The 70,000-nt window shown below is 43.7% G+C and overlaps 5 protein-coding genes across 7 annotated transcripts in view; 3 read left to right on the top strand and 2 right to left on the bottom strand.

Annotated features, from left to right (window-relative positions):
- The window catches only part of tapt1a (transmembrane anterior posterior transformation 1a), a 31,022-nt gene extending 19,143 nt beyond the window's left edge, over positions 1-11,879 (bottom strand). Inside the window, exons 1-4 of one of the 2 annotated variants that reach the window (XM_063190732.1) lie at positions 11,686-11,879; positions 9,515-9,651; positions 4,972-5,090; positions 3,408-3,440 (exon numbers count right to left, since the gene is read on the bottom strand). In XM_063190732.1, coding sequence (XP_063046802.1) covers positions 3,408-3,440; positions 4,972-5,090; positions 9,515-9,651; positions 11,686-11,866 — 470 coding nt within the window. In that variant the 5' untranslated portion in view covers positions 11,867-11,879. The remainder of the gene's footprint in view (positions 1-3,407; positions 3,441-4,971; positions 5,091-9,514; positions 9,652-11,685) is intronic. The other variant, XM_063190733.1, reaches the window with a different exon arrangement.
- A 1,516-nt stretch (positions 11,880-13,395) lies between these two features.
- Positions 13,396-29,943, top strand: fam193b (family with sequence similarity 193 member B). 2 transcript variants are annotated; one of them, XM_063190439.1, is made up of 10 exons: positions 13,396-13,686; positions 14,695-14,952; positions 16,454-16,637; positions 17,160-17,378; positions 18,803-19,277; positions 21,809-21,992; positions 24,360-24,599; positions 25,545-26,727; positions 28,168-28,243; positions 28,923-29,943. In XM_063190439.1, exons 1-10 carry the CDS (start codon positions 13,528-13,530, stop codon positions 29,017-29,019), a joined length of 3,075 nt encoding a protein of 1,024 aa, XP_063046509.1. In that variant the 5' UTR covers positions 13,396-13,527; the 3' UTR covers positions 29,020-29,943. The 2 variants fall into 2 exon arrangements, with proteins under 2 accessions (XP_063046509.1, XP_063046510.1); XM_063190440.1 differs by lacking the exon at positions 14,695-14,952.
- Positions 29,944-36,255: 6,312 nt separating this feature from the next.
- Positions 36,256-57,023, top strand: LOC134440678 (probable ATP-dependent RNA helicase DDX41). Its single transcript, XM_063190805.1, has 17 exons — positions 36,256-36,441; positions 37,074-37,172; positions 37,620-37,773; positions 39,121-39,195; positions 39,323-39,383; positions 39,863-39,999; positions 42,887-42,959; positions 43,227-43,380; positions 46,371-46,507; positions 47,114-47,276; positions 53,785-53,916; positions 54,044-54,115; positions 54,564-54,660; positions 55,134-55,283; positions 55,593-55,664; positions 56,041-56,151; positions 56,528-57,023. The coding sequence occupies exons 1-17, from the start codon at positions 36,415-36,417 to the stop codon at positions 56,662-56,664; spliced, it is 1,851 nt and encodes a 616-aa protein (XP_063046875.1). The 5' UTR covers positions 36,256-36,414; the 3' UTR covers positions 56,665-57,023.
- Positions 57,024-57,265: 242 nt separating this feature from the next.
- On the top strand, positions 57,266-64,520 carry dok3 (docking protein 3). Its single transcript, XM_063189861.1, has 6 exons — positions 57,266-57,325; positions 58,799-59,107; positions 59,487-59,577; positions 61,638-61,807; positions 63,432-64,114; positions 64,370-64,520. Exons 1-6 carry the CDS (start codon positions 57,266-57,268, stop codon positions 64,518-64,520), a joined length of 1,464 nt encoding a protein of 487 aa, XP_063045931.1.
- Positions 64,521-64,848: 328 nt separating this feature from the next.
- Positions 64,849-66,309, bottom strand: atoh1b (atonal bHLH transcription factor 1b). The gene has a single exon (XM_063190006.1). The coding sequence runs from the start codon at positions 65,997-65,999 to the stop codon at positions 65,190-65,192; it is 810 nt and encodes a 269-aa protein (XP_063046076.1). The 5' UTR covers positions 66,000-66,309; the 3' UTR covers positions 64,849-65,189.
- Positions 66,310-70,000: the final 3,691 nt, after the last annotated feature.

Raw genomic sequence — 70,000 nt, 5'->3', positions numbered from 1 at the left:
TTGTATCCATGACTTGTTGTGGTACTGCATGTTGTTATGGCACTATATTACCGGTATGCGGAGTAGTCCATATTAGAATGTTGCCTGCGTAATAACACTATATCTGTAATGTGTCCGTCAATTATCAGTGCCAAGTAAACAAACGTCAGCTGTATCTCCGAGACTCCTCCTGATTGTGCGTCTCCTAGTTATCCTTTCTTTCACCTTCTGTGTCATTAATTGATCAGCCGTGTAAAGGGAGGGCTGGTGTAGTCTTCAGACAAATGAGTGCAGCGAGAGAAATAAAATTGTCCCGCCAGACAACTTTGGAATAAAAGATCACAGTGCAATTTTGATGTATGCGTGTCCTGGTGATACGGATGAATAATTAAAACACATTTTCAAAAAAAAATATTCCTAAAATATTCTGTTTGAAGACTAAAACTTACACAAGTTCTCCTCGATGTTTGCCCTGGTCCAACATCAATATTTAAGCATAAAAATTCAGTGCAGACATAAACCACCAAACAAAACCACTTGAGCTTAACATGGCTGTGTACATACATGAAAACCAGACGTGTACACAGACCAAGACAACCATATGGGTGCATGAAATGGGCTTTCACCCAAAAAAGCAGCACATGCAATGTCCAGTGCAACATGATGCATTATCTGGTGTAGCACAGTGGTTCCCAAACTGGGGGGGATGCGACCCCTATGTGGGTCATGGAGAGAAGGGGCTGTTTGAATAAAACCCTGAATATACTGTATACCTTCATAACATAATTCCATAAATTGATTAGTAAAAGTATTCAACGGAATGGTTAAATACTTTTCCTGTGAATTTCACATTAAAAGTAATGAATTTCACATTAACAGTATTATCAAGGGGTTAAGTGGTTGCCATTTAGAATATGGGAGGTGAGTGGGTCACGAAAATATTCTTAGGTCCAAAAGGAGGCCGCAGAAGAAAACAGTGTGAGAACCACTGGGGTAAGACAGCATGCCAAATGAACCCTTCACAGCAGCCATGTTATAACGCAATGGGTAGTTCACAGTACAGTACGTACGTCTATGTTGCCATGGCGTTCCATCTGATACGGGTCTCCTATAAGACGCAGGGCAAATCCCTTTGGCTAATGCAAAGCCTGTGAGGCGGCTCCAAATACACTAGCATGAAAATCAAGCATTAGCGCCAGATGAACATGGGGCCCACTTACTTGTCGCCACAGCAGGGCTGACTGCTTTACATAGTAATTACTTTTACACTCAATCAGCCTTAGCCCCGCAGTTAAATTAAGGCTATATTGGCCATTATAGGTCAGCCACGCTATTCTACTGAGCGATATGGTATATGCATATTTGCTTGATGACACTAAGGATATTTCAATGTGACATGCATACAGCAAGACCGTGTTCTACATGACTTCATCGTTACGTGCTAAAGTGTAAGCCTCATATTTAAGGGTTTCCTTACAGTGTGTTCCATCTCAAGGAATCTAAAGTGGCACCTGAAGTGTACGTTTAATTGTGCATTGGTCGTATGAAAAAAAAATTGGTCTCCCGTTTCTTTTATGGTCATAAATGTCACAAAATAAGAGAGTCCGTTGTTGCAGTCTTTATTTTTGTTTTCAAGTGACTTTGCTAGTCCAACATCCATTTTGAGACTCTGCTAAACTGATTTTGTTTTGGACCTGAATCAGAAAGTAAAACAACAATGAAAATTGTAGTGAATCCTTATGGCCTGTTAGGGTAAAAGTACCCTGCTGTTACCAAATACCCTATGACTGAAGCCAAGTGCGCTTCATTGAGTAAAAAAAGCCCTACCCTAGAATACAGCTCAACGGTTGCCTTCTCTCTCTCGCTCCCACAGCGCATTCTAAACAACAGCTCACATACGGAGCGCTGAGGGCTATGGAAGGGCCATCTGCCAGAGTGGGTTTGAGTGTGTGTGCCTGCATGTTGTTGTATCCATGCTGATGTATGCATGTTGTGCATGATTGTGTCTATGTGTGTTATCCGTGTTAGTGGGTGTATGCGTTGCATTGATGTATGCATGTATTGTGCATGATCTTATTTGTGTGTGTGGTCGTATCCGTCTTGATGTATGGATGTTGTGTTTTTGTTACTCACATACGTGTGTATGTGCATGACTGTGCGTGTATGTGGATGTTTGTTCCTGAGTGTGAGTGTACATGTGTATGTGTGTGCGCCTGTATGTTTGTGAATGTGACAGTGTATGTGAGCATCTCCATGCAAGCTGTGGCCACTGTGACAGCTACAGCCTGCAGGCCCTCATAGGAAGACAGGCAAACGGCTGAATCTCATGGGATCCCCCACCGCCACCACCGCCATCCCCACAATCCCATGACATCCCTCCTCAAAAACAACCCTGGCACCCTGTCACAAGCACTAATGTTTATGGAAAAACCTTCTAGAAGGTAACATGATTTATTCCGAGATTGCTCATGACTTTTTCATCTGCCTAGAAACCAGAGGTTTTGCATTAAAGTTTCATGGAAAGCCCACGCTTTCTCTTCAACGGCTGAGGGAAAGAAAGAGCTAATGGACTGAGGGAGAAAGAGAGACAGAGATACAGAGAGAGACAGACAGACAGACAGAGACAGAGATACAAAGAGACACAGAGAAAGCAAGAAGAAGGAAAGAGAGAGCGAGTGAGAGAGTGCAAATGAGAGAGCGCAAATGAGAGAGCGCAAATGAGAGAGAGAGAGAGAGAGAGAGAGAGAGAGAGAGAGAGGGAGAGAGACAGACAGAGGGAGAGAGACAGACAGACAGACAGAGACAGAGATACAAAGAGACAGAGAAAGCGAGAAAGAAGGAAAGAGAGAGCGCAAATGAGAGAGAGTGAGTGAGAGAGAGAGAGAGAGCGAGCGAGCGAAAGAGAGAGAACAAAAGAGAGAGAGAGAGAGAGCGAGAGCGAGAGCGAGAGAGAGAGACAGAGACAGACACAGAGAGAGAAGCAAGTCAACAGTGCCACACAGAGGAAGAAAGTTGAGAGCAAGTTGGCAGAAACAACATGACGGAAGAAGCAGCCGCAGTGAGCTTGTGGATGCTGACACCACCAGCAGTACCGAGTTACACCCTCCTGCAACAGCCTGCCAACCAAAAACAGCCACAAACGATTGACACCTTGCACATTACTGACAACCTGTGAGTATATACGTACAGTACACTGCATAAACTACTACATCTATGCACGTCAGCCCGAAGCAGAAATGGGGCCGAAACAGGCCAAAAGACACGAGCAATACACCACTACACACACACGCGCGCGCACACACACATACAACCGCGCACGCACGCTCACACGCTCACACGCACGCACACACAGAGTGATATAGCTGACAAATGGCATGAGGATGGATCGGACATTGAGCACAGTGGACACAGTGGCTGCTGAGGCCTACCTGCTCCGGTTGCAGTATGGGCATACATTAGCCCTGCAGGGGAGAAGAGGGAGAGAGATACAGGCCATTAGGCCCAACACACTAACACACACACACACTAACACACACACACACACACACACACACACACACACACACACACACACACACACACACACACACACACACACACACACACACACACACACACACACACACACACACACGCACGAATGCATCCTCTCTTCCTCACAATAACACATACACAATAACATGCAATTTCACATGCAAACACACAGACACACACACACACACACACACACACACACACACACACACACACACACACACACACACACACACACACACACACACACACACACACACACACACACACACACACCAAAGGAGATGAGCAAAGGGGGAAGAAGAGCCTTTTCAGAGTGTGATCAAGTATAAAGTAAATCAGCTGTATCAAGGAAGTTTCTGGCTCCTCTCAGCAGGCCTAATCTACATGTAGTCTAGTTTCCCCTTTTCTCAGTTCAGTGTGTAGAATACTACGGGCCCCTTTGTTTTTTTTTTGTCTAGAAGTACCATGCATCGGAGGGAAGTCTGCTTGAGGTGCTTTCCATTATCTTGTGAATTGGTATAAACAGAGCGGGAGAGAGCTAAAGAGAGAGCGAGAGCGAGAGCGAGAGCGAGAGCGAGAGAGAGAGAGAGAGCGAGAGCGAGAGCGAGAGCGAGAGAGAGAGAGAGAAACAGAGACAAAGAGCGAATACTTCTAGCAACTATGCTTAGAAAGAGAACGGTAAACATATAGAAAGAAAAAAACGTACAAAGCAGAACAGTAACTCTACAGTATAGAAAGAAAACACGCCTGAGGCAATGTTTGTTACCTCATCTCCACCAAAGAAAAAGAAAAAAAAAAATCATCACAACCGTAATCCAATATTGATATTATGTTGTGGATAAGAGATCACAGAGCCAGGGGCGAAAATGTATGTACACACGACATATTCACTGTATAGTTCATATGCATATCAAAGACCGAATAATGCAGCTTGTGTTAGAAAGATTATTTAGTACTAGGTAATGAACGTGTCTGAAAAGAGCAAAGATGCAGAAAGAAATCGAGGGAGAGAGAAATAAAAAAAGAAAGCGAGGGTGTGTGTCTTCTGGGTGTTTGTGCATGCAAGTGTGTGTATGTGTGTGTCTGCATGCACGTGTAGAAAACACATTACCTATACGTATGTGCCTGAGGCTGAAATTTCAAAGCAAAATGCTTATCGCCACAATACTGCTCGGAATTACATTTAATTCCTAATGTGTGTTACCTTGTAAAAATTATCGGAGCAAATAAAGTACCGGTATATAAAATGTGTGTGTATGTGTTTGTGTTTGTGGGTGCGTGCGTGTCTTGTAATGATGGCCCTACATTGATAACGTCACAGGTGCCCCCCTGGAACCCTGTCCAGATCCTTTCAGTGTGTGTGTGTGTGTGTGTGTGTGTGTGTGTGTGTGTGTGTGTGTGTGTGTGTGTGTGTGTGTGTGTGTGTGTGTGTGTGTGTGTGTGTGTGTGTCTCACCCGAGGCCGCAGCAGGGGATGGTGAGGAAGCGCAGCAGGGCGAGGAAGGTGCGCAGGGGCAGCAGCGTGAAGACGTACAGGAAGGCATCCAGACACAGGAAGATGCCGAAGGTCATCAACTATATAGAAGGACACCACAGAGAAAACACACTCTTAGGCATGACTGACACGCATAACTCATAATCAATACATCTGTTGTGTGTGTGTGTGTGTGTGTGTGTGTGTGTGTGTGTGTGTGTGGTAGAGGAAGGCACCCAGACACAGGGCGATGCCGAAGGTCATCAGCTGCACAGACGGACACCACAGAGAAACATCAGCTGTAGCACACCACACACTCAAGCATGACTGACTAACAATCCATACATCTCAGTCACCACGTTTACATGACATTTATGTGACAAATTAATAATTCAGAATTACAGTAAATAATTAATTTTAATTTTAATTCCGAATTGTCTAGTGCTTACATGCCATTTTGGAATTAAGCTTTATTCTGAATTAAATTGAGTTCATTCTGAATGAAATGTCTGATGTAAATGAGGCCAGCGTGTGTGTGTGGACCAGGGGTGGGGAACTTGTGTCTCAAGGGCCGTTTACTTTACAAAATTTGAAGTGGCCCCTCAAATGAAAAAGGCTTCCCACCTCTGGTGTAGGCCTAGGGAAAGGCATCCGGGCACTCAGTAGGACACCACAAAAACACACTCAAGCTATACATATTTGTGTGTGTGTGTGTGTGTGTGTGTGTGTGTGTGTGTGTGTGTGTGTGTGTGTGTGTGTGTGTGTGTGTGTGTCTGTGTCTGTGTCTGTGTCTGTGTCTGTGTCTGTGTCTGTGTCTGTGTCTGTGTCTGTGTCTGTGTCTGTGTGTGTGTGTAGGCATTCAGGCACAGGAAGATGGCAAAGGTCATCAGTGGCATGGTAGGACACCACAGAGAGAGAACACACACTTGAGCATGACTGACAAGCATAACTCAAAATCAATTCACCTTTGTGTGTGTGCGTGCGTGTGTGATGCAGGGGAGGGCATCCAGTCACAGTAAGATGCCAAAAGGGCATCAGCGGCAGGATACAGGAACACACACTTAGGCATGATTGACAATCAATCAAAACCCCTGTGTGCGCGTACTGCATGTGTTGAAATGGTAGGTGTTCCGCAAGCTTCACATGTAAACAAAGGGCTAACATTTACATACAAAGGTTTGGATTTAGACCAAAGGTCTTCTTTACAGATTCAGTTCTCAGCTAGTAAAAACAGAAAGCCTGTCAAGTTTGTACACGAGCGCATCGCAATGCTCTCAGCAACTGGGCTTCGGGACGCAGACCAGGGGGTGCATTTCTAGAAACCATTGTTGCCAACTATGTTAGCTACTTTGTTGTTTGTAATGCAATTTCCCTGTGGCAACTTCACAATTCGCTAACTGGCTAGCAACTTTACATAGTCATTGACAGTGAAATGACAGTTATTTTTTTGGGAAATGGCTGCCACTGCCACAACTCTTTAAAATAAAATAAAAAATAAATCAGCAGCAATTGCATTGAGTGCTAATCTACATAGAGAAATAAGCTACTTTGCTTGGACACAGCGACAGCTAAACAGCCAGCAGAGAGTGAAATAATCTCCCTCTCTCTCTCAAAAAAAGAAACAGTTCTGATTTCAAACGGCCAAAATCGGTTAGCCTGCAAAACTAAGTTAAAAGGCAGTACAAGCGCTCCCTGGCAGGTCGCACTGGGGACCCAATTAAGAGCTCCGTCAACACACATACACACAGAGGAGGAGGAGGAGGAGGAAGTGCAGAGACTGTCAGGAGATGCCAATTACGCAAGCGACACACGCTCTCTGTCTCACACACACACACACACACACACACACACACACACACACACACACACACACACACACACACACACACACACACACACACACACACACACACACACACACACACACACACACACACACACACACACACACACACACACACACACACACACACACACACACACACTTTTTGAAGACCTGATACCACAATACACAACAACCCAAGCCAGTACCCTTTGGCTCTAGCTGGGGAGTTCAAACGCTTGTGAAGTGTACACTCTAACCTTTTCAAAGGAAAAAAATAACAACTGACAGCAGCAGTTTAAGGGATGATAAGGCAGGAAACGAGCCAAACCTCCCCAACCAACCCCGTTTCCCTTCTCCTGATAACCACATTGACACTTCCTGCCTTGCTGTCTAAGTGAAGAGGAGGTAGATGAATAATAACAAAGCAATAACCCCGGGGCTTGTTAAGCTGCTTACCCTCTCTCAAAGTGTGGGCAATTGGCTGGTGCTGACTTTTCCAGGTGTCCAAAAAGGCAGGCATATGAGAGGCATCAACTGCTTAGGCTCAAAGCCGTTTGCTAGGGTTTTTTTTTTTTTTGCTTCAGCAGCCAAGAGGTATTTATGACTTTGTGCCTGTGTGTGTGTGTGTGTGTGTGTGTGTGTGTGTGTGTGTGTGTGTGTGTGTGTGTGTGTGTGTGTGTGTGTGTGTGTGTGTGTGTGTGTGTGTGTGTGTGTGTGTGCGCGTGTGCGTGTGTGTGTGTAAATACATGTGCTTACACTGCTATGTGATTTACTTCAAATAATATTCAGTCAGACCATCTCATAATGATCCTTCCACATAATGATCACAATCTGTGTGGAAAATCCCACTTTCCTTTGATGCTGCCTGCATGCACTGAAGATTAAGGTGTTCTTTGCACTGGACTGGAGCTTCCAAGCGAGTGCAGGTTTGCCCATCAGTAACTTACATGCTAGGGTGATGGGCACTTCAGTGAGGATTTTTTTTTTATTATGTTTACCAACAGCGCCATCTAAAGGCAGTTCTGAGATTACTGCATCTGCTTGACCTTTTTTTCAAATAAACAAAATACAAAAAGAAACAAAATAAAACTAAATGTTTCTATTATAAACTAATGATTTTAATAAGAACAATTCTGGCAACTCAGATTATACAGGTTTGCTGATGAAATTGTGAATAGTGAACCACATATCATCTGATTTATTTTTGCTTTTGCATCCTAGTGAAAATGTAAGTATACACAAAGTATTTGATAAGAAGGTTGTAGGAAACAAATAGACAAACGTGTTGTTCAACTGTAGAAAAGCAAACTCAGAGCGGGGGAAAGCCTGAAGTTCCTATTAGCGCTGATCTAAAGCGAAAGGCCAAGCAGCTATCTTATCAACATGAACTAAGACCTACATGTCGAAATACCTGTCCACGTGGCCTGTGGCATGTTCACCACAGAGACAGACAGACGTGTGAACTTGTTTCTGCGCTGTGAATGACCTGCATATATGGGTGAATGTGGGGCCTTCACACAGGCGTACTCAAGGAATTCGCACCCACAGGGCTCAAGCTCAGACAAAACCCATGTAAGCCCATTATGTTACATACGAGATTCTGTTGCTGTTTTGGTCTCAGAGGAATGTAGTTGGGTCGCACACTAAAAGAAAAAGTTTCTCCTTCAGTGTGCAAGCCACCATAACTATTCCCAGACCGTTTTGGTTTCACACACCTGAACAAAACTGATTTAATCTACCTTAACAATTATATCTCTGCATCTTGACTCTGCCTCTGTCTCACACAGACAAAAGAAGATGTCCACAGTCAGAAAACACAATTTGGTTGTGTGTGCATGCTGGATTTTCCCGTTTCAGAACACTATGACAGTTTCCGTGCTATGTCGTTCCAATCTAGTACATGTTCATGCATGCGTGTGCTTGTGTATTTACAGTACTGCATGAATACAAAGTACATGTGTGCATATTATAGGAATTCATGAGTAAGTGTGTGAGTAAGTGAATGATGAAAGTGTGAGAAAACCAGACTGAATGAAAACAAGAGAGAACAAATGTGTCTCTATACAAAGACAAAAAGAAAGACTGTGTGTGTGTGTGTGTGTGTGTGTGTGTGTGTGTGTGTGTGTGTGTGTGTGTGTGTGTGTGTGTGTGTGTGTGTGTGTGTGTGGCCTTGTGCAGGGCTGATCCAGCTGGCCAGGATTCTCATGCATGCATACGTAGGTGTGTGTGTGTGTGTGTGTGTGTGTGTGTGTGTGTGTGTGTGTGTGTGTGTGTGTGTGTGTGTGTGTGTGTGTGTGTGTGTGCGTGTGTGTGTCCTACCCTCTCCAGTTCGTCATGATTCTTATGCATGCGGACGTGAATGTATGAGAGTGTGCATGTGTGTGTGTGTGTGTGGTGTGTGTGTGTGTGTGTGTGTGTGTGTGTGGTGTGTGTGTGTGTGAGAGAGAGAGAGATAGCATTGGTGTTGGGCCTACCCTCTCCAGCTCGCCAGGGAATCTCTGTGATTGTGTGTGTGTGTGTGTGTGTGTGTGTGTGTCCCTCCTACCCTCTCCAGCTCCCCAGGATTCTCATGCATGCACGCGTGAATGTGTGAGAGTGTGCGTGTGTGTGTGAAGCATTTGTGTTGGGCCTAGGCTCTCCAGCTTGCCAGGGATTCTCTGTGATTGTGTGTGTGTGTGTGTGTGTGTCTGTGTCCCCTACCCTCTCCAGCTCGCCAGGGATTCTCATGCAAGTGTACACTCGCTCTCGCCGCTCTGTGTACTTTGCTTCATTGTGCTCCAGGAAGTATCCCCTGGTTAGTTCCGCGCACATGAACCGCAGCAGGGATGGATCCGATTCTACAACAGGACACAACAAACCCGTTAGCCCACTGCAGTACAGTACACGGAACCAAATATTTCATACAAATGCAAAATTGGAACTACTTATTATTGTACAAAAACTTCCACAGCATCACTTTCACGATAGACTAATACTGCGCAACAAAGCAAAAAGGAAACATTCGCAAAGTTGTGCATAGCTCCAAACTGAGTAAAATGCAATTCTTATGTCCAGCCTAGGTAATTTTAGGCAGATTATTGACATGTGGCTGTTTAGTTGTTACTCTATACAACCATATCTGTTGTAGGTAAATTATTTAATTTTATGCTACATTTTGCAGGAGGGTGAATTCAGTACATTTTATCCCTTTTATGTTCACAAGAGGATATGTTTTGACACTGGGCTTGGTGCCCTCGGGTTGGTGGGGGGAGTAATTAAGCAGTGCTCTCCCCCATCCTCCTCCATGACTGTACCCTGAGCATGGTACTGTCCTGCCCCACTGCTCCCTTTTGGGCCCCATTGGGGGCTGCCAGCTTGAACGGGTGAGGCATAAATGCAATTTCGTTGTGTGCAGTGTTCACTTGTGCGCTGTGGAGTGCTGTGTCACAATGACAATGGGAGTTGGAGTTTCCCAGTTGGGCTTTCACTTTTTGCTTTCACTTTCACCCAAGATGACATGCCATAGACCTCCATCAGATGTCTGTCCTAATTACTGTTAAAGAGCATGTAATCACTGTTAAGCTTGACAAGAAGAGCTACTCATTGGCTTGTTGCACTCTATGGTCAAATATAGTGACAAAGAGCTGTCAAATGGGCTGTCAAATTCATCATTATAAAAGGAGCTTTGTGGTAGAAAAGCTTTTATTTATCATCTATCCTGTCACTTATCTATTACTGTGTACTTCTTGGTGAACACTTCTGAGTATAAGTGCTAAACGCCCATGTTTTCATGAGGCTATGGGCCAAAGAGGAACTTCCCTGGGTAGTTTTTGTATTCCCAAATTGGCCTCTGATATTAAAGGGGAATAATCCAGTAGGCCTTCTGTCTCAGTAATACATGCCACAACATCTGGATCTAATTACCACACATATTCACCCCAGTGGCAATCTAAGAGGTGACATTGGATACCTATATTATGCTTAAAAAGAATGAAAGCACTACTCTCTCTCCTTTGAAGGGTGGTGTTGCGACTTGCCCACCTCTCATAGTTGAGAAATGTAAACATGAGGCTTGGGGTGCTTCCTCGGGCCGCTCACTTACACACACTGCCTGATTACCCCATTTGACCTCATGCGTAGAAATTATTTCTAGCTTGTTTGGCACACCAACGGGAGCGCACCCCCTTCATAACTTTGACTAGACTAGACGGTCTGGCAACGGTGTTCGTCTCCAAAAGAATCTGCCACCACGACTTTATGTCAACAAACCATGCTCAGGCAGCAGAACAGTGTAAAGAAAAACAGACATGGCTAGTTTTTCAATCAGTTGCATCATTTCTAACTTTGACCCACTTTCACAAGAACCACCCATGTAGACAATGGAGATTCGAACTGAACTCCAAGTGGATAGCACAGTGGTGCCAACTGAAAAATGTAAAAAATGCAAAACCTTGATGTGAACACCGGAGTGTTTGGCATAGCCAATGCAACTAATTGTGCATGTTCAGAAGTCAGCTAGTAAAGATCTTGAGCATAATAACAATTCATAGTTCTAAAATAAACTGGGAGCATTTGAGGTAATATCAAGGACAACTCAGTTCATGTTAGCTCGTTAGCTTGCTACTTCTACTGTGCTAGCTGCGAAGCTACGTCGAACTCCCAATAACAACTCATCTCAGCAGAGCGGGTTTGTTCGCCATCAATTCATCTCCTCGTGGAAAACGGATTGAACCCATCCACTATATTCATACAATTTACGTTATATGGGCATTTACAGAACACCCAAAACCTAGCCACCACTCTCATAACCCCACTGTAAAGCCACGTTGGAGGGTCAACTGTCAGAAGAAGATGATGATGGTTGAGCCAGCTCAGCCCACAAACAAACTCACCTGGAGCGTCATGTTTCTCTTTTCTTGCAGCGTGCCGTTCGTAAAAGCCCAGCGTTTCGGTCATATCTTTAGCGTTTATTTCACCCATGTCACCGGCGTCCCATGAACATTTCTCCCCTCTCTTGTCGTCGTTTTCTGCCTCTTTTTCATCTGACAGTCCAGCTCCCACTACATCCGCCATCTTCACTCCGCCGCCGCAGGAGCGCGCACTAGGGCACAATCTGCGATGAATGGGGACAAGTTCTGGGTTGGATAGAGAAAGTTACCAAAGCTTCTCTGCGTTTTTGTTATACAGTATAAGCTTCCAAGAACCAAAGCTCCTCTGCGTTATATTAATATAAATGCCTGGCTTTTCTTCAATATTGTATAAGTTTGTTTTATTTAGGCTGTGATGATTGCGGTCCACACATCTCACAAATGTGGAAATTATATTACTAAAATATTATTAATATAACACGTCGTTGTCCGTGTGATGGTCTGAGGATGTGTTGTTGATGATGTATTAGACAAATTGGCAAATTGCAATAAATAACCGATACCCCTCAATGAAGTGGGCACTGTGCTCTAGTTTGCAGAGGCTGCCCCCATTTGACTATCACGAGAATTACATCATTAAATCAGATGAAAGTATGAGAGTGCGTGCAAGTTCATTAATAACGTGTTATTACTGCTGTAAGCTAATTATTATTCAGGTCTAAGCTAATCCAACCCATATATAAACCTTAGTTTCCCAACAGCACGAATCGCCTTAATACAAGCACTGCGCGTGCATGCGCGCGAAGGTAAGCAATGTGCGGGTCAACTCACTCAAATAGCAAAAAGTAGTCTATTAGGCATACAAGATATAAAACGAGTATGTGCTACATTTATTTTATTACTGCACTGAGAGACTCTATGTGAATGTTTAATATATGTAAATTAATTTGTGCAGAGGTGTCAATTCCTGGTCCAGAAAGTAAAAACCCTGCCACAGTTTCCTTCCAACACAGGTGACTCTAATAAGCAGCTGGTCTTGAGTGTTCAATTATCAGGTGATTCGGAGATGGTTGGATCCAATTTGTGGCAGGGTTTTTACTTTCTGAACCCGGGATTGACACCTCTGTGTATGTGTGTATGCTACTAAACACCTGTCTTCAGGATTAATACATTTTACTTTACTGTAATAATCTGAGAGGATTGCACGTGTTTAGGTCATTCATTTTATTCAAACTGAATCAAATGAGATACCAATATGTGCGCCATGTGCAGGTTATCAGTGTGTGATGATGAATGACACTTATATGATATCATTATCAGTATTAATATAATATAATATAATATAATATAATATCATATCATATCATATCATATCATATCATAAATTAGGTGCTGAAAAGTTGGGTGTGGCATGAACGGATTGGCAACTAAGTATGAAGGCCTACCTGATAGATGTGTTCGGACATGAAAAATAACTTGGGAAAATAGTATATTTGTGTGTGTGTGTGTGTGGGGGGGTGCAGTCATTAATTTGCACTGCTATGAAAATCACAAACATTTTATTCGAGACGTGATACAGCGCCAACAAATTATATTCATGGATCCCTTTTACTCACCTGTAAAACATTGCCCTCAGTTAAGATGGACGCTAAGAAACCTCATTCGCACTATTTCAGTGGAAGCCATATTGCCAGTACTATATCTGACCTCTGAACCCGCCAGTGTGCCAGCCCTCCGCCATATTGACTGTTGTCTTGCCTAGAGAAGATAGGGAACATTTGTGGTGCTAGAAGAATCGAAAGAGTGTCTTATTAAACCTCTAAACTGGTGCAAACTGGGCCAAAAGGCGCTAAGGAGACTTTTGCGATGGCAAGGAAGAAAAGCAAACAGCAAGGAGTCGGCCAGAAGGATGCTTTGTCCGGACAGCAGCAGACCTTATCGAAGAGCCCTGTCTCTCCCGGCGATGCAGCTGGCGCTGGTGGCGGTGGAGATGCAGGAGTGGATAGACTGGCCAGGGCGAATCAGGTAGGGTAGCTAACCAGCTAGCTAAAGTAATTTGCTAAGTGGCATCCCAAACATTCAATCTAATAACAATTTCACCATGCATCCAGAGAAGTTGCCGTAGTCGGTAGAGTTTGAGGTGAAATTGGGATGTGTGGGGGACGGAAATCTAATGCAGTTTGCGCTTAGAGTGTTCTGTTTGTAGCTATTTCGATCGGGCGGAGCAATAGCTCGTTAGCTCCAATAACATTAAATAAATAAATAAACGTCATATAGCAGCCTTGCCCACGGCACATCGCAGAAGATCATGCCGCCAGGGCGACGGGCTGGATAGATTTTCGCACTTGAGGCGAATGTACTAGCTAGTGGTGTTGCGCACCAGGCTACAGACGGTGATGGCTAGCGAGCTAGAAAGCTAACATCCGCCAGACGAGGGAGTTGAGCTAGCCAGACATATAGCTATCTGTTCATGCTTGTACAGTCAACAGCTAAACACGACAAGTCTTCTTGGTAAACCTTGCTTATAAGCTTAATCTTTGGGCAAAACAATGGCATATTGGTCGTAAATCTTGCATATGTTTTTGTGGTCGATCCAAGGGCGACATAAGGTACTGTTGGAGTAGAGATGGCTCTTCACGCTTAACTGCATGTTAATCCAAGTGCCACTGGGTACGGAATGTCACTAACTCCAAACATTGAAATCAAGTTTGTATTGACGCAGACATTAAGTCCTCATTAAACACTGTCTACTTTACCAAATGGTTGAGTGCACGTGTGTTTTAAAAGTAATATTTAGGAAGGTGATGTGGTCAATGTCAAGGTTGAATCCTGCCTTGCATTAGACGTTTAACGGCAAGACTGCAATAATGTAGTGTCTGACGGCAATGGTGTTGACATTTTGTTTTGAAGGACTATCTTGCATTATGTGTCACGAATAAGTGTCCCAAACTTCCATGCGTGTAAAGGTGCACCATCAGTCTTTTTTTTTCTCAAGCATGCTAAGGTTTTGTTTGTCTTCTACCTTTTCATCAGTCGGTGCATACTTGCTGCTTGCTGTGCCACCGAGAGTTCAAGGACTGGGGTGCAAGTTCTGTGAACGGGCTCCCCGCTCCCAAGCTGGCGGACGCCGTGCCTGCGCTGCCTCAAGCTCTCCTCCGGGAGGTCCCAGGCCGTAAGCAAGCGGATTCGGTGCCTTCTCTGCTAGGCGAAGTGCCACTGTGGATCTGCCAGAGCTGCAAAAAGAGTGTGGAGGAGGACGAGAGGAGGGCAGTGCAGGAGCAGGCTACTCCGGTGGGTGTATGCTTGCTGCTGATGGTCCTTGTGAGGGGGACCACTGGCTCATGGGACTGTGTTTGTCAGTGTTGTCATTATTTAGAAAGGTTTCCGGGGTGTTGTCCAAAATGCATCCGCCACCTTACCCAGCAATTGACTGCGCCTACTTGCATCATTTTTCATTCTCCCAGCATTAGCGTTAACTTGGCAAACTTGTGTATCAAAGTCATGCACTTTGCATTTAGTGACAAGAAGTCTTTGGATGTCTACAAGTTGCATGTCATGCACAGAAGTGCATATCAATGACCCCGGGGATGTTGATAGACTAAATTGCTTTACCACCACACACTATCCTTGTAGCGCATAATGCGGTATAAAACAACATACTGCAGTCTGCACACTAATAATGATCTAATAATTGTGAGCTGTACATTAAATTGTCAATTTCTAGCTCTGTGTGTGTGCAGGTGGATAATAGTATAACTGTCCGGAGTGGAGTGGAGTGCAGTGCAGTGCAAGGTCATGGCTGGTTTTCTGTGACAATCAGGGTCTCCCCACCTACAGGAAGGGGTACATTTGCTAATAGATTGCCCACACAGCGCACACGTCATTTACTGAGTTAAGACAATGAAGAGTCCAGGTTCTTCTATTAGATGATTTACCGCTACATCAAGGTTAACTTTACATGCTTTACTACTGGGACAGGTTCTTGGAATTCCCCCCGGCCTTATCTCGAATCGGCTTTAAATCACTGTCAGCTGTTTTAAGTCTTTGTTTTATGAATGTCAGATAATAACGGATAATAACGGAATAACAGAGATTATTTGTTTGCTTTTTTCATGTGTTGTAAACAAGTGAGACATTTTTGTTCACACCTAATGGACAGGTGCACGAGGAATGACAAGCCAGCAGAGCTCCAGCCCATTGGGAAAATAATGTCGACATGATTGAGCGCTCCAAAACATAGTCCATGGAAATATATCATTTGTTGCCGTCTAGCTGCATATGAAGTTGTATATACTATGCTATATGCAAATGTTGGATGTTTTCAATGTCTCAATATATTCAATGCATAGTTCCCCTTCCAAATGCCATGGTATGGTTGGCAACCCCTTATGGCATCTCTCTACCACTTGGCTGTGAGAAGCTCTTAAAAATGGCATTTGGCTGTAGTCGTACAACTCCCCCTCAGTTTAGTTCCTGTTGCCTTGCTGGGTATCCACAGTAGACAGATGGGTTCTTATTATTAATGTTTGTGTCCTTGGGCTGTGCTTGACCTTTTCTTACCTGACGTGTGGCCACTCTCCTCTTACACTGTATTTCCCCACTTTCTTTCTTTCTTTCTTTCTTTCATTTCTTTCTTTCTTTCTTTCTTTCTTTCTTTCTTTCTTTCTTTCTTTCTTTCTTTTTTCTTTCTTTCTTTCTTTTCTCACTGTCTGTCTGTCTGTCTCTCTCTCTCTCTCTCTCTCTCTTGCTCTCTCCCTCTCTCTCTCCCTCTCTCTCGTATTTGTCTATGAAGGCGCCCTTGTCGCACTCCTCCACCTGCAAGTCCCAGACGTGTGGCAACGGTTACCCCGAGCAGAGCTCCGCGGAGTGGGACCCCAGCTCCTTCCTGTCGGCGCACAAGCTCTCGGGGCTCTGGAGCTCCGCCCACAGCAACGGCGGCGCGCACTGCGCCCACAGCGCCGCCACACACTCACAAGGTAAGTCCCCACTGCTCCACGTGCCCCCGTTGCCCCGGTTGCAGTCACCGCGGTGCCCCAGAGCCAGGAAGTCATGTGGTGGAGCTTGTACAATTCTGTTGTAGCACACTTGAGTTTTCAATTGAAGCTGCTTTTCTTTGTGTACCAAATACTTTTTAGTTTGGAAATGCGCATTGTAAATTTTCTTTCTTTTTTGCGTCTTCTAGAAGCATGTTAGTGTTTTTTTGCAGAAATGAGCTGCTCTCCACAGACCAAGTTAGCCTGGAGAGGCGTGTTGTCACTTTATAGATGATATAAGGGACAAACCATTTTCCAAACTGAATACAGGCTTGATTCATACTACTCGGTGTTGCTTAAAGCTGTACATTGTTGTTGTTGACTGTCTGGTTTTACTTAATTTTTTAAAAATAATTTATGTTGTCTATGTTGTGTGGTATAATTCATGTGGTCTTTGACATCCTATTTGTCTCTTACGATAAGGTTGTTTTGTGAAATTAATGTGGTGTTAATGTGCCTCTGCAGGTGGAACGGTAGGACCAAGCTGTCACGAGAAGAGGGCGTGTCACGATGCTCCTGGGAAGGCACCCAAGGTGCCGGGGCCCAAGGTCTGTCCCTACAGTCATCCGGCATCCCAGAATTCCAGTGGGACGTCTCCCGGTTCACCGCTGTCTACCTCCGCAGACCACCACAAGACCACCCCAAAACACTTCAAAACCATGTGCAGGCGACCAACCCCTCCAGGTTGGTACTCTTAATAGTTTGTCATGTTTCAAAGAAATTTCAATGGGATCAAGGAAGGGGAACTCGCACACCTTGTATGCCAATGCAATAATTTCCTTTTATTGCATGTTTCGAAAATAAAAAAAGTGCTACCCAAGTGAACAGTGCAAAAAGAGAGAAATTTCAATGGCCACTAGGAACTAGCCAAGACCCCATTTCTCGAAAGGATTGTTGCTAATTAAGTTAGCAACTTAGTCGGTTGCAATGCAATTTGCTTCTGGTAGCCCACTAAGTTGCTAAATGGTTAGCAACATGCCGCCAAGGAACGGGCTCCTGGTCTTACCATACCTTTGTACTAATTTCATTTGTACAGAGGATCTGGAGGAACAGATTGAGAAATTATCAACAGGCGGGGAGAACTGTCGATAATCAGTAAACTAATGGAGTCTGATTTTACACAATCACGGACGTTAGGTCGTGACATGCTAAGGAGATATATGCTGGATCTGAAATGGTGCACTTGTGCACGTCAGTGTTCATGTTTCGGTGCGTATGGCGTATTAATTACGCACTAAAACGTAGTGCCCGAAGTGCACAAGTGCACCATCTGAGACAGAGCAATAGTCTCCTCCCGGAGGACGGCAGGCCCAGATGTAAAAGGGAAATGTAAATTGGCAGGAGATTTACATATGGCAAGGCCAGGCGAATGAGAGGGAGCTGCTTCAATGGCCTGCAAGCCATTGTGAAAGTGAAAGATGAAGTAAATTTCTTAATTGTAAAAGTGCAACTTTGAGGCACTGATGTGGTAAAGTCATGCCAAGTTTGTGGTGTTTAAAAAAAGTGAGCATTACTCTGGCTATGGTTTTGCAGTCTGAGCTTTTGAAGGCTATTTGAGGTATCAAGCAGTATTGCCCTATGAAGCCTAAAGCCGTAATTGCATATTTAATCAAAACTTTCGCCTGGATATTAGTTTTGCAACACCTCATTTGTCTTAGCACTGAATGCCTTCTTTATTCACATTAAGAAACTTCTGAGAAGTAGGGTATTATGAGAACTTATAAAGGGAATTTTTCTCATTTTCAAATTTGGTATGGTTGCTGTGGCAGAATTGAAAACTTGTAATCACCCCTGGCTGCGCACTCTCTGCTGTCACTCCAAAAAATTAGCTCATTTGGTTAGCTGCTTAGCATCTTGCTTCTCCTCACAACATGAATGTCTGTTGACGTGAAACCTATGTATAGATAGCCCATGTCATTTAGTTTAGAAAATAAGGACTCCTTCAGGCTCTTCTATTAGATGATTTGCCACTACCGCAAGGTTACCTTACACCTGATTTACTATTGCACGAGGCTCTTGGAATACCACCCTGGCTCTGTGTATGAAATGCAGATAAGCTCACCTTGCCTTGGTAACTCATTGTTACTCTGTTCTCTGTGCTCGTGAAGGCGAAGCGTTCCACCCGGCGGACCACCACCAACACTCGGACCTGTCGGTGCCGCCCAACAGCCCCACCGGCCTCTCCTCCTCCCAGCATTCCTCCCTGCTGCCGCCCAAGCAGACGTCCGGCGGTGGCTGTGGCGGCGGCGGCAACATCGGTGGTGGCCAGCACATACACACGGGCACCGCCGGCACCGGCCTAGCGCCCTCCTCGCACGCCCCCTTCTCCCCGCTAGCCCCCGGCAGCCTGCACGCCCCGCCCGCCTCCAAGCACCCCCCACCGGCCGGCTCGGAAAGCCCCGCTGGCGCCCCGCCCCTGCACAAGGCCGGCGCCTGCAAGAACTCCCACATTCCCACGGTCAACGCGGCGGCGCAGCACGGCAAGCTTGCGGCGCCCATCATGGGCTGCAACCACCCGTGCAACGGCCACAACGGGAGCGTACCCCCCACGAACACCGGACACATACCAGCGGGGGCCTGCAGGTTTGTGCAGTTTAATTCATTGTTCTGAAGTCAGAGGTGATTTAAGCCCCTTAAGACACTACCCCTGTTATAAATCAGCTGTTACCAGTATGGAAATGGCCAAGTCGTAATGTATTACTAAAGAATAGAATAGAATAGAAATAGAATAGAAAGCCTTTATTGTCATTATACAAAGTATATTGAGATTGTAGCTTAAAGGCCCTGTGCACTGTCATAGTGGTGTAGTACTATGGTGATTCATTTTTTTTCAGTGACTACAACGTCCCAGTGGCAGGATGGTGTCTGGTAAGACGCTACGACATTTGGCCATTATTTCGATAGGATGTGGTAGAGGAGACAGGAAGTGAGTGAGAGAGAGAGAGATGGGGGAGGATTGGGCAATGACATTGGGCCGGGATCAAACCTGGGTCCCTGGTGTATCAGTACTGTAGCCAGGCCACGCCCTCCTAGTGATGATCTCTAAAGAAAACGCCTGTGCGTTAGACAGGTATTCTAGAGCAGGGATTCTTAACCATAGGGCTCACAACCTCCTGGGCCGCAGTCAACTTTCAGTTTCGCACCATTGGGCCGCTTGGGCCGTGGGACCGCTTACCAAATAGACTTTAGTGTGCGTCTTTTCCCTCAAACGCAACTCTGTCATAATGCAATGACCACACCCCATGTTTTTGTTGTTGGGGGAGTTTCATTAAGAACAAGACAGTAACACAGCCTGTCGTGGTAACACGCTTTGCATTGGGCTAGCCTATTTGAAAAGAGAAATTACCAACCCGTTACGGTTCCCAGCTGGGGTGGATTTCTCGAAACGAAAGTTGCTTACTACATTAGCTACTTTGTTGTTTTCAATGCATTTTCCCACTGGCAACTACCGAAGTTGCTAACAGGCTAAAAACTTCTCTTTTGAGAAATCCACCCCTGATTTGGCGACGTCTTCTGTGTCCTACTATCCTCACGTTTTAGTAGTTAGAAATAGGTGTTCAGCGGTTAGGCGGCTACTCAAAATAATTCAAGTTGCTGAATCTTTATCCCTTATACTTGTCCAAGTGTCCCCAACATGACAGTCCTTTCACAAATTTTGCGTGATACTGAAAAGTTTTCCGTCCGGCTCTGGAATTTCTGTTGTCCCCGCGCTGCGTTTCCGTCTTCATTTTATGATCAGCAGATTCATTACAAAGCGCAAGTCAAGAGCTGTCACGCAAACTTTGAGCTGTCAGAGAGGCATTCAAATGTGTGAATGACTCTGAGTTGCTAAACTGTGAGTGAAAAGATGAGTGAGATTAAATGACATTAACAATAGCATTAATTAATATAGGGCTATTCCTTGTGGAAAAAATACTTTAATAATCACCTATTTATTTATAATTTATATCACTATTATAAGCCTATATTATATTATTATAATATAATATAATATAATTATGACATAGCCTAATATAATGTACAGTAATATAATATATAGGCTACATGGGTAATATGGGCCCCGGGACACTGTGCACTGATAAAAATGGGCCTCGACGTCAAAAAGGTTAAGAATCCCTGTTCTAGAGATCAGGGGTGCAGGTGTGGGCCACTCCCAAACACCGGTATCAATCTCAAAATCAGATCACAGATTCCATCCTATCAGCAGATTGTAATCAGGACTCAAGATGGGTGGGCTAGATCGATTTTGCAGTGAAGCCCTCATGTTGGAAGGAAAACGTGACGGGTATTGTTTTTTAACTGGTATTGCTGCCTCTAGTCTCAAAATGGTGGAAACAAGTGTATGCACAGTAAACTGACAAGGTGTCTTTGTAGACTACTGTGTAAAAGTAAGACGTTGTTTTCTTTTAGTCTGTCACCCTTTAAAAACACAATAGCAGTGATATCTGAGTGAACCAGCAGACGTCCTAGATGTTTCTCGAAGCCTTTCAATTGTCTACAAAAATAGAAGAGGAATTTGCACAAAAAACCCTACAGAGCAGATCAAAGTGAACACCCACTCGCATTTATTTATTTTTTTAAACTTTGTGAGCTATTCTTACAACCAATTTGTATGGTTCAGCAGAGATACTTAATTAATGTCTTTGCTGAACCATACAGTTTGCTTGAATAGTGGCATTATTGTACGTTTTTTTTAAATGTTTTAAATAAAAGAAATGTTTTGTATGACTTTTATTTCAACATCCCAAACTTGCATTACAACTTACGATCAAAACCTTTTTTGTCATCCATTCCTTGTTCTACGTGCTTGGCCAGCGTAGGGACAAGGCATTTAAAAGGCACATTTAAAACTTGCATAACAACTTTTACTAACAGATCTACTTATGTTTAAAATGTCTGGCCAAAATGACACATTATTATTAATTAATATTTATATTGAGCGTCTACTTTTCTCATCTATTTGTGTCTGTGTGCTTGGAAGACATTGGGAGCAGGCGTGGAAAGTGAATATTCCAAAAAATTGCATCACAGCCTCTAATTAATACTTGTATTGAAGACTTCTGTCGGTTTTTTTCTTATCCATCCCTTGTTTCTGTGTGCTTTTGCCAATGCAGGGACCAGGCGTGTAAAGGGCACAAGCTGGCGAACGGGACGCTGTGCCACCCCCCGTGTGAACTGGAGGAAGGGGAGGACGAGGACAGCAGCTCTGAGAGGAGCTCCTGCGCCTCCTCCTCCACCAATCAAAAGGACGGGAAGTACTGTGACTGCTGCTATTGCGAGTTCTTCGGACACAATGCGGTAAGGATGCAGGGACATATTGTTGAGTTTCTTGCGATGCGTTAAACCAGTTGTTCCGCCTTTGAGTGTCATGAAAAGTGCTATATAAAATGTATGTATTATAATTATTTCCCTTATTATTATCCCGCTGTCAAGCAGAAACATTTTGGGTAATGATCTTTTGAATAAGATGCGGAATAAAAGCTTAGAGACGAATAAAAGCTTACATGACATCTAGCCTGGTGGAGGCTTTAGGCATGAGGCCTGATGAAACGACAGAGGAGTGATTTTGAGGATGACCCATTGGTATAGACATGCTGTCGAGCGTTGGACATGCAGTGAAATGGCTGATTGTCACTGTTCTCCAAAGAGTTAAGTTGTAACCAGCTGGCTTAGTAGGAAAGAATGTTTAAAAGTATAACTATTGGGAGTTTCCCCCTCCACCAGAACTGGTTAAGTTCCTTGGATGAGGAAATAGATGTCTATCAAGCTCCAGGAAGCTGTCCAGCTGCTCACAACTAAAGTCTTTGCATAGCATGCAGTGCTAGTCAAGTCAGTGTTTTCCTGCTATTTTTTTGTTAGTCAAGGTGGCAGGGGGAAAGCTGGTGTCAGACCTGTGATGGTGATGAATGGAAAGGCTATTCTGTGCATTTTCATTAATATGATAAGAAAACTCTTAAAGTTTACATTTTGATGAATCAATCCAGCAGTCATACTATTCAGCGACATATTTACATACAACTTCCATCCACAATGCACAATAGTTATCTTTCAGGTAATCTTTTCAAGGTGGGTAGGTGTTGTCAAGGTGGGCACCTTAGCAATAAAGTGCTTGGGAAAACCCCTGACATAAGCTGGATGAATGAGAGTCTTGATAGACGGACTGACTGTCAGTGTGAACTGTGCATGGGGATGGGGACATAAAGTGTGTAGACTGAGGTTGGTTTGGGTGCACCTTGAAGTTATGGTTCATTTCTGTCTTCACTGAAGAGTCTACTGTCATGTACTGTAGTAGAGAATGTGAGGTCCAAGACCGGGGCATGCAAATTGTTCCAAGCAATAGACTTGAAATACTTTTTGGTGAGGAGTAGTGAGCAATGCAACAAATTCAATAGGCCTTACAATTTGAGCATGTGGGGGCAGAAATAATTGGTCACACAGGTCCCAAATTAAGGCAGCCTTGGTTTAGAAAATGCACAATATGCAGTAGAGTGCTGAAAGGTTTTGAAGCATGAAATGATGGTTAACTCAAGCCTGTTTCTATCGTCTCCTAGGAGATTTTGAGAATATGTGGGAATATCTCTGAAACATTTTTGATTCACTTTCAATCTGTGGTCTACGTTGTTGAACACATACAAACTATATCAGTTATGAGTGATGATTGGGATAAACATTTGTTGTCAGTGGATCGCAATTTGTATCGTTGGTGAAAACATTCACGTTTACATAAAAGTTTAAAGGAAATTTTGTTTCTCGACAGTTTGCAACTGTTAATCCGAATCCATTCAAATCCTCAGCATTTGTGTCGTTATGCTAGGTAGAGTCTTCTCTGACTTTGCCTCTCAATGTGGCTGGCTAGTTTCCCAGTCGAGACATCTGCTCAAAAATAAGAAGCACCAGCACCACCATAAGAAACCCATTAACACGACACACTCCCTCCCTCCCTGAAGGGCTCTTGCTGGGCCTTACCAAAAACAACAGACTGTGGATTAATACACTACTCCATACTTTGTTTTGAATCCAACGATGGGTTTGATGGACCTTGTAATGATCGCGTTATGATGAGGTCAGGAGTGGCCCCTTCACCCTCTCCCCCTTCTTTCATGCACCTACCTGCCTGAGTTTGTGTGCACGGCTGCTCCATTCTGGAGGCTTTCTGTAATGTCGTGGTATCCTCCGCTATAATAATAAATGAAGAACAACCCTTATCCCCGACTGGGGAAATGAAGAGGATTCGAAGCTGGGTCCATCATACTATGTTTCCAGCAGAACATTTGTGAAAGAGGATGTGGGCATAGCCAGTATCACAGGCATGTGACGCAATGACGCATCATCATTGGAAAGGCCATGCTATCTCTACTATGATATGAACAAGCCCCCCGCCCCCCTTTTTTTTCACAATACAAAATCTTTGTTTGTTGTCAAGGTGATCATTGGTTGCCATAGCCTCTTTGTGCAGATTGACTCTGCTGAAAAGCCTCAACTACATCATAACATGGCTATGACATTACCAACAGCCTTAAGTAACAGATAAGGACTTGTGATGAAAGTAATGTTGAAGCGGCGGGTATGCACAACAGGCTTTAGTTATAAACAGACAGATATCCTGATCGATATCGATATGAAGATATCCCGAACGATTCTCACCCCTCTGATCTCTTCCTCCAGCCTCCCGCCGCGCCGACCAGCCGGAACTACGCAGAGATCCGGGAGAAGCTGCGCTCGCGACTGACGCGGCGCAAAGAGGAGCTGCCTCAGCGGCAGGACTCGGACCCGGCCGTGCCGGTCAGCAGCGCCATCGACCACCGGGACGTGGACGAGCTGCTGGACTTCATCAACAGCACCGAGCCCAAGCCCGTCAACAGCGCCAAGGCCGCCAAGCGCGCACGACACAAGCAGAAGAAAAAAGTACTGCGTCTTTAAAAAAACTGTTTTTTTGATCCTTCACTTTTCTCTGTTCTTTCGTTCTATTGCTTTCTAGTCTAGTTCTAGTTCTAGTCTGGTTCTAGTCTAGTCTTTGTTCTAGTCAAGTCTTCGTTCTAGTCCTTTGTTCTGTCCTTTGTTCTGTCCTTTTGTTCTTTCTTTTGCTCTTTCTTTCTTTCTCTCTCTAACCTGTTTTTCACTTGGTCTTATCTTCTTTTTCTCTGTCTTTCATTTTCTTTCACTCTTTCTTTTGTTCTTTCTTTCACTTGCTCTTTCATTTCTTTTCTCTCTTTTATTTCGCTCTCTTCTCTTTCTCTTTTGCTCTGCACACATTCAGAATGTATTTGCTTTTTTGTGTCTTTTGAAGTCCACACACTTCTTGCCCCCTAATTGAAGTCAGAGTGGCGCTTCTATGGTGATTTGATGAATAGTATTTGGCATGGCGTGCAGCCCCCTATATTTTGACAGCTGAGGGGTTTGTTGAATTTTTGAGAGGTGGTGGTGGGGCAGGGGGGGAATATCCGTGATTAAAACCACATGTTTTATCAGTGATATGACAAAGGCATATCTTGCTGTCTGACAGGAGTATTTTGCCAGTGAAAAATCTAAATAATTTTGGGCTTCAGAATATAATGTAGAATTTTAGAACCTTGCAAGCATTCTTGAACACAAAGCCCATTCCACAGACAGGAGTTCAGTGTATTTACCATCTTTGCTCAAACTTGTAGTTTCGTACTACAGATAAGCCTGTTGACGGGCTTATTCACTCTTTGCTGAAAATCATATCATAACATTGCCATGACGATACAAGGAGTCTTGGATAACTGAAGACTTTATCATAACCATTTTGGTGACTATTGGGTTATAACGGAAACATTTGTGTTAGAGGTTTATTAACCTTTTGTCTTTGCTGTGCGTTTTTGTTTGCAGGAGAAGGAGAGGGCTCAGCAGAGCAGCATGGACGCCTCGTGCGGCCCTGGAGGTCTCCCCTCCTCCTCCTCCCCGACGGGCGACGATGGCGAGCCCGACGGCGACGACTCCCTCCCGGACGGCGAGGCCAGCCGGCTGCTGGAGTGGCCGCAGCTGGAGCTGGAGCGGGTCAACAGCTTCCTGACCAGCCGGCTGGAGGAGATCAAGAACACCATCAAGGACTCCATCCGCGCCTCCTTCAGCATGTACGACCTGAACCTGGACGTCAACGACTTCCCCAAGAAGGCGGCCACGCTGGAGGGCAACCACCTGCTGTCGCACCTCAACGGCTCCTCGGACCTGCAGCCCATCGACCTGGACATGGCGCCGCTCTCGCTGCGCGACCTCAAGCGGGACCTGGAGCTGGTGAACGGCTGGGAGGACGCGGCTGCCGCAGCAGCTGCCGCCGCAGCCGCTGCGTCCACGACGACGGCGACAGCAACGACAGCCACCGCCACCACAAACACCTCCACCTGCGCCAGCGCGGACGGCGTCCTGTCGAACAACATCAACAACAACAACACGGCCGCCGCTGCCAAGGACATCCAGAGGCTGAACTCCACCCCCAGCCTGTCCAAGCTCATCCGCATCCGCTCACCGGAGAGGGGCGTGGCGGCGGGCTCCGAGGCCACCCAGCCCGCGGTGGTGCCGCCCGCCAAGCCCAAAGACGCCGAGGCGCCCGACGCCAAGAACGCCACCGGCGCCGGGGCCAAGACGAAGAAAGGCAAGAAGCAGCAACAGCAGCAGCAACCACAGAGGCAGCAGGACCAGCAGCAGGAGAATGCCCAGGCCAAACCTCCTAAATCAGGGCAGGAGTCTCAGAAAGGTGGCCCCGAGAGCCGGATGACGGGGGGAGGAGACGCTGACCGAGCCTTATCCAAGGGCGGATCCAAGCAGACCTCGCAAGGCCAGACAGACAACCAGAGGAGCGGGAACAACAACAAGAAGGCAGAGGACGCTAAGGTGTCTAAACAACAACAACAACAGCAGCAGCATCAGCAGAATGGCTCTGTGAACTCCAACGGTCCCAGAGGGAAGGGAGACGGCGACACGCACTCCAGTACTCCAGCCAACTCCCAGCAGCAGCCCAAGGCCAAGAATAAGAAGAACAAGAACAAGCCAGACAAATCCAACAGTGCAATTGGTGAGTAAAATGATTATTTTATGGATTTTTGTTTGCCTTTATTTGATGGGACAGTTGGAGATGGTGACGGGAAGCGAGTGCAAGGGAGAGATGGGGAAGGATCTGCAAATGACCCGGGCTGGAATCAAACCCGGGTCGCCGGCGTAGTAACCCAGTGCCCTACCGTTATGCCACGGCAGGGCCGAGTAGAATGGTTCTTTATCACCAAATCCCACCACCTGTCTGACTGTTCTCAACCATCCTGACACAGAGCATCCTATTCAAATGAGTTTATATGTAGGCTAGTGTAGGAGGAGCTGAAACATCTTCAAACCACAAAAGAAGTCCGGCTGCCTACACCTAAACTGTTTTAGAGTTTGATCATCCCCATCTCCGTCATATTTTTATGATGCAGCTGTGCACATGACATGTCCATGTTTTTGTTTGTATCATGGTTACAACAAGTTAAACAAATGAATTGGACTAGAAAGACAGCAGTTGCAATACAACAGTTAGGAGGACATCAGTTCAGTTTCACCAGGGAATACAGTCGAATACAGAATCAGTAGTCCTGGTGACTTGCCTGCCATTCCCAGAGTTGCATCCAGTGGATTTTTTCCCCCATTGGACTCAAGGGATCCCATAAGTTAGGATGGCCCGGCATAACCCCACAGAGATGGAAGTTGACGGGCAGACAACGGGGCCAGGTGTTCTGGGCCCAGGGAGAAGGAGTGCCCAGAATTGGGTCCTCACTACATTGTACTGTGTGCATTGGGTGGGGGACTTTTTAGATGACTTTGTCCAGTGCCTGACCAAAGCTCTCAGCGGCTCAGCCAGGGGATAGTATGATACTGCTATCAATCACTCAGCTGGTTACTGTACAGCTGTTGAATTCTCTGACGTCAGCATTCAATCTTTTTAAAAGGAGTGTGAAATGATGACAGGCCGTAATTTTACTTACTTACAGTACATTTGACATTTTTCCAACTCGGAAAGAAGGTAAATTGGAGGATGAAACGGTGTATTATATATGAGAACGAGTGAGTGACTGTAAAATAGGCAAGTGTTCAAATTAATGGGCATAAATTACTTTTCTCTATCAGCTTGGCTGGCTGCAAAAGTGGCCTTGTTGCTTGGTAACCCTGGATACTAAAAACACTGGTTGGAACTATTTTGAGGGGAGAATGTAGGGACACAAAATGTAATGCAATGAACTGAAGAACATAGTTTGATGTCCTTCAGTTATACAAACCATGATTGTAACCATACAAAACCTTTGACTGAGTTGGAACTGTGGTTTTACAGGTAAAGTGTGAAAAATGCTGACATAAATTATCCCTACATTGCTTTGGCTAAAACAAATGTTACTCACTTTGTTTGTGTATGTGAGTAAGGTGTTTTAGGAAAGCATGTTCATGTTTCTCAGTGTGTGCATTAAGATTGTATCTGTTTATCCTTTAGATGACGTGTTTCTCCCCAAAGATGTTGATCCAACAGAAATGGATGAGATTGATCGTGAAGTTGAGTACTTCAAGAGGTGAGGACAATTTTTGACTGTCACATAGGATCAAAAAAGGGTTGGGTTACTTTGAATATCATCAACTCATGTTCACATGCTGTTGATGACGCTTCTTTACTTAAACTCATAATGTAAAGATTGCTCAACTTTTTTTAATTTGATACACATGTTTGGGGCTTACTCTGGGGCTACACTGGATGCTTTATGTCAAAGACTATCTACTAGTGTCCTCTGTAATCCACTGAACTGGCTACACCAGACACAGTAGTGCAGCAAACATTGTTAAAAAATAGCCTGTTTTCAGTGCAGTTTTAACGCAATTTAATGTAACTTAACACGTCCAGTGTAGCCCCAGCCTTAGTTGAACACAAATTTTGAGCTGATTTAGTAACGGCCAAATCAATACAGTACTCAGTCAATATTTGGGAGTTCATGCTTTTCATAATATACTGTTTTTTTCTTGCCCAATCATTATTTCAGGAGCTGAATTGGAATTGTGTTTACTTTTTTTGAATTTTGTACAATTTTTTTTCCCCAAAAAAATTGTAAATGTTTTTCTTCTAGCACTTGAGGTACTCGCCAATCCCATTGCAGTCGAACCTCACCTAAGTGTTTCCAAAAAGTCCAAACTCCTAGTAACCGCAGGATTACTTGGACAATTAAATGCTAACAGATGTTACCTTCCTACCCTCTGCAGGTTCTGCCTTGACTCGGCCAAACAGACACGACAGAAGGTGGCTGTGAACTGGTCCAACTTTAGCCTCAAAAAGATGCCCTCGAATGCAGCACAGTAATATTGGATGGAAGTTTTCACCAACCCAAGAACAGAGTAATCCACCCCTCCCCTCCCCTTCCTCTCCTTTCCCTCCACCCAGCGTGATGGCACTTGACACAACACAAGACGTAGACCGAGATTTCATCAGTACACCCACCAACAACACATGGACTGTCATAACTCGGAACTATCATTTTCACCTCTCTTTCTCAACCAGATGAAATTTTACACACGTTACACCTACACACAAACACAGACGCACACACACACACACACTTGAAACATGTCCATAATCATCTTTTTAACCTGCTTGTGGTTGATGTTGTGCGAGCCATTGTCCTGGTCATCAGAAACGGCAAAAACGAAGATGAAAACAAAAAAGACGATGAAAGGATATATGTCTTAGGTTTCTGGCTCATTGCTTCGTACAAGTGTCTGCTTCATGCAATGTGTGTTAAAAGTTTTTTTCTTACTGCTTTATCATTTAAAAATAAAAAGCATTTGTTCTTTCATTTCGTTATCACAGAAAATGTGGCACATCTTAACAGTTCTTTTTTTTTGCTCTTGGATGTCTAACAGTTAAACTTGTGTGCTCTGAAAGGTACTGTCGATTGAAAGAAATCCATCCATAATGACGTTCATTTTTTCCCCATGGAAGTCCTACTTTTTTGTTAAGTCACTCCCCGAATCTTTGGTCTTGACCTGGTTTGGGGAACTGAAACCTGCATTGCAAAAGACCATTTTTGACTCATTTGACCAAACACAACCATTGAGCATCTCTCGTGTCCTGTCTGTCGCACAACCCGCTGATCACAAAGCTAGAAGTCGGCCATCTTTGTTCGACTGTGCCATTCAACAATCTTATCCGTAAAGACTGAATGCTGGTCATTGCAAAAGGGTTGCAGTTTTACTTGACATTGAAAAGGTATGGAAGCATTGTTAGTTTTATCTCTCTCGAACACCCACCCCTACTCCCAGCCTTGCGCGTGCACACATTCTCTCTCTCTCTCTCTCTCTCTCTCTCTCTCTCTCTCTCTCTCTCTCTCTCTCGCTCTCTCTGAAATTGTTTTTTGAGGGAGTCGAAGACCGTTAGTTGGCTCTCTCAAATCAGTGCCGTTGTACTGTAACATGCTGTTTTGAATTGTGACAAATGTTTTTTTTTCCCTTTTACTTTTTTTTTCTTTTTTTAAACATGAACATTTGCAAGAAAATTCAACACTAATATAAACTTTGATTAAAAAAATTATATATATGATATATATGGCTGTGTTTTAACACTTACACATGGATGTTACATGGATGATTCCCCTTGCATGATGCTTACAGGCTGCAAGTATATTTGGCACAGAGACGAAAAAAAAAAGCAAAACGACCGAAAGCATTTCCCCCCCTTGTCTCACTTTTGCCTCAAAAGCTTAAGAAAAAAAATCAATGTGAAGTGCAATTCATTATACTTGATCATCTCAAAAGCCAATTTGAATTTCAAATGCTGTTCCACATCACACTTGGTTATATTTCCTGTATGCGCCTGCAGTAGGGTGTTTCATAGTGCTATGCCAGTCTGTTCACTATGCTTCTCTAGTCTTGTGCAGTCTATTACACAAGACCACTACTCTGGTCCACTTTAGTTGGCTTACTGGCGCTAGTCCCGCAGCACTTATCCTGTTGATTCCTCTGTCTCTGTAAGTGCTATCGCAGCATATGTGTCTCCTCACCTCAGTGTCAAGATCTCTCTATCGCCCCCTTTTCGATTTCCCCTCCTCCTTCTTTTCAACATCTCAAATACTTTTTAACTGCTCTTGTTTGTCACAATTGTGGTTGCAGAAACTGGCTACATGGTACAGCAATTGTAAGTCAAACCCCCCCCCCCCCTCCTCATTTATATTTTTGTTTGTTTGCCTGCTTGATTTTTGGGTTCAAGTCACTGCACATACAAGCACCTGTCTAGGATACTGGTTATACCTTCCTTCTGAGAAGACAAAAACGCAAAATAACTGACAATTTGGAAATAGAGGACTAGAGGGAATAGTTGGTGATTCCGTTTGCTTGAAGGTTTGAGATGAATTACGTTTGAGCTTCTCTTTTCCTTATTCTTCGACATCTCCGATGCTATCAAGGTTATATTAGACTAGAGAACATCTTAAGCGTCTGGAATGTAGATTTATACTATACCATTTAAACAGCCAAGTGTATGGTTGGCTGATCTTTTTTTATTAATATTATTATTCACTTTTTTGATACTGTGAAAAACAAATCTTTCGTGCAGAAAGATTAAAACATTACAGTTTTGGAAAAAATGAAATAAAGTGTGGTGTGTGCTTTCTTACCTGAATGCTCATGATTTCCTCAGACCTCCGCTTTTACTGGGACCTGCTGCAGGTCTTAAATGCAATCAGTCTCTGATGCAGTAGTGCCATACTAGTCTGCTCTTGGCCATCCCTAAATTTCCACTCCGTTGTTATTTCCCTAGTACAACGAGTATGGCAAAAACAGCACCTTCGCTAATCTAAACTTGCCCCCCCTTCTCCCTAGGCCCAGGACAACTGACCCCTTTGCACAGCCTCATGCTTGGATGTCAGAGGAAACTACGAAGGGTTGCTGGGTTCATAGTCACAGGTGTATGAATGCAGGGGTGCATTTAGGGCCTCTGCATACGGAGGCAAAACAAAATACCAACAGGGTGTCTCCTCCGCTATGTTTTGAAGTAGAGAAAATACTGCTGAGAATAAGTACTGTAACTGGAACAATCTTGGCTCACAACTGCACTTGTGCGTTTGTGTGTGCTGTGTGCACGTGCGTGCATGTGCGTTTGTATGTGTGTGTGCATGCATGTGTGTGTGTGTACTGCTGGAGAGGCAGACAGGTGGTGCCGTCATGGCCTGTTCTTTTTACTCATAAATGAGAGATCAGTGCCTCTGTGCAGCAAAGCCAGCTTCGCTTTCAAGAGGGGTGTAAAATATCAGACTGTGTGTGTGTGTGTGGTTGGTTGTCCATCCGTCTAAGACGGTCCCTTTTTGTCGCTGGCAACAGTCTGAAATTAGCTCTTAAACCCTTTGCCAAGGTCCACACCCACAATTCTCATGGGATCTATTTATGCTTTATCAACTCATCAATATCAGAGGAGGTGTGTGTGTGTGTGCGTGCGTGTGTGTGTGTCTGCGTGTGTGTGCGTGTACTGTAAGCGAGTGCGAGATGTTTTGCCCATCTATTTTCAGCTAATGCCGGCATGGCTTCCTAGTAGGACATCAATCTCCTCACCTGCGTCTGTCAGATTGCGCTGAGCCGCCAGTGCTGCAGATTTATGCTTTGGGGAGTTGACACTAATGCTCTTTGAAAGAAGGTGTTTGGAAGAAGTTCCCCCTCCCACATACACGCGCGCACACACATACGCACACACACGCACACACTGCTTGCTGTAGTGCCTCCATACACATGCAAGCACACTGCTTACAACTCCCCCCCCCTACACACACATATGCACACTGCTTACTGAAGTGAACCCCCCCCCACACACACACACACACACACACACACACACACACACACACGCACACGCACACGCACAGATACACACACTGCTTGCTGTAGTGCCCCCATACACATGCAAGCACACTGCTTACAAGTCCCCCCCTACACACACACATATGCACACTGCTTACTGAAGTGTCCCCCCCCCCCCCCCCCCACACATACACACACACACTTACGCACACTGCTTACTGAACTTTTTCTCTGCCACTCACTCACTCATACCCCCCCACCTCTGTTTTTCTCTCTGACTCATACACTGATATACAGTACACCATGTCCATAGGTTGCTCTCTCTCTCTCTCTCTCTCTCTCTCTCTCTCTCTCTCTCTCTCTCTCTCTCTCTGTGTCTCTCTCTCTCTCTCTCTCTCTCTCTCTCTCTCTCTCTCTCTCTCTCTCTCTCTGTGTCTCTCTCTCTCTCTCTCTCTCAGTTCCTGCCATGCTGCCTCCGCTGTTTCACTTTCGCTTACACGCGACCAAAGTCTTCAAACTCGTTGACTGGAAAGAAGCATAGGGTGTTTGGCATTTCATTTAATCTCTGTGAGACAGTTTGTCAGATGTTGGATGATAACGTCTGGGAAACCATTTATTAATTAATGCAGATTTCAATTACACACTCCCAAGGTCATAGCAAGAGCCTATCTGCTATTATAATAATCATAGCCTCAGGCAACCGGGCTAAATATCCTATTTTTTCCCAGTATTGTTGCGTCCAAACGTGAGGTATCAGTTGTTTCATCTGAAAAAATATATTGGTTGAATTAATTGAGGGAACTATATTAATGCAACTGAGCAATTTACATTTCATTCATATTTTTTAGTATGTGTCTGTGTATTCAAGTCAAAGGCATAACTATAGCCGGTTCAGCGGGTGTGGACAGTGCTAGGCCCATGACCTCCAGGGGCGCGCCACAAAGACGTCACCATCTCCACAGTAGAAGTGACTATATAGGTAAAACTACTGCTGTATTCAAATGACCAAAGCACCACAAGAGTGAATCTGTACAGTACATCAGCTTGAGGTGTACTCCAGGGCTAGAGCTACAGATGGGACTTTTTTTGGCATTTGCACTTGGGTCTAGGGCCCTCCCGTATTGTTGGGAGCCTTATTTTGACCATTACAGGCCATATGGGGGACCCTGTCAGTGTTTTGCCCTGGGGCCCTGTGTGCAATTACTGCCGCCACTGGTGTACTCCCTCCTTGTTCCTTCTTTACTCTCCCATTCCACCGGTTACTACAGTACTACATGCACTTTTCAGGACCAGTCACATGGCCATAATCTTCAAACTTAAGGCTGGACAACAGAATAATTTTACCCAATTTGGAGCTATGCTCTGTTACTGCCTTTTTGCTTTGCAGGGCAGCATAGGGTCAATAAAACTAAGGCTGAATGTCTTGATAACTGTACAGGGCTAGGGGCACCATAGGGGCATGGAAACAACTAAACCAACTAAGGTTGATTGAAGGGACTCAGCAATACCCCTTTCAGGAAACAGTTTATATGATCAGTTACAAATTGGCCCAGCAAGTTTTTCATTCATATGGCCCAACGTTATCTGTAAGCAGAGATTGTTTTTCCTTAGCTTATTGTCTTTACATGGTGATCTTAGAATATAGACCAAAAAGAAGACGAGCCTTTATTGTTAGGCTACTAATGGGAAATGTGTAAATTAAACAAGTAATAACCAAGCGATTAACGTACAGCATGTGTGTAATACACTAAGCCTGACTTTCTACAATACCAGACTGTCTGAATCCCAGATTTAAGTTAATGAGCATGAATGCCTGAAGACATCCTGTGCTTACTCGAGTGTTAAATTAACATTGTCATTTTTTTTTTACCCACACCATGCGTCAAAATCCAGGATGGACTATTAGAAATGGGCAGGATTAATAAATGACAATACCGCAGAATAGTAGCCCACAGGCAAAATTATTAGTTTTTTTGTTTCTTTCCCATAATTGACTAACACTCTGATTCATCCACAGTGTCTTTTCCTTTGTGACTCCCAGAAAGATGCCATGGCGTTCATCATAGCCAATGTGAAATCTGAAGGCCTTTCCACAGTAAAATACTGTAAATAAAACACTATATCCTTTTATCTTGTGGCCAAGGCAATTTTCCAGCCTACAACTGCTAGAAGCTGCCCCAGTGGAAAAACCTTGTTTCCCCAGGACACAGAGGCCATGAATAAATCTTGTGCGACTGTTGTTGCAGTTTCCGATAATAGTCAGGTGGTGTGGCTGTTGTTGTTGTTGTTCCCATGTTGCATTTTCTGTCCATTCTTTGCCAAAGTATGTGTTGGGTTGGTGTCATCGACGTGTATTTTTATTTAAATGGCCCATAGGGTGTAATAAATACATACTTTTAACAAAAAATATCTTTGAACCTCAGATCAGGCCTAATGAAAAACTGAATCTCGTTGGAACATCAAAGACCATGCGAAATATACGTATATGTTGATTTTGTTGTAGGATATCTCAATGTCTAAAAACTTTTACCCTGTCACTTGTGGAGTTATGCACCTAAAAAGCTCTTTCAGGTTTCCACAGTTGATGTTAATATGCCAGGATTATTATTGAATCCTGCTTGCGTCATAGGTTTAGGCCTGTATAGCCCAAACGCCTTTGGTGTAGAATTGCATGGGCGGTGCATGCCTGTGCACAGCTTCTGAGCACAAAACGTTCTCGTCCTATTCTGATATTCTCGTATTCACAGAAAAGCTACGATTACCAGCAGTATTTTCTCTTCTTTTCTTTCTCTCTGGCCTAGGCCTATATTTGTTTGACTTGTCTTGGATTTGAAGGAAATGATATTCTCTGAGACAAACTAACCAGTAGGAGGAGTGCTTGTTCTTCAGAATCACAGGAGGTTCTGCAGCTCTGGCAGCTCTCTGTTTTCCTGTGCCAGCTCAACCATAAATCCCTCAACCACTTCCATTTTCCTCTTCTCCATGAGGCATAAGCCATCCAGTCTTCTGTATAATGCTTTCAGATCTTTTTTTCATTTTGTTGTTATTACAATTGTCTATTTTGACTTCAGTGAACTCTGCTGAAGAATCCCAATGTGTCTGCTACAAATAGTTGACTATTAACTCTGAACATGCGTTTTGACGGGTCTATGTTGCCACCTGTCCTGGTTTTCCTGGTTGTTTCAGGTTTTAATGACCTGTTCATGAGGGAAATGCTGTCTCCCTGGACACTGAATAAAGGGAGACATTACGTATAAGGATTGATTATGATTAATGTAGCTCACACCTCACATCGGAGTAACACACAAAATACATACCAAAATTCACATCCTTACCTTGTACCATGGTCCATGCATTGTGTCCACTGAATGGGCAATGGACAGCTGCTTGTGACCAAAGCTCACCTGCCAGAGATAGGATTTCATAGACACATTGGTTACACTGTTGGATGATCAGGATTCAGGTCATATTAACAGGCAAGAGTGATGGACCCACAACAGATCATTCTGCTCTCTCCTCACCCATGGCACATCTTGTACACCTACTATAGTTTCAATTGTATTTAACAAAAAAGGATAGGATTCCATAGATACATTTGGTCACATTTTATTAGTGTTGTCTATTCTATTTCCGACCATTAGCTTTACCTTATCATCAACTAGGGAAGACCCTACGATCAGTAATTTGATCCTGATTTTCAAAATCGCGTTTTTCGTAGACGTTTGACTGTCTGTGCAAGGCTTCCGTAGCGTCGTCAAACAAACGTAGCGTGGAAGTAATTTAGGAAAGGAAGGGAACAATGTGACACAATTAAAACCTGAAATCGGTAAAGTTTTCATGTTCATAAATAAGTTTCGCTCAGTATATGGATTAACCACAGATTTAACCGACAAGTGGTGATCAAAAACACAGAATGGAAGCAGAATTTAAAGTCCCAAAGGTAAGTTAGTAGCTTGCTAAGTTTGTTATGCTAACAGCATAGTAGTATACATTTGTCTGCTGGCGGTGTTTACTCAAATAGAATGATCTGCTTATCGCCTTTTACACAATTCCATGGGTTAGTGCTAGACCTATGATGGTGAAACAGACAAGTGTCTTATTTTAATGCGAAAGAGCTCTGACACCATGGATTAGCTAGCTAACCAGAACAGCTAGTAGTAGTTACCCTATCTTATTAAGTTTTTTGTAGATCCATCTCTTTGGTTTTGGTTCTGGCACCCACAAACAAAATATCCAATGAGCCTGAGCAAACAGTTGTTGTGTCTATCGTTAACGACACCTAGCACTACAATGGGAAGCTGGGTTGATCATTCTGGGTTAATCTTCTAAATACATCGTATGGCGCAGCGTCATTTAGGGAAGGGCATGCTTTAAACCGCAAGAGTAGAACTAATGGCAATAAGAATCTAATCTAAAGCAATGTTTTATGTATTAGCTTATTCATCACCTCTGCGTTCTCTTTAACTTGCCCTGGTTTACAAATTTAGCCACCTTCTTGGATCACCCCGAGGTACGTGTGATGATTCTAGGGAGTGGTGCACGATGGCTGACTGTGGACCTTTTGTTTTACAGAGGCGTTATGGAGACGAGGAGAAGAAGTCTGGGTCCGAGGGCTCGGATAATGATGACTACGTGCCCTACGTTCCCGTAAAGCAACGGAAAAAAGAGATGGTAAGATATGACAGGTGCTCCTCATGCCTGATGATGATGTCACTGGTTATGCTGTAGTTCTACCCCTGAGTCGTGACATATGACATTTACATAGAGCTAATACAATGCAGTACATGTTGCCATTATCATCCCAAAAGTTGTGCAACCTTACACCAATCTCACTGCACAGCACTAACGTTTTGGGATGATGGTTGACAGCCTACCAACAAGTTAAGGGTAGGGTGGACAGTACAAACTGCAGTTGAAATGGGATAGAATTTCCATTTAACTATAGAAAGGTTGAAGGAAAAAGCTGTACAAAATAGTTTCCCAGTTCCACTGATATTTTGTTTGTGTTTGTGTGTGTGTGTGTGTGTGTGTGTGTGTGTGTGTGTGTGTGTGTGTGTGTGTGTGTGTGTGTGTGTGTGTGTGTGTGCGTGTGTGTGCGCGCGCGTGCGCTATGCACAGATGGAGAAGATGCAGCGTCTGCGTGGTAAGGGGCAGCTGGAGGATGACAACAAGGACAATGGTGCGGAGCAGAGGGACGAGGACGAGGGCCTGGGCCCACGCTCCAACGTCAGCCTGCTGGACCAGCACCAGCACCTCAAGGAGAAGGCAGAGGGTGAGACTTTATAGAAAGGATGGGGCCAAAAATGTGTGAAAGTGATTGTTTGGGCAGAGTTGTATGAATGGTAGATGGTAAATGGATTGCATATAGCGCCTTTACACTCCTTCGAGCACTCAAAGCACTTTACATTGTATGCCTCACATTCACCCATTCACACACCAGTGGCCATGGCTGCCAAGCAGGGTACCACCCTGCCACCAGGAGTAACTTGGGGTTAAGTATCGTGCTCAAGGACACAACGATGGAGTCAGGCCGAGCGGGGCTCGAACCTGCAAGAAATGTAATTACAACACTAGTAGTTTGATATCACATGGTTTCAACTATGTAATATCCTACTAGTAGTGTTGTAATTACATAAGATTACTTCTACTTTGGATTGATGCAACTCTGATAATGGGACAGTCTTAGACTGCATACTGGAAGCATTTGAATTTACTCGTGAGTAAGACCATGACCCAAAGACCATTGTGTGAATATGTATGCAGGTTTCAGGAAAATAAAGTCACAAATGAGAATCAGGTCATCCAGGACTACAGTCACCCAAAAAGAAACGTTCAGTAACAGTTTATCTAATCTACCAGTGTGTGGTGATTCAGCCCGTTTTGTTATTTGTGACTGTGCGACACCAGCACTTGGACATTGATTGTGTTTAGGGACTTTTTCCTTTTTCCTCTATTCCTTTATTCATTTACCAAAAGGATGTTCTATTTTGTTTCTATTGACCGCCAGCCGGTGCTTTCAGCACTTAATGATCATCACATGCTCATGCAGGTCGAGTGTTAATACCAAAAAAATCACTTGGTGACCCCTGGTGAAGTGCATGCGTGCCCAGGAACTTAGGCACGTTCACCCTGGAAGTGATCGCTTGGCAATCTTCTCGTCGTATTCCGAGTGAGAGCCAAGACCTGGTGGTCATCTTAAAGTCATAGATTAGTGGTTGCATACGTAACCTTAGTTTTGGAAAGATACAGCAATATAAAAATGATATTAACCCATTTAAGTCTGGTGCTGTATACACGCTGCATTGACCTAGGCGCCTGGAGCGACATAGACGCTGCATTCAGGCTCTTGAGATTTGAGGTTTTCTTTTAAAAATGTGGGTATGTTAGAGATGAATGACCACATTTGAATGCAAGATGAGGATCCTAGCTTTTTAAATGCAACTTATGTCATGTTTTTATGTCCTTCGGAGGCTGATATATTTAGGTTTTTTGTGTTTTTTTGCAGGTGTTTTGGCTTAAATGGGTTGTGATAGAATGTACATTTTAGACATTGAATATACAGTATTTATCAACTGTTTGTGATGCAATAACTGATTGTTATTTTGTATTCCTTTGTCAGCCCGCAAAGAGTCAGCCAAAGAGAAGCAGCTCAAAGAGGAAGAAAAAATCCTGGAGAGTGTTGCGGAAGGAAGGGGTAAGAAAGCACTCTGCGTCGCTATCATTTTGTGTCATATGCACAAGACCCTTTACTTACAATCCATACTTCTCGCATACTGTATGCTTTAGTGTTGAATTCTCAACCACACTCATTGTCTTCACAGCTTTGATGTCCGTAAAGGAAATGGCTAAAGGCATCACGTATGACGACCCCATTAAAACAAGGTATGGTTAACGCTTGGTGACATCCGTTGTAATCTACTGAAATTGGCTCTGGATTTATTGGCTTGTGTAACTTATTACCACACGAATACACCGGCCATGACCTGAGCGAGGCACGGAAGTAATTGATTTTGTATTGAGTCGGGCAACAAAAGCGATTAAGGAGACTGGAGGTGATTCGCGCGACTCGAGCGACAGTTTATAGTTGAACTCCTGGTAATTTTATGCAAATTAGCTATGACGCAGTTCAGCGACAGCCGCCACAGCCAATGGGAATGTTGGAATGCTTGCATTCTGCTTTTAACGGACATGCTCTAGTCGCTTCAATCGCTCGTATCGCTCTTGCTTCCCAGAAACGATTCGCTGTCGCTTGAATCTCGTCGCGGCCGGTCTATTCGCCCGGTAATACTTGAATTTATTTTTTCATAATGTGTACTTGTTTATGATGTTTGTTTTTCATGTTTGTTTGTCAACCTTGATAGCTGGAACCCCCCTCGCTACATCCTGTCCATGCCTCCCGCGCGGCACGACCGGGTCAGGAAGAAGTTCCACATCCTGGTAGAGGGAGACATAGTGCCTGCTCCCATCAAGAGCTTCAGGGAGATGAAATTCCCTCAAGGTGCGTTCACCAGGCTCACAGATATTGGTTCCGCGATGATATACGTGTAGAATACCTCTCTTGCCTGTGCATTCCCATCTGAATTGTTCGCCATGTAAAGCTGCAAGTGGAGTTACTTACAACTAAACTGTTCAGATAACATGGCCAGGACGACAAGAATCTAGGATAGAAATGTTCTTGGAGTTCTTTTGTTTGTCTGTTTTTTTTTTGTAATGCACCAGGGGGCTATACTTCTTTGTGGTAGCGGTAAATCATCTAGTAGAAAAACTTAGTGTCTTCATTTTCTTAACTAAATAATGTCTGCTGCAGGTACTAGGGCTGCACAATTAATCGAAAAATAATCAAAATCGTGATATCAGGGTCTCCGCGGATCCTTAAAAAGTCTTAAAAAGTCTTACTTTTAATATTTGGTTTTTAAGGTCTTATAAAGCCTTATATTTCGCCATTTTTTGGAAGTGTGGTATTATATTTACGTGGGAGGTCTTATATTTCATCTGGGTAGCTTGAGTGTAAGAAAAATTGTCTATTTTTTTGACGCTACAAACCTTATTTAACCGGCATACGTCCCTTATCAAGATGCGGAAAAGTAGATGAAACTGATGTGTTTGTGGCGCAGCGCAGCCCGCTGGCCACACAGCGGGGCAGCCGCAGGGTGCAGCGTCTAGCCTACTTGCATGTTCTAGTAGAAACAGTCGAAAAAGTGGTCGAAAAAATATGAACGTGAATCGAGATGGGTAGATAGATGCAAGCTCGGTGTAATGTGGCTTGAGGACAAGAAATAAAACAGTTAGCTATCCAAAGCAACGTCGGAATATGAAGCTTGATGTTAACTGTGTCGGGAGGACGCATAGCCTTATCATTTAGTCGTTGAGGGTAAGTTTTAAATGTTTTCTATCGTAAACATGTTAGCCATGCCCTCGCGTTTGGGTAGAAGAGTTTGCTAAATGTAAAGGGTTCATTTCCAAGTCCATTATGACCGTATTCGAAAATAATTGTTCCTTCATACAATAGCTACACTTTCAAAATCGCCTCTAGATACGTGACAGGCTATTTGATGCCTCTGTCAAATGCAAAATGATTTCGTTAACATGATGACAGCATGAGGAAGTGAGCGCGAGGCAATACGAAATCGGATGAGTAACAGAATATGTACGAAGCCAGTGATCTGGCGAGGTGCGTAATGTCCAAATCGGTAACCAGATGGGCAACGGTAAACGCGCTAAATGCTTGTTATGGACATGCTGGAAATCGCTTCCAAGCTGTGCGCTGTTTATTGCTCCCATCTAGAGCACAACAAACTACAGACAGGCTAAGCTCAAAGTAGAACGCTTGCTTCTGCTACCCGTCTCTAGCGAGGTGGAGGAGGAGAAACGGCAGTCACTCAGAGTAGTCGTACATTTAACCCTTTTGGCACCAGGTGTCCTCTCCTAATATCAAAGTGCATTCAACTATTTATCCACCAGAAATGATGAATTGTTGAGCCATTTTTAATATGTACATTTAAAGTCATTTGATGAACATTCATCTGATTTTTCCATAGGCCTTCAAAACATGCGTGGGACCCTCAATTAAATGCCACTTGTCAATTAACTGACCATATGCATGCATGGTGTCTGTAGGCCTACAGATCAGTTACACCTTGTTACTGCTTACACTGTGTTTACCCTAGGCTACACCATAAAAGCACAGTAGTCATATAATATTGTTTATTATATATAATTATGTAGGCCTACTAGGCCTACATTTCATTATAGCAATGCAAACTAATAACATTAGCAATATTGCAATGCCTCACCCCGAGCGGTGGTCTTATATTTTATCATCAGAGGTCTTATATTTGTCTTAAAAAGTCTTATATTTGGTGATCCAAAATGTGCAGAAACCCTGGATAAAATAGTGAAATCGAAACTTATGATTTTAATCGTGGCAATAGTGAACTACTTTTGAGAGCGTCCTTGAAGCCAGAACATACTGACAGGCTGGTGTTTCTGGCCAGAAATCTGTCCACTTAAGTTTCATGCTATTGCCATTACATAATTATTACATTTCATTTTATTTTGTAATTCATTCTTGGTTATACTTCATCTTGTTATAATTTTCAAAAAAATCTGCAAAACTCAATAATCGTGATTAATAATCGTGATTATGATTTTGACCAAAATAATCGTGATTATGATTTTTTCCATAATCGTGCAGCCCTAGCAGGTACTTCTATTAGCAGGTTTACCACTTCCTGTAGGTTCACAAAGCCTGGTTTACCACTAAACCAGCTTCTTAGTATAGGCCCCAGCTGTTAAAAAGTTACAAAGGTGTGTATGGGTGGGTGGTTGTTCAATAGAAAATGAGGGTGGTTGTGTTGGCCTGGTTGTTAAGGGCCGTACACACACGTCGCTGCTAGTTACTCGCTCAGCGAATGAACTCAATAGAATGTCAATGTGTCCCAGCGAGACTCGCAGGCGAGTAGGCGAGTACTGTACAAGCGATGCGATGTGGGCGGATTCCGAGTTGAAAATATTTTATCTTCGAGCGAGGCGAGTAAGCGAGTAACCAATTGGAATGCAGAGTTCGGTACTTCTCGGCTGTCCATTGGCAGTTAAAGCCGCGGGAACTTTCAGCGAACGTTCCATGAAAGAGTGGCGAGTAGGCGAGCAAGCGAAAAGCTAGCTTTGTGTGTGTACGGGGCTTTAGTAGTCAGACCTTTTTTTGGCAGTCAACACCAGCAGGATGTGATTTTAATCCTAGGAAATGCCACCACTAAGCCCACGAGCAAGGCAATTGAGCCCAGTGGTGACAGAGGGATTGGCAATATTAAGTCACTTTGTACAATGGTGTCTGATTAAAAATGCCAATGCACTGATGTGTAATGCTGTACATTGTACACCCACAGCTATATTGAAGGGACTGAAGAAGAAGGGAATCATTCACCCAACACCTATTCAAATCCAGGGTATCCCGACCATGTGAGTACTTTGGTTTGTTTTTACATAATGTAGTGAACTATTTTGCTTAAATGCATTTTCTAACTAATTTATCGTCTATTTTAGCAATTGTGTCCTGCACAATTTGTTTATCTATGTTTGTATAGAATTTTTCACACTGTATGTTGGATATGCGTACAGAGATAGCAGCCAGTCTGATTCCTTATTATGTAATTGTACAGGGCTAATACATAATAATTCTGACTCTTAAATAATAATAATAACAAATATTGCTGTGTTTACCTCTAGTCTCTCTGGGCGTGACATGATTGGCATCGCCTTCACCGGCTCTGGGAAAACGCTGGTCTTCACCCTGCCCATCATCATGTTCTGCCTGGAGCAGGAGAAGAGGTTGCCCTTCTCCAAGCGAGAGGGTCCTTATGGTCTCATCATATGTCCTTCAGTAAGTGTGCTCCTCATCAGGTCACAGAGCCAGGCAGGCCGCCGCCCCGCGGCTCCGTTTCATTTCACTCCAGTACCTGCCAAGTATCAGAGCTATATACCAGACAGTTCCGAAAACCAGGATGTGTTATTTGGCCATTGGGCCAATCAGGGAACCATGATGAAGCCACAAAGTTGTCTATCAGGGTCTGTTTGTGGTTCAGTTTGTGGTTCAGTTGGAGTGCGCTCAACTCCAAATAGATTTTGAAAAAAAGTTCTTTGGGTGCGAGCAACTAGATCAGTACCATAGAGGTAGAACATAACACTAGAGTGGACCCGGCCGCCCTTTTTGCGGCAGTCCGTAGCAGCCATTTTTTGGAGGTAGACCTGAGGAATGGAAATGAATGGAGAAGGAGGCTCATCTCTGTCAAGTGTCTTAATAATGTGAAAAAATGTCTATGAACACACTATGCAAGGACAACAGTTGAAATGTGTCGCTAAATATCTCCATAATTGATATAATTTGATTTCTAAATGTATTTTGTCGACTCATATGATTTAAATGCATATTTAGCCTGACATTTCAAAATCTGGTCTTTGATTAATATGTTACTTCATATTCACACAGTTTTAGTCCATTTTTTGACAGAGTGGGGCGTGTTCTCCATTGATTTGTATTGACTGAAGGTGCCTACCCTACCTACACATGATGGGAGGATGCATGTGCTGTTTCTCTGTACTGTCGTGAATTGCGGTGTCAACTCTAGTGTTATGTTCTACCTCTATGATCAGTACATTTGTTGTAAAAAAGGTCTCTTGACTTCAGTACTTGTTTTTTATTATTATTTCATGGGACAGCAGGTAGGACAGACATTTCAGTCTAAGCCATTTTCAGCGTCTTCAGCATTTTCCGCAATTGCATTTGTCAGGAGGACCAAAGAGTAGCGATTGGTAAAGTCAAAACAAAAGTGCAAACCTGATGTGGAGCGAATGAATGCTGATGTCGCAAGGTCAGATAGTTTCCACAAATTGAACGGAGTGATCCAACAGGATAGGGTTTTGCATCAGAGAACATCTCTGAACATCCATAACGAAATAACCAGGTTTGGAGATCTCTCTCTCTCTCATTTTAAAAAAATCTTGTGGGGTATTTTATTGTAGGGAGTTGGTTGGGAGTCCATGGAACAATGATGCAACCTTTGCGTTTAGAGAGAATTGAGACTGCTGCACTGCACAGTGGATTAAATATGGATTGTGTGTATATAAAATATGCAGCGTCTTTTTTTCTTGCCGTTATGCAGCAGTAGTATACTTTTCTGTATGGCTGTGAAAGTGCAGTTTACATTGTGCTGGAGGCAGACATGTTTCTTCTGTTGGCTGCAGCGTAGGTTGGAGCTCTGTGTGTTTAGCATTGAGGATTGTGGTTCATGACTTCTGAATGTGTCCAACAAGGCGTAGTCTATAGCGACAACACTGGGAACGTAGACACATAGAATCCAGCATTGATTGCAATAGTTTGTCAAACCGGGGGCAAAATATTTACCAGAAAATGTTGTGGCATGACGTCAGGTACTGTATAGTTGTTGCTGTCTTTGGGTGCAATCCAATAAAAGCAATCGATAGAGTTTATACGACTTACAGGTTACACAGATACATTTTGGCTAAAAGCTGTCCTCATACACAGAGCGTAACATACACACAGAATCCGGTTTACCAGCCATTGTTGCTGCCTGATATCAGAGAGTGTGGAAGAAAGGAGCCTGACTGGCAGATTTGGAGTTCGTTTTGCACATGCACTTTACACGCGCATTTAGATTCACAAATGATGTGTGGGTGTGGCAGTCAAGTTAGTCAGGCAAGCGGTGGGCAGGATGTTGGAAATCTAGTTACACGTTCCTTGCATGCAATTTTTTTGCACAGAAGTACGTTAGAGCCTACTATAGTGTGTGTCTGGGGACATGTGTTCCTCTTTCGCGGTCTTATCTAGTGATAAAGTTCATGTCATGGAAAGAAATGAACTTCCCCCTGGACACTTACAAGGTGGCGTTGATGGTGATCGGCTTTCACATTGTGAGATCCTTTTAGTGCTGCATCACGTTATAATTTCGAACTTGGATTGTGGATATGTTACACTATTAACTCCAATAGAGTCCAATAGTGCCAATAATAGCTTCTGTATGGACATGTCCATTGCAAAGTCTGGATCATAGAAAATGTGGCCTAATCTGCCAAACTGCCATCCTGTACCTACTACAGCAGGTGGCAGGTATAATTGAAATCTCTTACTGTGTCCAAAAGTATTTTGCATACCAATTGTAATGTCTATGCTGCCTCGCCCCTACCTGTAAGTCACAGTATTTTTGTTCCACTAACCATGACTGAGAGTCAAGAACCCTCTGAATAAATAACAAGTAAGTTGTGGTTTATGTACAGCGACGTGTAATATCTTTGTATCATCTCTACAGTATGTGCTATGTTTACTCATTACCCCTACTGGAGTGGCCACATTACTTTACAGCAGCGTTTCTCAACAGGGGTGCCGCGGGCCCCCCTCAGGGGTGCCGCGGAAACGTGGCAAAAAAATAACTTGTGTAATATAATACATATTCGTCTAAATTGATAAGATAATGCAAGTCAGTGGAATCGTTCATCTGACATTTACGCACAATAAAGTAAATATAGGTCGCCCCAGTCAGCTGTAACTTCGAACATAGGTCGTGTGACATCTCCAAATGTGTTACTTTTCTAAGCTTTTGTGGTATCGGATGCAATGTCATGTTACAGCTTGTTTGGTTTGGGGTGCCTCGAAATTTTTCACGAGTTGAAAGGGTGCCTCGCCTAAAAAAAGGTTGAGAAACACTGCTTTACTGTATGTTAAATGGGGAGTGGGGACATTTACAATACAATATGTAATACAACAATATTTAAAATTCCATTACATCGCCAGTTTAAACACTATCCTACATGTTTGTGTTTCTAACACCAAGACCTGTAATGTTTGTGCTCTTGCAGAGAGAGTTGGCGAGGCAGACGCACACCATCATTGAGTACTACTGCAAGCTGCTGGAGGAGGAAGGGGCGCCCCAGATGCGCAGCGCCCTCTTAATCGGCGGCATGTCCGTCAAGGAGCAGATGGAGGTCATCAAACAGTGAGTGGGTTTTTTTTTTTTTTTTTTTTAAATATATTTTTAGGGGCTTTCATGCCTTAATTTGACAGGACAGTTGAAGATGGTGACAGGAAGCGAATGGGACAGAGAGACAGGGGAGGATCGGGAAATGACCCCGGCCGGACTCGAACCGGGGTCCCCGTGGGTGGGCATGCAAGCCCAATGTGGGGGGCTTAGCGCGCTGCGCCACAGCGCCCCCTTTTTTTGTCTGTTTATATGGATGCAGTAATCATGTTTTTAAATAATCAACTTCTTTTTTTATTATCAATCTGTCAATTCATTCAGTGGGCTACTCATGATAGTGGTGGAATTGACTACTAGCAGAGTCACCTCTAGTGCAGAAGGTCTTGTCCGGGGCGCAGTAGTAGCTCAATGAGCTAAGTTTGTTTTACCATTACACTGGCAACTCGGGTTCGATTCCGGCCCAATGTCCTTTGTCAATCCTCCCCCATGTCTCTCTCCCCACCAATTTCCTGTCCCATCTCAAATTAAGGCATAAAAAGCCCAAAAACCTCTTTAAAAAATGACAGTGCTAAATAGTTAGATCGGACCTAACTGGTGTGATGCTCAATCTTTCCATTCATTCAGTGGGGTGCACATGATGGTGGCCACCCCTGGCAGGCTGATGGACCTGCTCCAGAAGAAGATGGTCAGCCTGGACATCTGCCGCTACCTGGCTCTGGACGAGGCCGACAGGATGATTGACATGGGTTTTGAAGAGGACATCCGAACCATCTTCTCCTATTTCAAGGTAAATGGATTAGATTGGATTGCCTTTATTGTCCCCAAAGAGAATTTTGTTTCCACCACCGTCATAACGTGTTACCGCTAGGGCTAACGATATTGTATCGAACCAAGAAATCGTGATACACAGAGTCACGATACTGTATCGTGATACAAGGAGGCAGTATCGTGATACGCCCTTTCAAAGTTTTATTACCCATAAGTCCAGAAAACAACCTTATGATTTGATGTGATAGTGTTTCCAAACTTCAGTGGAGATACATTTCAGAAATCGTGGGTTGTGGCATTAGTTGGAGGCGGCGCTAGGGAGCAAGTAGGATGTAGACGTGTTCTGCTTTGGCTCCTCAGGAATGTGACTTTTTACTTATTTCATTGCACTTTTCAACCATATTTTGCTGATAGGGTTTTATTTATTACTCAATCTTGATACCCGGTCTATATTTTTTGACATTCTTCAATGGCTGGACGAGGGAGATCCGAAGGTAAACCTCTCAAGGGCGGCAAGGCTAACCCTGATGTCAACGAATCGAGTCTGCTAACTAGCATGAGGGAGATGATGGACGAAATGCGTACAGACATTCTTGGCAAATTCGAGTCTATCGTATCGGAGAGCGTCAAGAAGGAGGTGGCTGCGGCTCTAGAACCGCTTGAAACCCAACTGTCCTCGCATGGTGAGAGAATCAGCGACATCGAACATTCAGCTAACTCTCAGGACGAGATCATAGCTAATCTGCAAGCTACTGTCAGCGAGCTGACAGCCGCCGTCGATGACTTAACCAAAAAATGTGAGGACTTGGAATCGCGCTCGAGATGGAACAACATTCGAATCCTGGGTGTGCCTGAGGGAGCCGAGGGCACAAAGCCCACTCCATTCACGTCCGAGTTTTTACAAGAAATGCTTGGTCTCGACGAGAAACCCACTCTGGATCGGGCACACCGCTCTCTACCTGAGAAACCCCTAAAGGACCAGCCCCCTCGACCACTTGTTGTACGAGTCCATCGGTTTCAAGTACGGAACGAAATCCTCAGACGGGCTGCAGCGTCATCTCCTCTGTCTTTCATGGAGGAGAGGATCTCGATTTTCCCCGACTTTACCCCAGCCGTGGCCAAAAAGCGTGCGGAATTCGCCACGGTGAAAAAGATTCTGCACTCCTACCCCGAGGTGAAGTTTGGGCTCCGTTACCCAGCAACCCTTCGCATAACTCCACCGGGCGGAGAAACGCAGTCCTTCACAGATGCGGCTCAGGCAGCGAGGTTTGTCGAGAAACACATTAAAAAGGGAGGCCACACTGAATCCTCCGACTGAACGCTATGCTGGTCAACATGCGTGGATGGACATTCTGGAGGTCTGACTCATTGGTTTGAGTTATTTTTTTCTTATTTTTCTTATCTTGGGTTTCCTATGGTTCTCTAAAATTTAACCCTATTTGGTTTTGCTTAATTGTCTTTATATGTGCATTATTATTGCATACAGAATTTGTTTTTTGCTTCTTGTCACATCTCCATCGCCAAGGTGTTTTGTTTTTTCCCTGTTCTACTGCGGTAGTAGGTGGCGGTGGTGTATTAGGCGTGATAGTTAGATTGCTAAGAGGTAGGGTATGTGGCGCGCATCCGGTTTGGGGGGATGCTTCTGCCTTCGCGGGTGGGTAGGTGGGTGGTGTTGGGGGGGTCAGTGTTTTGTTGTATTTGTATGTTTGTGTTTGTTTTTTGTTCCTACTCATCAGGCTAACTTCTGCATTATGTCATGCCACAGGCATTTATTGTTGAATTCATGTTTTCTTTTTCTTTCTCATGTCTCTACCTAACACCAAAACTAATGGGTGTGAAATTAGATTCACCAGTCTGAACTGTAAAGGTCTCAATAACCCTATCAAGCGAAGTAAGATATTTCATCATCTTAAACACTTAGGTGCCCACATAATTTTCTTACAAGAGACTCACCTGAAAAGCTCAGATCACCTAAAACTGAAAAAGGGATGGATAGGGCAGATACATCATTCTTCTTTTTCAGGTAAATCAAGGGGTGCTGCGATCTTGTTTCATAAATCTATCCCCTTCATTCATTCAAATACCATTTCTGATGCTAACGGTAGGTTTATTGCAATCTTTGGTCAGATCTATAATACACCAATTGTCCTGGCAAATGTGTACACTCCCAATTATGATAATGATTGCTTTTCTAGACATTTTTCTCAGTTTTACCTGACTTATCAGTACACCGCTTGATCCTGGGTGGTGATCTGAATTGCTGGCTAGACCCTTACCTCGATCGGTCTTCGCCCAAAGTCCGTCCACTGCCGAAGGCAGCTAAGGTGATTCAATCCCTCATGGCAGAGTTTTCAGTTCTACACATTTGGCGTTATTAATCCTTCAAAAAGAGTTTACTCATTCTTTCCCCCTGTTCACCATACTTTTATACGTATTATACATACTTTTACTTGATAGCAGGATGCTTTCATCTGTAACTTCTTGTCAGTATGATGCTATAGTCATCTCCGATCATGCTCCCATCTCTATGAACATTTAAAACCCCCACCACTAAACATATGCCTTGGCGTCTTAACACACGTCTGCTTCTAAATGGATTTGTTACATTTGTGTCTGAACAAATTGACCTTTTTGCGAGAATTAACAGAACACCAGATGGGTGTGCTACAGTTCTGTGGGAGGCCCTGAAGACACACATCAGGGGGCAGATCATTTCCTATGCAGGGTTCGAGAAGAAACTTAAAAAAGAAAAACTGATTAACTTAACTAAAGGAATATCTGACCTTGACGGCTTGAATGGCACATCAAAATCTCCAGAGGTTTATAAAGAACGCCTTTCTTTGCAGGCTGAATTTGATATGATTATGACTGATCGCACAGTTTAGCTCTTGCTTCAGTCTAGGTCTCAATTTTATGAACATGGAGACAAGGCTAGCAAATTGTTAGCACACCAATTACGCCAGAAGTCAGCATCTCATTGCATTCCACAAATTAAAACAGACTATGGTATCACTACTGATCCATTGGAGATTAATAATGCCTTTAAGAACTTTTACACATCTCTGTATTCATATGATCATAGTGCCTCACCTGACTTTGATGCTTTTTTTACAAACCTGGAGACTCCCCTGATTGATGAGGCATCTGCGCAGTCTTTAGAGAATCCTATTACTCTTGTTGAACTGAATACAGCCATGATATCTCTGCAAAATGGTAAATGTCCGGGACCAGATGGCTATCCACTTGAATTTTTCAAAAAGTTTTGGATTACACTGGCCCCGTTGCTACTAGACATGTTCAACGAATCATTTAAGTCTGGCAATCTCCCAAGAACACTCTCTCAGGCATTTACCTCTCTTATTTAAAAAGGCAAAGATCCCTTACTTTGTTCTTCCTATCGCCCAATTAGTTTATTGAATGTTGACTTCAAACTGTTGTCTAAACTTCTGGCTCTACGTTTAGAATCCATTCTACCCTCGATCATCTCTCCAGATCAAACTGGGTTTATTAAAAACAGACACTCATTTTCTAATCTCCGACGTCTTTTTAACGCTCTCTACAATGCTCCTACTTCAAATACTCAAGAAGTGGTCATATCATTGGACGCTCATAAAGCGTTTGACACTGTGTCCTGGGACTACCTTTTCTATACCTTAAAGAGATTTGGTCTTGGGGATAATTTTATTTCATGGATCAGGCTGTTATATTCTTCCCCTCAAGCCTCAGTTAGGACAAATAATGTTCAGTCAGAGTATTTTCGCCTCTATCGCTCTACCAGACAAGGCTGTCCCTTAAGCCCTTTATTATTTGCAGTTGCCATTGAACCTCTTGCAATAGCTCTCAGGTCTAATCCACACATTACAGGAATATCACGAAATGGTGTTCAGTCTAAGGTTTCTCTATATGCCGATGACCTTCTGTTATACATGTCTGATCTTCCGGTGTCAGTCCCTGCTGCTCTTGACACACTTAAAAAGTTTGGCCAGATATCTGGATATACACTGAACCTAGATAAGAGTGAGATATTTCCCATAAATACTGCTGCCAAAACATACCCCCTGCATAATTTGCCCTTCAAAGTTTCTCATAATAGTTTTTCATACCTTGGTGTCAAAGTCACACGTAAATTTGGAGATCTATATGAGGCTAACTTTGCCCCTTTACTGACTCGTATACAGCAAGACTTTGAGCGTTGGTCACTGCTCAATTTATCTGTAATGGGCCGGGTCAACTCTGTCAAAATGAATATACTCCCGAGATTTGTTTATCTCTTTCAGTGCATACCACTTTTTCTTCCACAGTCTTTTTTTCGCAAGCTTGATAGTTTGATCTTAGAGTTTGTTTGGAATAAAAAGACCCATAGGATGCGTAAACAATACTTACAAAGACCTAAACCTCTTGGAGGGCTAGCGTTACCAAACCTCAGATTCTACTATTGGGCCTCAAATATTAGGATTCTTAAATATTGGCTTCAACTAAGAACTTTCGATCCTTGCCCTCAGTGGTTGGCTATGGAAGCAAACTCCACTTATCCAGCGTCTCTGGATGCCTTAGTTCATACTCCCATTCAGTCCTCCACGTCTCCTTACACTAGAAATGTTATTGTGAAAAGTTCATTGAAAATTTGGATCCAGTTTAAACGGTACTTTGGCCTACAGACCTTATCTACTCATGCACCACTTGCAGCCAACCATGCTTTCCCGCCTTCGTTGGGTGATTGTGCCTTTACAAACTGGGCAAGTCTTGGTATAAACAACTTTAGGGACTTATACATAGATGGTGTGTTTGCTTCATTTCAGGAGCTTGTAGAAAGATTTTCACTTCCTCAGCAGCACTTCTTTAGATATTTGCAGGTCCGCAGTTTTGTTAAGTCTACTTTTCCTGGGTTTCCCACTCTACCTGAGGGCACAGCCCTCGATGTGTTCTTTAGACCACTACGAACTCTTAAAGGTTCCATATCTTATATTTATGATCATATTAATCTTCTCAATCCTGAACACCTATACTTAATAAAAGGATTATGGGAGGAGGACTTGGAGGTGGCGTTTTCACAAGAAATTTGGACGGAGATATTGCAGCGAATACATAAATCCTCTATCTGTGCTAGACTCGCTCTTATCCAATGTAAAGTGGTACATCGTGTCTATTATACTAAAGCTAGATTGGCTAAAATGTATGATGGAATAACTGCAACTTGTGATAGATGCCAACACTCCACAGCTAACCTTGTACATGTGTTTTGGAATTGCCCCTCATTATATAGTTTTTGGTCAGACATTTTTGCCACTTTGTCAGAAGTACTGGGTGAAAAAATTGAACCCAATGCACTTAGTGCGATATTTGGGATCCCCCCCCTCCTTAGGGACACATATTCTTTGGCTTCCTTTGCAAAACCTAAGAAAGATGTTCTTGCTTTTGCCACTCTACTGGCAAGACGACTGATTGTTTTGAACTGGAAATCTTCTGTACCACCTTCACATACCCGTTGGATCATGGACATCCTCTATTTTCTCAAACTGGAAAAAATCAGACTGTCAATGATGGGTAGAAGTGGAATGTTTATGCGTCTTTGGGGACCATTCCTTGAGTATGTCAACAAGTCTGATACCTCACTTATTCCTGACCCCAACACTTAAGGGGGGCAGGCTGAGCATGGTTAATATGTTTTGTTTGGCTGTGGCTATGTGTATTTAATTATGTCTTGTATCTTGCATTTGCTGTATGATGAGTAGGTTTTTTTGTTGTTGTTGTTGTTGTTTTTTTTTTTGTTGTTGTTGTTGTTTGTTTGTTTTTTGTGTGTTTTTGTTTGTATTTGTGGGGGTTGATTATTCTTTGAAACAAAAAAGAAAACTGTACATTTTTGTGAAATATTGTCTGAGATAATTTTGCTTAATAAACAAAGTTTGGAAAAAAAAAAAGAAATCGTGGGTTGTATCGAACCGTAGGTCAAAAATCGTGATACGAACCGAATCGTGAGTTGAGTGTATCGTTACAGCCCTAGTTACCGCCAAAATGAAGACAAAGTATACAAGGACAAGCATCAGGACATTGAGTGCAATATACATGCCCACTCACAAACAATACTGTCATAAGCACATACTCTCACATACACAAACACACATCCACTTAAATTCATTAGCAAGGTATATGAAATCAAATGGAAGAACATGTTGCTATGCATATTAAAAATAGCCTTTATGGACTGGGGTGTAGTTATGACGTTAGGTCAGATTCAGTGTTATTGTCATTACACATGTACGATACGATACGATTAGACTTTATTGTCAGTTTTCACTGGAATTCATTTTGAGTCCCTGAGCAACACTCAGGACAACACATACACATAACATCACATCACAAGACTATTGCACAACTGACAAAAAACAGAGGACACAGGCCTATATACAGACATGCATACATACATTACATACATACAACCCACATACACATGTGCGCATGTACGAATACAATGTAACAAAATGCAAAAATTCTAGATGTATTCATGCTCATGATGTACTTCATTTCAGGGTCAAAGACAAACCCTGCTGTTCAGTGCTACCATGCCTAAGAAGATCCAGAACTTTGCCAAGAGTGCTCTGGTCAAGCCCATCACCATCAACGTGGGCAGAGCCGGAGCTGCCAGCTTGGACGTCATTCAGGTATGGAAGGACTCAGGCCAAGGTTTTGCGAAGATGCAGAGATATTATGTTGCTGTGCTTACTGATGGTGATGAGGAGTTTGGGGGAAATTTACATCAATGTCCGTCTGCCGCCTTTCTTTGAACAGGAAGTGGAGTATGTGAAAGAAGAGGCAAAAATGGTGTATCTCCTGGAGTGTCTGCAGAAAACATCACCACCCGTATGTTGACTTATGGATCATATTATTACATGTTAGTCATTATGCGGATAAATGCTGCAAATTAGAAGTGCCCCAACAGTATCTTGTTTTAAAAAGAAATTTAAAAACGATTAATTTTCATCTGCCTTTGATGATAATGATCTATTATCTATAACTTAATACAATATAGTTTTTCTTCTCTTTCTCTACTCTCTCTTTATGATAATGTGCTATATAAATAATATTGATTGATTGATTGATTGATTGATTGATTGATTGATTGATTGATTGATTGATTGATTGATTGTATCACACATATTATAGAATTGCATTCATAACAGTTCATCACAGATGTGCCTCTAGTCAAAAGAGTTCATTTTTGACTTTGTAGCTTGAAAGACATGTTGTGTTCTCAACTGAGGGACATCATCAGTGTCGATACTGACGTTATCTTCCTTTTCCTGAAAAGGTCCTGATATTTGCAGAGAAGAAGGCAGACGTGGACGCTATTCATGAGTACCTTCTTCTAAAGGGAGTGGAAGCTGTGGCTATCCACGGAGGAAAAGGTAAATAAACAGACATAGTAGTAGTAGTACTAGGAGTTAGCAGCCATTATTTGTCCCGGTAGTGGTAGTACACCTCTCTCTCACACACACACACACACACACACACACACACACACACACACACACACACACTTGCATATAAAAACATTTAACACAGCAATATTTAAAAACACAAATATTTTAAAATGCCTCATTATAATGTTTAGATTTGGATTATTATTATTGTTATTAATGGTATTATTTAAATTATATATTTTGTAACAAGATACATCAACATTAAATGCTGTGTGAACTGAACATGGCTACAGAGTCAAGTGGGCTTTGTCTGCTGTGTAGAGCATTTGACCTACATCCTTGACCTTGACTCTCCAACCCTATGATTGAATCCCTCTACAGCATTGTTGTCCTTCTTTTGTCGTCCGCTAGTACGCATGTCATTCATAGCATTCCACTGCCTCCTTCCACCTCCCCAGATCAAGAGGAGCGAACCAAAGCCATTGAGGCTTTCAAAGAGCGCAAAAAGGACGTGCTGGTAGCCACGGACGTGGCCTCCAAAGGTCTGGACTTCCCAGCCATCCAGCACGTCATCAACTACGACATGCCCGAGGAGATTGAGAACTATGGTAAGTCATGGAGAGAAATGATTATCAGTCTTTAAAGGTGCACTGTGTAATACGTTTAGTCATTTATTTCCAGAATTCATGCTGCCCATTCACAAATGTTGCCTTTTCTCAATGGTAAATATTCATGAAAAGATGACATTTGTCAGTAGGCAGCAAATTTCAAAGAGCAGCATAGTTGCAAAACCTACTCTGGCCACCACCCTACACAGTGCACCTTTTTAAACCAAATATATTTTTTGTTAATACTAGTCAGCACCCAATAGCAGCACTGTGGAAGCCATTTTTGAACTATTTTTTTCTGTTTAATAGTGCACAGAATAGGAAGAACGGGTCGTTCGGGGAAGACTGGAATCGCAACGACTTTCATCAACAAAGGATGTGGTAAGGAGGTCCCATTCACTAATGAGATGGCCGTGTGTGATGGTTGTGGTACTGTGCAGCAGTCAGTCTAATGTAGTATTTCCTGTGACCCCCTACCCCCACCCCCAACCAACGCACTTCAGCCTATGTTATATTTGGCTACTGTGTGTATTTACAAACTACCTCAAATGACTGATGGCTCATTACAGGGTGCAGCTTGCATCAAGTGTCTTTTTTTTTTACATTTCAAGTTTTCTTTTGGGCCAGCACCCTCAAAGTAATTTATGGACAATGATTGAAGATCCACCTCTCAACAATGAACCATATCAGGGTGTTCAAATTGTTTTTGTCAGTGTCTCAGTTTTGTTTTTTGTTGTTGTTGTTTTTCCTCACACAGATGAGTCTGTTCTTATGGACCTGAAGGCTTTGCTGGTTGAGGCCAAGCAGAAGGTGCCACCAGTTCTCCAGATTCTCCAGACTGGAGACGAGACCATGCTCGACATTGGAGGTAAGCTGCTCGAGTTGCACCGAGTTGAATTTAGGCATGTAATAAGTATTTGGTTTTGTTTTATACAACAGAGTAAATATCCGTAGTATTTATGATTAATAATGACTCAATGTGTCATTATGATGAATGACCCGTCTCTAAATTCTCCAAACTAATCATCTGATCATGTGATACATTATTTGTATAAATGGGTAATGGGGGTTGGTGAAGAGCAAGCCTCAAGACGCACTGGGCGAAACGCGGTGTTCACTCCAAAAAGTAAAGAGGGGGAAAAAAGAACAGTGCAGTGTTTTCCGAACTTTTCACATTGTCTCTCAATTTTTGTTTGAATGCAGTGGATATTTAAACAAACTATTTCCTTGATTTTCCTTCCCAGGAGAAAGAGGCTGTACGTTCTGCGGCGGTCTGGGCCATCGTATTACGGACTGTCCCAAACTGGAAGCCGTGCAGACCAAACAGGTCACCAATATCGGGCGCAAGGACTACCTGGCACAGTGCTCTATGGACTACTAAAGCTGGCTTTTACCAGCTGCTTAGTGAAATACTTCAAGGTCAAAGCCAAGAAAGCGTTTTTTTTTCGGGGATGGACCAATTGTCATGTACAGTGCAGTTATCATGTTTAACCGTAAATACTCTTCACCAGCTGTTGTTATTTTGTAACTTCTGAGGCAGCTTGTTTCCTGCCCTTTTTTGTGTTTTTTAGCACACCGCATTTCGACAGACGTTATTTAAATAGCCACTGGTATTTAACCTTTTTGTAAAAAAAAATACATGTCTTAGTTCTTATACTGCTCTTTTTGTTTTTTTCTTGTCATGATGGATTGTTGAAAGCAACATTGGATCTAAATAAAGTTTTTAACGAATGAAAGTAAGTGTTAGTAGTTGCGTGCTGATACTATCTGCTGCACCATCACCATGACCCACACAACCACTAGACGTGATGGAAAGTTTCTCAAGTGTTCTCTAAAAAAAAAAGTTGTGTGTGTGTGTGTGTGTGTGTGTGTGTGTGTGTGTGTGTGTGTGACGTGAGAGATGCAAGCGCTGCCTATCTCAGAAGGCTCCGTAAGGCTAAGCAGTCACATTGAACTTTCTGAGCTGCCGCAACTGTCAAGAGATGGACATACTTGAAAAGGAGGGTTTGGTGGTGATTCAAGGGGTCGGAAAGTTCGGGAAGGTAAGAGTCAGCTGCTTTAAAATCCAGTTTTATCAACAATGGATGTGTGTGTAAAGGGATTGGTAGCCTTGTGGCTCTTAAACCTACACCAGTCGCACATGCCATTGAGTAGAAATTTTTTTTTCTACTATATATTTTGGGCGTCATTACCTGTATTATTAAAGGAAATTGAAGAGTGGGACACGCAATGACTGGGGGGAGAGATGTGGTAGGTATGAGATGACCAAAACTGGACTCTTATCTTGGGTTCCCATGGGCAAGGTGTCCATACTGTACGTGGTGTTCATTAGCCCCATGCATGACTTTGCATTAGCGTACTGTACCACAGCTCTGTCCTGTGTAGTATTCTCTTAATACCATTTGCTAAGCTGATGTGGTGGGTGTTAATAGGAATTAAACTTATCTGGGGTATGCTTAACTGTTTGATAACCACCTACAGTAGTAATCAAATCAAGTAACTCAATACTATTTTAATCCACATGCATATATGTCTTTTTCAAATGCTGTATACGTTGCAGAAACTGAATGTATCAGATCAATCAGCATATTAGTTAGATCATAAAAGCATTAGATTAGGAGTTCAATCTTGCTCATCAACTGCCAACAGATTATGTGAGCTTTTCTTCCAAATAACTAAAGCCCTTAAAACATTTTTTAATGGAGCACACATGACTTGGCACGCAACCCCAGCCAAAAAAAAAAGGTCTAGTGGGGCCCTTGGATTTAGGCCTTCTGGATCATTGTGCACCACCACAGCTAATTTGTGGCGAAAATAATAACCTGGAAATTAATTAATGCCGTTTTTTCTCGGAGACTAATGTCAGTGTTATTGCTACATGATTAATAATGCAAATGGGAGAGGAAACTTAAAAAGGGAAACACATCTGATTGGATTTGGATTGCCTCCATTTAATATCACATGAATCATGCATGTGGATCAGGACCAAAGTGGAGCCTCTTCAGAGTACTAGTGGTGGTTATCACGACCTCATATAACCAGAACCAGAGCAGGTAAATTGGGGATAGGCAATTTTATAACATGGTGAGAATTGTGTCATTTACTAATTTCCTTTCGCTTCCTGGTATTTGTTTTAAAACAGCATTTTGTTGAAATATTTAGGCTTTTTAGTCTTTATTGAAAAAACACCTTCAAAGATGTTGACAGGAAATGAGTGGAAGAGAGATAGTGAAATCAGGGAATGATCAGGAAATGACCCCGGGTCAGAATTGAACCCTGGTCCCTTACTTTGTGGGGTGGCACCTTAGCCCACGGAGCCACAGCACACCCTTTTTTATTTATTTTTCCAAACATGCTATCATATCATAGTCATGTACACTGTCTCTATTTTATTGGGGTTTTTTAGTGGAGGGGGAGGATTGGTTGGTACTATGTGTGGTGTGCTTGTGCAGAATTTGATCCGTCACTCCCTCCCTCCCATACATGTATACATTCTCTGACTAACCACTTTGCAGAAGTCATGGAAAAGGATATGGATGCAACTGTACCAGCCCAGCGCGTCTGGCGTAGGCCGGATAGAGCTGTACGAGATGAAGGACGGTCCTCTGGGCTTCTCTGGCGGCACGTCCAAACCGCCGGGCCTCAAAAGGATGGAGAAACGAGTCATCCGACTGACTGACTGTCTGAGCATCTCCCCGGCCCCGGAGGAGAGCTGCCCAAACGAGTTTAGCGCCTTTGATGTGAACACTACTCAGCGTACCTACACCTTTGCGGCGCCCTGCAATGAAGACTGGATGCAGACTCTTTGCGAGCTGGCGTTTTTGGTATGCAGACCAGTCTTCTAATACTGTATAATGTGTGTGGTGTTGAGTGTTTAAGTGTGACTGTCTGTCTGTCTTGTCTGTCTGTGTGTCTGTCATATGTGGTGTCTGTCTGTCTGTCTGTCTGTGTTGCACAAAACCTAGACTCTCACATGTATGTCCTGCTATTTTAACCTTTGTCTTTTTTGTGTAGAGTGCTAAGGCATCTGGTGCAAAAAAAGGAAGTTAATATTATCAGCATTTCTTATCTAGCTCCTTCTCTTGAGTAATAACCAGCGTGTCGTGCTATGTCAAGTGCTGTTAGGGTGAAGCCATCAAAGAGGATGTGCTCGAAACTTATCTTTGTGTACAGTTCTCACATGTGCGTCACATGTGTTTGCAGAGAAGTAATGGACCTTCAGACGCAAGAAAAATCCACAGAGAAGAAGACACATCAATGTCAGAAAACGAGCTGTATTCAACTTGGAAGGCAGGTAACAAAACTGTGACCTCACACTAAGTCGAACGGAAACAGTTGAGCATGAGAAACTTAAGGTGTGACCACCCACTGCCCAACCGGATGTCTCGTAATACTACAGATGATAACTGTGTGAATATGTTTGAATGGTCTCCCCCAGGGAAGTCGAAAAAGGGGGACAAAGGTGTCAGCAGACCCAGACCCAGGGAGAAGGGGGGGAGGCCCATAACCGGGCCCTCATTACATTCAATCTCATGGGTGGGGGCCCTTTCAGTTGACTTTGTCCTGGGCCCAGCCAAAGCTGTCAGCGACCCTGCTCTCCACACATGCAGCATAATCAAATGAAACTATTGAAGCTATTATAAGGACATGCCTGTATGTTCTTATGCATGTCATTTTTGGCCTGTAGGCCTACCATGTGTGCTCTAACCATGCGGGCAGGGGGCACAGCTGAAAAAATATAGACTGGTATTGAAACCAGTGAAATCTATTTTTGCATTTGAACTTTTTACAGTTTAGTGCTGTAGATGCTGTGAGATGCAGTAGACTGTGCCTGTGGTCTGGCTGGTGCTGTTTCTTAAGAAGCATTGGGAAACCATATTAAGGACTGATTTGGCACTGTGGTTAGTGCTTGTGTGAGACAATGTGTTCACAGTTTGACTTGATGGCCATTTATTTTTGTAATGACCAATGAGCGTGGCTTTACTCATTGGTTTAGGTTTATTTCCCCATGCATATGTGTGTGAACAGTTCTCATTTGATATGTTTACTTTGTTCATATTATGTTTTCATGGATGAAAATATCACTTCTGGTCATTTCTCCTTGATGTGACCAGTATTTACATATTAAATCAAATGTCCTTCTTTGACTGAAAAGAGCAGATCTTTACAATGTGGGCCTATGAGCCTATTAGATCAGTTCAGGTTGTTCCTTAAAACACCCAAGGCGTCGCTAACGTTAAACTTTACGATTTTGCCTTTGGCAAACATGTTCAACAGATTCCTTCTGAGGTCTTGGAGCATTGCATTCACTTCCCCATTTGGTCAGTGTTGTATTTGTATGTGGTGGTGTTATCAGCGGTACACAAGGCTATATCCATTTAATCGTTATCCTGTGCACATTTTTTTCTGCTGGTGGGAAAAAGGTGTGTTTTTGATTCCTGCTTAGTGTACTCAACCTCTCCATGTACAGCACCCAACCCCCACGACACCCTACCACAGTGGAATTAATTCATTTCCGACTTTCAGGCCTTCCAGTTGCAAGTCCATTTCGTTGATTTTCATGGCCTTTACTTCATTGTGCTTCAGTTTTACAAGCGTAGGATGATTTAAAAATAACTGTATCAATATTGTGTAATGAAATAATCATGTTTAATACAGATGCGATATACATGATGGACGGTTTTCCAGACTGTTGATGTCTATATCTGTATATTTTAGATTACATTGCACATTAGAGCTGAAACACAATTTCAATCTTTGGCAAAATGCCTTTTACATAGGCAATTGACTTTGATTTTGACACACACCAAGTCACAAGTCCTGAAGGTCAAATGTACCTCTCAGAGGTGCGCTACCAATGTACTGAGAATAGTACGGTGTGTTATTATGGATGAGGTTGCCTTTTGTCATGGGCAGCCGTGGTGTAATGGTTATGCAGGTGGTCTTACGATCAGAGGTTTGCAGGTTCGAATCCTACACTTACCTCCCTCAATTCCGTCCATGGTTGAAGTGCCCTTGAACAAGGCACCTACTGTAACCCCATATTGCTCCAGGGACTGTAACCAATGCCTTGTAAGTAACTGTAAGTCACTTTGCATTAGATACGTTTAAGTTCATCCATTTTGCGAACAAGCAATCTAAGCTCATCTAAACTTACGGAATGAGGAAGTGAATGTCATACTTTGCTCTTCGAACCAACTGAAAATCCCTTATTTGGCCAGCAGTGTTATCATAGTTGAGATGAGGTGTTGTTAATTTGTTCTCGGTTGTTATTTTTTTTACATTGATAAAAATAAGCTGGTGTAGATTCCTACTTCTTCAAAACAACTCTTTCCGTTCTCTTTCTGTTCGCAGGTCAGTACCAGGTGAAAGTTCAGCAGACAGAGGCTGCTCTGCGCTGCCAGTTGGCTGGTAGCTATGGCCTTAGCCTTAGCTCAGAAGCCCTGTCTCTTCTGGACCGAGACACAGCCGCGGTCATCTATTGCTGGCCCTATCGACTGCTGCGGCGGTTTGGCACAGTCAAGGTAAGGGATTTATTTTTCTTCGCCCTCTTACTTTTTTATTCTTTTTTTAAAAAGGTCCAGGGTATGATTATGTTGATCATTCATAAATCTGTCCCTTTTCTTGAATACTTATTACCATTGTCAATTTCAAATGTTCTTATTTGTATTAAATTTTACACTTATATGTACATTAGTGCTTCTCAACAGGGGCTCTACAGCACCCCAGGGGGCTTTGGGCCCTAGGAAGGCGTTGAGAAAGATACAGATGAGATGGGGCGGTGCTTAGTTACAATTGGGTGGCATCATTCCATTTTTTTTTTAAATACTAAGGGTTGTGGGCAGGCTAAGCTTATGATGAGGTCAAAGGGGCATTGGGAGGCTTATGATGAGGTCCAGGGGGAGTTTATTCAAAAAAGGTTGAGAATGATGTACATGAAGGGTGGTCCAACCTCCTTGTCCTTCCACAATCGGTAGCACTTTATTTTAGTGTTACATCTATTAGCACTAATACATACAATGTGTATACTGTATAAGTAACTTGTAAGGCATGTACTAAGCAAAATCAAACATTTGTTAGGCATGTATTCGCCAATGTATTGTTCATGGACAATTAGGGATTTATTATCAATATAACCTTAGTAAGGACCTAACAAAAGTTTGATTTTGCTTAGTACATGTCTTACCAGTTACTTATACAGGCATTAAAGGGACACTGTGTGAGATTTTTAGTTGTTTATTTCCAGAATTCATGCTTCCCATTCACTAATGTTACCTGTTTCATGAATACTTACCACCACCATCAAATTTTAGGTATTCATTATGACAGGAAAAATTGCACTTTTCATACATGAAAAGGGGGATCTTCTCCATGGTCCGCCATTTTGAATTTCCAGAAATAGCCATTTTCAGCTGCAAAAATGACTGTACTTGGACCATACTAGAAAATATCATTGTAAAATATGTGTTTATTACTTAGTTAACTTTCATGTAAATATCAAATTTGGAAATAGGCAGCCCAGTTTCAATGAGCAACAAAGTTGCAGTACCTTTTTGACCATTTCCTGCACAGTGTCCCTTTAATGTTATACAGTATATGGCTGAAACAACATCAAAACTTGTTAGACTTGACTTCAGTGCACGGAGTAGCCAGAAGTGATTTGTACATGATTAATTGTTTTCTCAGTGAGAAAGACTTGCAGTGCATATGCAATGTGTGTAGGGTTATCATATTTTCAGAAGGTGTAGCAAGACTGAAGCAGATATTTGTTACAGCTTAATTGGTTTTTGAAAGGTGATCTTTCTTTAATAACTTCCATCTTAATTTCCACTTGCCAGAGTGAACGAAGTTTTGACTACAAAACTTAATTTGACTGACAAACTACTGTACTGTTCCTTGAGAACAGCTGTAGTGACCATAATTATTTAAAATTAACAATTCTTTTGCGTTTTGTGAGATGGCTCTGAAGATGTTGTTTTGTTGCAACGTGGCAACCGTAAAAATAAACACTTTGAAAATTCACTAAACCGTTTGCCTTTCCAACTCTACATTTTCTAACCTTTTTTTCAAATGTGTTGTGAGGTTTTTGAAGCACTTGCACATTAAAACCCTCATCTGACTAACTCCTGATGTTTCTCCACGCTACAGGATGGAGGCGTCACTATTGAGGCGGGCCGACGTTGTGAATCCGGAGAGGGCCACTTTGTTTTCCTGTCCAAACGAAGCCAGGAGATCTACTGGGCCATGGAAGACGCCATCGCCAAGCAGACGGGTCGGCACCACCAACACCACCACGAGTCCCGACCCGGCCACGGACCCGGGCCCCCAGCACCACCACTGGAGCAGCAGCCGGCAGCCCTCTCCCTCATCCCCAGGCCCCCCTCCTTCGACAAACCAAGGAGCACCACTCCACCCCTGCCACGCCGCAACATCTCCCTGCCAGAAATCCCTCAAAACAAGCCGCAGCAGCAGCAGCAGCAGCAGCAGCCTAGCACCCACAAAGACATCTACGCTGTCATCGAGATGCCCAGGCCCCAACCGAGGCCGCCCAGGATGCGTCCGGCTCTGCCCCAAGTCCTCCCCTCCCTGGGTAGCAGCAGGGACAGGGACGATGACGACAACGACGATGATGAGGAGAGGTGCGACTCGTTGGGCAGTGACTGTTTAGGCAACGCTAATGAGGACTCGGTGGTGTACGCCAAGCTGAGCGCGGCGCATCACCACGCCGCGTACGAGGAGGTCCCCCCTAATTGCTCGGCGGCGGAGAGCGAGTCGGCCTACAGCACCGTGTCGCGTCTCTCCTCGTCCCCGAGAAGGGCTCAGCTGGAGATGCAGAGAGAGAGGGCGGTGGTGCAGGAGGAGGAGGTGGAGGAGGAGCAGGAGGAGGAGGAGGAGGTGGTGGTGGTGGTGAAGGAGTACAGAGAAGGGGAGAGGGAGCGGGCGTTGAGAAGAGAGAGGGAGAGAGAGTGGCTTAGGGAGAGACATAGGGATTGGAGCAAGGAGAGGGAGCGCATGAAGGAAGCAGCAGCAGCAGCAGCAGCAGAAGGAGGAGGAGGAGAGAAAAGCTCTCAGATTGTGACCACCAGCTCTGCCGTCTCGGTCAACTTCAAACAAACGCTGGCCAACATGCTGTTCAAAGACCTGGCCAAGGTCCAGCTGCAGGCGGCCAAGCCCAGCACAGACAGTCACGGCGCAGACTCTGATGGCACCATTTATCAGAACCGCCTGGATATGTGACCGTGTATTGGGTGGACATTAAACAAGCACAGTGGTTACGGTGACCTTCTGTTGCGGTCATCAGAGTGGCAAGCCAAGTGGCACCCACTGGGAATAATGAGGACTTTGACAAAGGAGATATGGCTCAGGTGGTCAATAACGTTCTACAACTGCCATCAAAACATGAGTATTGATTATGTATATTGCCTATTAAAATGAGAAATGAGAGACATAAATACAAAATTAGATGGGTTTTTTTTTATTATTATTTAGCAAATGATTGAACATTAAAAAACAGACACTCGACATAATAAAATACATAAATAGATCTTTTCCCCCAACAGTTCATGACAACATTAGGCAAACTTTGTGAAGACATTACTAAGGTCTGGACTAAAGTGGAAGCAATAAAGTGCAACTAAAGGGCCTGCTTATACTGTACATAAAATGTCTTTATACTAAAATCCAGATAATGCAAAGAATGTGCAAGATTTGCACACCTTTTTCATATAGTACATGGACAGAGGATTTTGAGATATTGTTCACTATTGTAAAATCTCTATAGCATCTATTTGGTTTAATTTGTCTCCTAAAACAGACAGTGTCGTCATTTTTCTTAGCAGTTGCTATGTTTTATGTGTGCAGTCTTGCATTGATACAGTCCACTGGAATGACAGAATATTTTTTTCGTCAGTGAGCAGTGGCGTGACCGTCCTCTGCATCACTTAGGTGTGAAGACTCCCCATCGCTGCCGTTGGATCCGGCACACTCATTTTTGTCCTTCGTAAAATCTGATTTGGACGTTGACAGTATGAGCAAGTGCCCGACTGCGTCCTCGCCGTCCCCTGCGTGTCCCATCAGGTGCACGCTGGATGGACTAGGCTCCACTGCGTAAACGAGGCCCGTGCGCACCAGACTGTCAGGTGAAAATGTCTGAAGCGTTGTCTCTCGTCTCAGGCTGTCCTGGGGCATGCATGTACTTTTGGGTCCTCGACACTCCGATTGCCCGATACCGTCCAACAACTCAGACAACTCGGCGATGTAAATCTGTGCCATTTGGAGCGTGTCGTATTTGGATAACTTTCTCTCGTTTTCAAGAGACGGTATGACACTCCTGAGTTTGTCGAACGCACGGTTAAGCCCGTGCATCCTCCTGCGCTCCCTGGCGTTTGCTGCCACGCGCCTGTGCTTCTGAGGTCCATTCAGCGGCTTGCTAGTGTCCCCATGACCTCCGGACAGGTCTGTGGCGGTCATGCCAAACGCCTTCTCGCTCACCGTATTCCCAGACATAGGATCCAAGGATACAGACATAGCCGTGTGCCCGTACTGGCCTGCTGCGACCACCCCCGTGGAGGCTGTGTAGGTGTGCAGATGAGTGGAGGAGTTCAGCCAACTTCTTGAATCCCGTGGAAGTCTGGACGGATCCGTAAGGTCGACTTCGGCGAGCCGACCACGGATGTTCCCATCGGACCAGTTCAGGTGCTTCGTCTTGGATGACATGGCACGGAGCAGTCAGGTCAGAACAGGTGAATCTTCTGCGATGGTGGCTTATCACAAGCCAAAAATACAACTCCCCAGCAAATGTTGAATTTTGGAGTAACTCTAACGACCACAATTCTTAATTGTGCTCGGAGTTCGGGTGAAGTTGAGCTCCTTCCAATACCCCACCCCAAAGAGCCCCCTTGCCTTTAGTACCCCTGTCTCCCACACCCTCCTCCGCCCAACGACGCAAGATCTGCCAATGGCAAAGGACACACTCCCTTGGGAAAAGGAAGTTGACTTTTATAACTCTTTTACAAAGACTGTACAATCCGGCATCACTGTGGTCAACAGTTAAATGCATTTTAATGTCCATGCATCTGTGATGAATTGAAGTGGAAAATGGATTTTAAATCGCCATGACGCTGTGGATTTAAGTAGTATTGTAAGCAATTCTAGAATAGTGGGAACGAAACTGTTATCAATAGGCTGCTATAAATATTAAGCTATATATAAATATTATGTACTTGGGCTTGGACCCAAAAAAAAGCCCACCAATTAGTAAAAAGGATGGGGGGTGGGGGGCACTTATATGGCCTATTGAAAACGCGTAGGCCTAGGCTACCCGTATAGGCCACAATTGACCACTTAATGTTAATATTATTTGAAACTCAAACTCAAGTAGGCTATTTGAAACAAGTATTTGAAACTAAAATTACTATTAGGCTAACTCACATTTGTTCAGACACTGCTACTAAGAAGCCCAAAATGATATTCCTTAAATCCAAATGACTGCATCAGTGTGCCATATAGACATTCTCAAATAAACTGTAAAAGTGGACAATCTCAAAGACGTTGTTTGAGGAACAATAAAACCAACAGGTGGGAAGCCAGTGGGAAGACACACCTGTCGCCAGGAAGGACCCGGATAACAAATATTTTGACGCCGCACATTGCTATGAATCATTTATACCACTGTAGCATTAGGCAAGCCGCAATATAATCTAACAGGGACAGACGAAAACGTTTCCCTGCTCCAGAGAGACTCTGGGAGTCAATCCAATTGTCCACAACCACTAGGCCCAAGCAGGCTCTATTCGCTACTTAATTAGCTAATGAGACACAAACGCGGTCGGTCTCGCCAACCCCCCACCCCTCTCATTTGATCATGTCAAGCGAATACTAAACTTCTTAAAAAGTCAACTGTGGGTGAGCAACGCGATGAAAGAGAGAGAAGGGGGGCTGCAAACTTCGCCTCTGTCATCTGGTGTCCCCAGACACCCGTCGCACAGTACGGCGCAAGCTCGCGCGTCTCCCATATGCTGTGGCGGATAGTTTAACTTTCACACTTTTTTCTCCCTGTGTTTTGACATGTGACGAAGAGTTAATCACTCACCAAAACAACTCGTGTAGATTAATTAACACAGCGCATTTATGTATAGCGCTGGCTATCACCAAAAAGTGTCTGAATCGTTTTGGAGAAAAATAACAAACTTTTTAGATCAATCCAGTGGCATCGCAGATAGCGCTATGCGTTTATCTCCTCCAAAAGTGTGTGTGTGTGTGTGTGTGTGTGTGTGTGTGTGTGTGTGTGTGTGTGTGTGTGTGTGTGTGTGTGTGTGTGTGTGTGTGCGCGTGCGCGTGCGCGTGCGCGTGTGCGCGCGCGCACGACAGAGAGGGACAGAGACAGAGAGAAGGGGAGGGAGGGGACCTGCACCCCCATCTCTCTATGTTTGTGTACACGTGTGTGAAGAGGGGGTCCCACAGAGCAAAGGAGAGCGCCGGACAAAGGGGGAGACAGGCGGTAGATGTTAAATGTTGGTAAGGAAATCAGCGTGACCTGCTATCCCGTCAGCGGGTTAATGAGCCTTGCTCGACTTGAATAAATGGGCACGCTCTTCAACCGGGGGGTGCCCATTCATTTTTTTCTGCATGCATATTTAATTTTCTCAACCCCTACCACCGACGCAACAGCCTGTAGACCTGCCGAATATGGAATGAGGATACCGAGGCACACTTCCCATCTGCTGCGGGGAGAGAGTCAGGGGTGGCGGGGTGGCGCGGGGGTCTGTCTGAAGGTGTGAGACCGTCAAAGGTCATCCAAAAAGAGGCCCCCTTGGAACACTTTTTTTCTCTTTCAAACAAGATCACACAGTCTCCCGGGAGAATACCCTTCTCTTCCCCTCCTTCACAAGAAGGCAATTTAATCCATTAGACGTGTGCTGGGTCGATGTGAGTGTGAACACGGTTGCAATTGCAAGCCTCTGGCATACTCCCAGAAAACTTTTACAATTAAGCGTACAGGCCTAGTGCAGGGGGAAGAAAAGTTACCCACAAAGGGCATCTGTATTTCGGACAGTTCTCCTGGAAAAAAGATGCATGAGGTATCCACCGACTGCAACACCGGGCGCAAGTGCTCCATCAAACCCCGCTCGCTAATATGACTGGGCGGGGAGCGCATAGGTCCCTTTCATCCTGACCCACTGAAGCACAGCTAAATGATCCCTTCTCTAACCACGGGAGCGTGTGTGTTTTTCCTTGCTCGGTTTAATTAAAGGCCCGAGAAGATCGAACGCTTCCACTTTTCACACAATAGATAGTATCAGAAGAAGAGAGAGAGAGCGAGAGAGCACGGGTGGACTATCCATGGAGAAGCGTCCCCTTGATGTCGAAGGATTGTGCGCGTGTAATTATTCTAATACACCCGCAGCTACGGAGGTGGCATCGGGGCGCGCGGTGTAACTTTAATATGGGGTTTCCTCCACACTGCAAATGGAGAAAATTAGTGGCCTCATTAGCTTTGACTGGGGAAGTAATATTCTTGTCGGAATAGGGGTTCATTAAATCAACGTTATCTGAGAGAATAATTGATCAACTATTAGTAGGCTGCTTTAACAATTTGCTCTCTTTAGGAGAATAGGCCTACCCTGCAATTATTGTTTTACACGGTCGGTGGAGACTGCTCCTCTTTAAAATATGATTTGAATATGAATACATACATAAAACAAAATATATAATACATGGTATAACTAATAAAGTAGGATGCATATTAACGAGCAACATAATTTTGGCAAATAGCCCAGTTTTGGAAAAAATAAAATAAAATAATGGATTCACAATATATCATGCGAACAGGTAGGTTGCGAGTTGCAAGCTCGGTGTGATGGTATTTTAGAATTGCATGCAGTAAAATGATGTTAACAGCTGATAATATTCCAATGTAGAGAGTGAGTCTGCTCCAGCGAAGATAAGCTGCCTCAGCGACATATGGCCGGCGGGATGTTGCTGGCAATCTCCGTGACCTTGGGCACGCGGGCTGGAGACTGGAGGCAGCTCGAGGAGGAGTGCCACACGGTGCCAGCATAATAATAAGACGGAGTAACCTGTAAACAAACAATAGGCTAACGCGACCAGACAGGGGACACCTGTCCGCGATTTACACAAAGCGGAATTGGAATTGTCCACGAGAATCCTGATGATCTTGATTGGATGTAATGGCCCATGGCACCGACAACAATGGAGAGTGTGCTCACTGCGAGCCGGGGGAAGAAATGGAATCGGGATGGAGAATTGCTTGTAATATCAGGTTAAGCCAGCAGATGCCACTAGTGTACTGTTCGTGTCGTGATCAGTGATGGCACATGGAGAAAACTGAGGGTAGAGCCTAATGGTAGGCCTATGTGGTTTACATTTATGATATGCATTAGATATTGCGTTTGCTTAAATGCAAACCCTTTAATCCCCTGTTTCTCGGTTCTTCATACATGGCTTAAGTGTTATTAGTCACTGACCAAGGACAGCCGTGAAATAAATTTGCCTTCATTTGGTGCCTGGAATGCGAAATACATGCCATGTGCAAGTAAACCTTTGAAGTTTAAATGATTGCGACATAAAACCGAGAACGGTTAGTGCGAGTAGGATATGTGCGCGAGATTGGTGGTTTAATACTGGAGTTGCTGAGCTGTGTGGATTTGTACTGCCAGTGCCAGTGGAAGCATCTAACCCGTAAAAAAATATTTTAC

Source organism: Engraulis encrasicolus, chromosome 23 (genome assembly GCF_034702125.1).
Source record: "Engraulis encrasicolus isolate BLACKSEA-1 chromosome 23, IST_EnEncr_1.0, whole genome shotgun sequence".
Classification (NCBI taxonomy): domain Eukaryota; kingdom Metazoa; phylum Chordata; class Actinopteri; order Clupeiformes; family Engraulidae; genus Engraulis; species Engraulis encrasicolus.
The sequence above is the reverse complement of the archived record's forward strand: the minus strand, read 5'-3'. Positions and strand labels throughout refer to the sequence as shown.

Bases quoted from the DNA above. Each gene is read 5' to 3' on its own strand.
- fam193b (XM_063190439.1), top strand. From the start codon at position 13,528: ATGGCAAGGAAGAAAAGCAAACAGCAAGGAGTCGGCCAGAAGGATGCT. The intron at 24,600-25,544 runs GTACTGCGTCTT...TTTTGTTTGCAG, and splicing joins GACACAAGCAGAAGAAAAAA to GAGAAGGAGAGGGCTCAGCA. The intron at 28,244-28,922 runs GTGAGGACAATT...TACCCTCTGCAG, and splicing joins GAAGTTGAGTACTTCAAGAG to GTTCTGCCTTGACTCGGCCA.
- LOC134440678 (XM_063190805.1), top strand. From the start codon at position 36,415: ATGGAAGCAGAATTTAAAGTCCCAAAG. The intron at 54,661-55,133 runs GTAAATAAACAG...CCACCTCCCCAG, and splicing joins GGCTATCCACGGAGGAAAAG to ATCAAGAGGAGCGAACCAAA. The intron at 56,152-56,527 runs GTAAGCTGCTCG...TTTCCTTCCCAG, and splicing joins GACCATGCTCGACATTGGAG to GAGAAAGAGGCTGTACGTTC.
- dok3 (XM_063189861.1), top strand. From the start codon at position 57,266: ATGGACATACTTGAAAAGGAGGGTTTGGTGGTGATTCAAGGGGTCGGA. The intron at 59,578-61,637 runs GTAACAAAACTG...TTCTGTTCGCAG, and splicing joins GTATTCAACTTGGAAGGCAG to GTCAGTACCAGGTGAAAGTT. The intron at 61,808-63,431 runs GTAAGGGATTTA...TCCACGCTACAG, and splicing joins GGCGGTTTGGCACAGTCAAG to GATGGAGGCGTCACTATTGA.
- atoh1b (XM_063190006.1), bottom strand. From the start codon at position 65,999: ATGTCATCCAAGACGAAGCACCTGAACTGGTCCGATGGGAACATCCGT.